The sequence below is a fragment of the Taudactylus pleione genome, unplaced genomic scaffold (genome assembly GCF_031769625.1).
Source record: "Taudactylus pleione unplaced genomic scaffold, aTauple2 ptg000447l, whole genome shotgun sequence".
NCBI classification, from domain to species: Eukaryota; Metazoa; Chordata; class Amphibia; order Anura; family Myobatrachidae; genus Taudactylus; species Taudactylus pleione.
Genome location: NW_028284849.1, coordinates 7,623,496 through 7,689,062, shown reverse-complemented (window position 1 = coordinate 7,689,062; position 65,567 = coordinate 7,623,496). Strand labels below are relative to the sequence as shown.

Here is a 65,567-nt window from a genome sequence, read left to right as displayed (position 1 = left end):
GGGTTGCAGCATCGCAGGATCGCGGCAATCCATCGAAGATGGATGGGGCCCATTAGAGAGATCCATGGATTTGATTTAACAGGTAGTTAAATCAAATTGACCGAGGTACTAATTACATCACCTGTGCTCAGCCATGGATAAAGGCCCCCATACATCAGCAATCGATTGTATATAAAAATCTGCAATGTATGAGGCTTCACAGATCGCAGATTGCAACCAAAAAGTGATTGGAATTGTTAAATCAGATTGTCCAACATGTTGGATGTCACAGATGGATTGGGGCTGTAGATTGCTAGTGTACGGACATGATCAGCAGATTTGCAGACCGTTACTAGTAAAATTAGGGAGCCTTTCAAGATTGGCAGATCTGTGGCCCTCATTCAGAGCCGCTTGTAAGCGGCCGTTCGCTTGTTCCGAGCGATGTTAGCACATCTGCGCATGCGTACGGTTTGTAATACGCATGCGCGAACCAGTCAGTGCGGCCGAAAACGTTTGTTCGCTATATAGCGAATGCCTGCTATTTTGAGTGACAGGAGGAGGCGTATGTGGGTGGTAACAGGGGAAGGTGCTTGAAAACGGGAAGTGGAGATCAGAACGCAGGCGTGCTTAAAGGTCAAAACTGGCGTTTTAAGGGTGTGCATAATTAATACAGCAGCGTCACTGACCACGTCACTGGGTTATTTTAAAGTCTGAACTGCTCGCAAAATAGCGGTAGGAAAAACCAGCCACAAGAATAGCGAGCAGTTCATACGCTGTTCGATGTACTCGATTAATCAAATAAATAGCGGACATGACGTATGGTGCGAGCGGTCAGGGGGCGTCTTTTTCAAAATTACGACCGCAAGTTTTGTTCGCTCGTTCTGACTTATAGGCGTGAACAGACCGCAAAGAGCGAACGGTTCATTTGAATAGCCACCCCCTTTTTTGTGAACGAACGACCGCAAATAGCGTCCGGCTCTGAATCAGGCCCTGTGTTTGCTGCAATTGATCTGCAAATCACTGAACAAGATCTGTAGTGTATGGGCGCAGATTGCTAGATTGGGAAATCCTAACATCGGGCAATAAATCTTCAAATTGTTCAATTGTGGTTTTCAGACTGCTGATGTATGGGGACCTTATCTCTAACACCTTAACTGTTGGGGTTCCTTGAGGACCACGTTTGGGAACCTTTGGTCTAATCTATTACTATGTCTCACACGGCCAGCATTTGTACATAGAAGGCTGCTTTGGGATGCAGACAAGGGCCCTCATTCAGACCCACTCGCAAGCGGGCGCACGTACGTTAGGCGTACGTACAAAAATATTTAAATTCAATGGCTCGCTCGTATTTTCGTTCGCATCTAAAATTCCTCCCTAAACTCTGACGACCCCTCCTCTAACCAACGAGCGTACGAAATAGCGAGCGTACATCCCCGAAATGGCTTGAAAGGAACGCACGCACAAGTATAAACAGGAAGTGGCCTTGTCAGATGTCGATTACCTGCTCCTTTATTCTGCCTACCTCCCTCAATCGTATCATGCCAATCAATGTATCAATTAGCTTAATTGTTTGTTTGTTTTCAACACAATGCAAGAAACTTTACTCTTGTCCGTGTTTGTGTTTACCCGCAGAATACGTACGGATGGAACATTCGCTTTTATTGTTCAAAAAACATGTGAACCACAATTAAACAATTGTTCTATTGCTGTGGATCCCCGCATATTTCCCTGGGTTCATTTCTTTATTTAAATTTGCAAACGCATGTCACTGCATCAAGCCTATCATAACTCTCCAGAGATTTCTGGCCCTGTCGAACACATGACTCATACACTAACCAATAAAATTGCTCCTGTTAATTTCCAAAATACATTAGCCAATCAGAAAATTTTTACACACTTTATCAAAAATGATTTTTAAGAAAAACACCATTGCCATCATGAGAGCCTCCGCATTCACCAGGCGCGAGCTGCTGGTGCTTACGGAGGTCATGGATCGCCGGATCACCAGCCAACCTCAACCCATCACCAACCGGCAGAAGCGCTCCGCGTATGCGGAGGCACGGTCCCGCCTGCGGTCCTTCGGCTCACGCCGCAACATCGGGCAGCTGGAGCGCAGGTGGTCCGACCTGCAACGGCGAACGCCCCGCTTGCTGGCATGCTTTCGCATGCAGATCCTGGAAAGTAAGTGTTATGTATTGTGGTTTTAATGTTTGTGTTTGTGGGGCAAACTGCGTGTGCATGTTTTCCTGTCTGTCCTATTTATTATTTGTACTCATATCTGCGTGTGCATGTTTTCCTGTCTGTCCTATTTATTATTTGTACTCATATCTGCGTGTGCATGTTTTCCTGTCTGTCCTATTTATTATTTGTACTCATATCTGCGTGTGCATGTTTTCCTGTCTGTCCTATTTATTATTTGTACTCATATCTGCGTGTGCATGTTTTCCTGTCTGTCCTATTTATTATTTGTACTCATATCTGCGTGTGCATGTTTTCCTGTCTGTCCTATTTATTATTTGTACTCATATCTGCGTGTGCATGTTTTCCTGTCTGTCCTATTTATTATTTGTACTCATATCTGCGTGTGCATGTTTTCCTGTCTGTCCTATTTATTATTTGTACTCATATCTGCGTGTGCATGTTTTCCTGTCTGTCCTATTTATTATTTGTACTCATATCTGCGTGTGCATGTTTTCCTGTCTGTCCTATTTATTATTTGTACTCATATCTGCGTGTGCATGTTTTCCCTCTATTTCTGATTTATTCATTCTACTCCTATTTGGCTTATTTTTTGGGTTGTTTTTTTTTTTTAGTTTTGGTCCCCGGATTTGTCCATAAACTAACCGCAATTTCTTTGACATATTTTAGGGGGACAGCCAAGACTCCGCCGTCACCGTCCGTCCAGACGGCGTTCCCGGCCACTATCCCCAACCCCCAGCCAACACTCCACCCCAAATCTTTCGCCTATTCCCCACTCCTCCCCATCCTTCCCAGACCCTCTCCCGGAAATGTCGGGCCTCCTTCCCCTCCGTCCCACTTCCCCCTCTCCTCCACCCACCCCTCTTCCAATTACCCCCTCCCCGGAGTCCATCATAACTCCTCCCCATTCTTTGGGGAATGACGGATCCTCCTCCGAGGAGGATCATGGAGGCATTTCCGGAGCTCCCGTTTTGGCTCCCGGTATGTTTTTTTTTTGTTTGTTTTTAAAGCACAAACTGTTTGTATGTAATCATGTGTCGTGCCTTTCTTCGTGTTTTTGTGGCTTGACTTTTGGTGATTTAGCAGTTTGCCTTTACCTCTTCCTGGTGATTTCAACATACACATATCACACCTGTGGGAATTTGTACATAGGCCTTGTATTTTTGCCAGCACCCCCTTTTTTTTTTTTTTTTTAGGTTTAGGAGTGATTTCGTTGTGTTTTTGTTTTTTTAATGTGGATTCCCTATTGTTGTATTAACCCACACACTTTTCTCACCCACAGAGGAACAGAGGCGTCGGCAAGAGGTGGCGGATTGTGTGGGGCAGATGCGCCAACATGTAATTGGCATTCTGGTGGCCCTCGACCGGCTGTCTGGCCTCCTTCGCCAGTAGTTTTTTTATTTTTGTTAACGTTTCAAAATAAATTTATTCAGACAAATATACGTTCTGGCTCATTTTTTACATCCAAAACCAAGATAGTTTAGCATGACATAAGTAGACTGTTCTTGCAAGGATTTCCCTTTTTTAAAAGTTAGATTGTGTTTTGTCTTTGTATGTCAAACAGACACCAGAAACACATAACAGTAACAATGTCATTTCCCTTTTTGGGTGTAGTGTCAATTACATATTTCTACATTTTACAGGTTCCTACTTGGTGCGCAAGCTGCTTAGGCCAATCTTACAATCCCAAGGTTGGGCCAGGCTTCCTTTTGGTGTGGGTTGGAAAGCTGAAAACGTATTTCAGTTTTGCTCAACTGGCGTCAGTACTGGTTTACCCCTTAGTCAAATGTAACTTGTGTTAACCTGGTTACACTTGCTGTTAACGTCCCAAAAAAGGAAGACCATTTCACTCTCCAAACATTTATTCACAACATAACAGAGAAAACAAAGTGGTCACTCCCAAAAAAAGAACACAGTGATAAATTCAAATACAACACATACCAAGAAATAATTAAATAAAAACAAAAAATCAAGAACTGGTTGACGAAGGACCATGCCAACATGATTCCACAAACATGGCGTTGCAATATGGGTTCCAGAATATATGCCCAAAAGGACCAGATCCAGGTTTGGTAAGGGTAGCAGGAAGTAGTGAGCGTTGGAGTGCCAAAGATTATGTGAACAAACAGAAGATGGTGAGAAAAAAAACACAAAATTAGATGTTCGCAAACAAACACAAACACATTAGGTATAAACACTGTAGTTTTGTTACAACTTACCTAAAAAATCTGGCCACCACATCATCGCGTATGGCCCCCCCACATACTGACCTCCGACCAACCTCGGGGGGGCCATCCTCAGGTAAGGCATCCTCTGGCTGCATTGGGACACCACTCCTTATGGCAATGTTGTGAAATATCCCACACAGGACCACAATTTTAGACACCATATCCGGCACATACATGAGCTCGCCACCAGAGCGGTGGAGGCATCTGAATCGGCCTTTTAAAAGGCCGATACAGCGCTCCACCACTTGCCTGGTGGCTGTAAGTGCGGAATTATACGCACTTTGTGGCCCTGGTGTGGGAGCCAAATAAGGAGTGAGCAGCCAGGACATGCAAGGGTATCCACTGTCTCCTGTGAAAAAAAATAGACAACATCAGGAACACTGTGTATCAAGCTTAACATTGTTATGTACTAAAGGTCTCCACTTACCCAGAAGCCACGCATCACCAGCTTGTAGGTTGGTTAATTTCTGCCATATCCCTGATTGCCGGATGACGAAGGAGTCATGAGCACTTCCTGGTAATTTAGCATTCAGGGACAGGATCTGGAGGGAGGCATCACATACCACCATTACATTCAGGGAGTGATAGTGTTTCCTGTTTCTAAATATTGCCTCCAGCCGTGCTGGAGGCTGAAGTGGTATGTGAGTACCATCCACAACCCCTATGATGTGTGGGAAGCCAGCTATTTGGTAAAAATTGGCCTTGGCCACACTAAGGGCACCCATATCCAAAGGCATTTTAATAAAATGATGGAGGTGCTTGAAAAGTGCCTCCATCACTGCCCTCAGGATCCGGGAAAAGGAGGATTGGGAGATGCCCGCCACTATTCCCACCGTTGTTTGAAACGATCCTGAGGCACAGAAATGTAACACCGCCATAAATTGTGTCAGTGGTGGTATTGCTGTTGGACTGTCAATTTGCCGCTCAAGATCACTTTCTATTAATGAGAGAGTGTCTATGATGATTTTGGGAGGTAGACGGTAGCGTCTTAAAACCTCATCATCGGGCATTCCAAAAAGGGTGACACGTGATCGAAATATCTGGGGCCTTGCATGCCTACGATGCCTACGCCTGGGACGAGTTTGAGGTTGGTCGTCTTCCGGGAGCAGGGCCAGAACAATTCGCCCCAGATCTACCTGAAATTCAAAGTTTACAATGTAAGGCTTTTGAGCCACCCCAAAAGTAACATAAAACAACTTAGCTTTATGATACCATCCATAGCTGCTTACATGCCGGGGTATTGTCATGATACGTATAAACTGTAAAAAAGCCAAAAATGAGACATCAAAAATTTAGAGGGTGATTTTATGTTTGTCAAATTGGTGCAAGCCAACACATAAAATAGGCGAAACACACATTTGGCCATCGATGAAAACGACATTGCACACCGTACGTCAAATAGGGGTCAAATGGACCCCAAAAATGGAAAAGGGAAAAGCAAAACTGGTTTACATGATGAATAAGCCTCGAAAAATGCGTTAATTAGTTCGCAAATGCAAGTCACTACACCAACAGTCAAAAATGCGTTAATTAGTTCGCAAATGCAAGTCACTACACCAACAGTCAAAAATGCGTTAATTAGTTTGCAAATGCAAGTCACTACACCAACAGTCAAAAATGCGTTAATTAGTTCGCAAATGCAAGTCACTACACCAACAGTCAAAAATGCGTTAATTAGTTCGCAAATGCAAGTCACTACACCAACAGTCAAAAATGCGTTAATTAGTTCGCAAATGCAAGAAAAATAATGGACTTACCAAAATCGAATATATAAGATTTCCAACAAAAAGGTCTTTGGGTCCGAAAGCCAAAACAAACTAAAATAGATGAAATTAGTGTAAAAAAAAATATATAAAACAAAAAACCAGAAGTAGACACCAATTGGCCACAAATTAGACTGCACAAAACTTACCAAATCAGGAAACGATGGCAAAAAATAAACCAAAAAAATGCGAACGGAAAACCAAAACAACTGTAGCAAAACAAAAAAAATACAAACACCGCCAAATCCTCCAACCGCAAACAACCAAATCCAACCAACTTAACCGCCAACAATCCAACAACGCAACCTCGACTCCACACACACCAAGCCATAAATAGTGTTTATTTTCCCGCACAAATTAAGGATGAATCATAGGGACGCACAATCAATGATGCGGCCGCAAACTAAGGACGCATGTATAAATACGTCACGAAATCACATTTAATTTCTGGTTGATTTCATTCTGGAAGCAGAGACATGGCTTCAGACCAGGGAAACAATGGCCAAAAATCCGGCGGTAAGGCCTTCATGCATTTTGTCTCAATGATTCTTTTAAAACATAATATTGTGCAAGTTGTGAAGTGGCTAAATCTGCATATTTACCCAAATAGGTGAGGAGGATGACATGGAAGAGACTGCTGGCCCCAGTCAACCCGCCAAAGCTGCCAAAAAAAAAAATGCAGCCACATTTCACAAGCAAGGAGATGGAGGTTTTGATCCAGAAGTGCGTTGACATCCTGCCCCAGGCAGCCAGGAATATGAGCCAAAGCCAGAAGTGGAGAATGTGGGAGGAGGTCGCCGTTGCTGTCAATAGGGTGGGTGATTATGTCCGTCTAGCCCGGGATGTCAAACGGCGGTAAGTAAACACTTTCCCATCCTATAAACAAACCCCATTGTAAAAAAAAGGATAATGGTTCCAATTTCATTCCACAGATGGGCAGACTTCAAATATCGTCTCAAGCAAAAACTTGCCGACAGGGCTAGGCATGCAAGGGGGACAGGTGGGGGTCCCACCCCTGTGTCATTGGAGTTGACAGACTTAGAAGAGCTGGCACAGGGGTGTGTGCAGGCTGTGGAGGTGTTTGGCGTGTCCAACATGGATACGGACATGCCAGACTTTGCGGCTCCTCATGTTGGCCAAGGTAAGTCTTGTGATGTCACCAACTCTGAAATGCTATTGTGCCAATATGTAGATTCTAATGTGAGTCTTTTCGCATTTTTCCTAACAGAGACAGAGGCGGATGAGTCTGCTCCAGAGGGGAGCCTTGGCCGCAGAATTTCTGCTGGCTCTGCAGGGGAGGAACCAGTACATCCGGCTGAGGACCCTGCAGAAGCCAGTCCAGGGCGTGCCCCCTCGCAGGCAGTGGGCCTCCTCACAGAACTCAATTTTAAATCGGATTTCCATACGGAGATTCTGCAGAGGATGGACGCCAGTCTGATACGGGTGGCTGAGGCCCTGGAGCAAAATGCTGCTGCCAACGTGACCATTGCTCAGGCCCTGGCGGAAAATACCAGGGCCAACATCCGCATCGCCGATGCCCTGGAGCAGCTCGTTCGCCAGCACATGGTGGAGCCGACCTCCCTTCCTGCCGGAACATCCGGATCCTCCACCTCTGGCACAACATCAGCCAATCCTCCAAATGTGCCTAGCCCTGTGCCTAGTCCAGAGGCCACAACATCTGCCTCTGGACAGGCCAGCCCGATGGCATCCCGGACCCGGTCTGGCGCCCACCCTCACCCAGCCAAACGGCCGAGAAAACGGTGACAGCAATGGCGACTTTTCCCACACTCCTTCTGTGCTTGGCTCATATTCCTTTCTGGTCAAAACTTCCCTCTCCTTTCTTGTGAAATGTTTTTACATTTGGTATTTACGTTTATGTTACCAGTTATGGCTTTTTTTTTTTTTTAACAAATATCTTTGCCACAAAAAAAAGGCAACAAAATATTAGGCCAATTTGTTTGTGTTTAAACAATAAATTTAAAACAAAAATCTGACATTGTATTGTGACATTATTGTACAAATGGGTTACATTTAATCCTGGCCCTAAAGGCAAAAACTGACCCTCTTAAAAAAAAAAAAAAAGGCCTCTTTAAGGAACGTTTAAAAAATCACATAGCGATGCAAATTCCACAGTAAACCAAAAAAAAGGGGAGCTAATTAAAAGATGATGACATTATTGTTACAATAGGCCATAACCAACAAATTGTGGCCAAAATAAAACACCAAAAATGTACGCCAATTGATTGTGTAATCCTGACATTAGCAGGTATGATTTCCACCTGCGTACGCTTTTGTGCTATCCCAATAAACTGCTTTCCAAACACATACCAAGCCGGATTTCAATCCAACACTAATTACTTTACTGACCAGCCGCGATTAATCGCAGCACCATCCTTGAGTCCCGGGACGGAGGAGAAGGCCATCGCCAATGTGGTCGAGTAATCCTGACCCTAAGCTGTGCGAGCATTTTGAAGGGAAAGCGGATGTTCCAGTGACGTATGAGACGGTCCGAACACATTTGACGTTCGCATCTGCTAATGTATGTACGCCCCAAAAACGCCTCGCCACGCCTGCGTTTTTTCATCTCCACCCCCGTCAACACCCAAAAACGCCCTGTTCTGTCAATCACATTTGACATGTCACTTCCTGTACGCTATTTTAGGAACGAGAGAAAAAAAACTCGCAATCTGCCGTGCGCACATGCGCAGTGTAACACCGACGCATGCGCGGTTAGTCAACATCGGAACGCAACGAGCGTACTGTTGTTAACGTGCGGCTCTGAATGAGGGCCAAGGACCTCACCTATGTTACTAGCAGAGTACCGGGACAGTTTATGCTGAAATCATCAGTAACCAGCCTGATGCTACATCCAAGATCTTGAAAGGAAAGGAATTAGATCTACAGCCTTCACCGCTATGCAAGCTTAACCACTGACTACCAGGCCACCGAGCCACCGCATGCTGTCTGCTGGAATGGAATCTCAGTGTAATCAGACAGATACAGGGGTGTATTTACTAAGCCTTGGAGAGAGATAAAGTGGATGGAGATGAAGTACCAACCGATCAGCTCCTAACTGTCACAATACAGGCTGTGTTTGTAAAATGACAGGAGCTGATTGGGTGGTACTTTATCTCTCTCCAAGGCTCAGTACATCTCCCCCATAATGTCTAATATACCGAAAGCCTGCATTGGGGATTTGAACCAGCATATTAGCCATTGCTGCCAGCAGCCAACTCATACCCAGTAGAAGGCTGGCAGACTTTTCTCCATGTCATCAATGAGCCTGGTGCAACCTCACAGGTATGGAAAGGAAGCCTTCCTGGGGAGCTGTACCAAGAGATATGCCGTCATATTTGGTAGACAAGCACCGAACTGCCAGACTACCATCAATGATAATGAAAGCTGCTAGCTACCAGGCCAGGGCCGGCTCTTGCACCAGGCGAGTGCGGCAGCTCTCCTCACGGTTATCCGCCATTCAGATGCAATATCACAGGTACTAACAGGAAGCGTCCTGATCTGAACAAAGAGAAATGTCACTATTGCCGGGAGAGCGCCTGACTGCGAGACGACCTCTCGCTGGGCAGTCGCTTCACGCTTTGTGTATGTGGTGATACATTTCTCTACACCATTCAGCAGCCTTGTGCATCATCCAAGGTACTAAAACCCCACATGACATGAAGCAAAGTCTCCATCACCATCCTCAGCATAGCACCTGGCCACCGGTCCTCTGATCACCATCCCCCAGCATAGCACCTGGCCACCGGTCCTCTGATCACCATCCCCCAGCATAGCACCTGGCCACCGGTCCTCTGATCACCATCCCCCAGCATAGCACCTGGCCACCGGTCCTCTGATCACCATCCCCAGCATAGCACCTGGCCACCGGTCCTCTGATCACCATCCCCAGCATATCACCTGGCCACCGGTCCTCTGATCACCATCCCCAGCATAGCACCTGGCCACCGGTCCTCTGATCACCGTCCCCAGCATAGCACCTGGCCACCGGTCCTCTGATCACCATCCCCAGCATAGCACCTGGCCACGTTCCTCTGATCACCATCCCCAGCATAGCACCTGGCCACCGGTCCTCTGATCACCATCCCTAACATAGCACCTGGCCACCGGTCCTCTGATCACCATTCCCAGCATAGCACCTGGCCACCGGTCCTCTGATCACCATCCCCAACATAGCACCTGGCCACCGGTCCTCTGATCACCATCCCCAGCATAGCACCTGGCCACCGGTCCTCTGATCACCGTCCCCAGCATAGCACCTGGCCACCGGTCCTCTGATCACCATCCCCAACATAGCACCTGGCCACCGGTCCTCTGATCACCATTCCCAGCATAGCACCTGGCCACCGGTCCTCTGATCACCATCCCCAACATAGCACCTGGCCACCGGTCCTCTGATCACCATCCCCAGCATAGCACCTGGCCACCGGTCCTCTGATCACCGTCCCTAGCATAGCACCTGGCCACCGGTCCTCTGATCACCATCCCCAACATAGCACCTGGCCACCGGTCCTCTGATCACCATTCCCAGCATAGCACCTGGCCACCGGTCCTCTGATCACCATCCCCAACATAGCACCTGGCCACCGGTCCTCTGATCACCGTCCCCAGCATAGCACCTGGCCACCGGTCCTCTGATCACCATTCCCAGCATAGCACCTGGCCACCGGTCCTCTGATCAGCATCCCCAGCATAGCACCTGGCACCGTTCTTCTGAGCGCTTCATACATTAGGTAGAGGGGAGACTTTTCTCATTTCAGTGTCAGCACCAGCCTAGAACAGCATCCAGGCTAATAAAATGAGACATGACAGTGGACGTAACCCAACGCCTTCACCATCGCTACCAAAAGATCACTACTGACCCAGCTATCTGTGCCAGTCAGGGGAATTTGCACATTGCAATGCAATGGATGCGGTGGGTAATGCCATCTTCAGATGCCCTGTGACACAGGGAAGGAAGGTGTGGAGGGCATATGTGACACAGGGAGGGAAGGTGGGGAAGGCATATGTGACACGGGAGGGAAGGTGGGGAGGGCATATGTGACATGGGAAGGGAAAGTGGGGAGAGCATATGGGACACAGGGAGGGATGGTGTGGAGGGCATATGGGACAAGGGGAGGGATGGTGGGGAGGGCATATGGGACACGTGGAGGGAAGTTGGGGAGGGCATATGGGACACGGGGAGGGAAGGTGGGGAGGGCATATGGGACACGGGGAGGGATGGTGGGGAGGGCATATGGGACACGGGGAGGGATGGTGGGGAGGGCATATGGGACACGGGGAGGGATGGTGGGGACGGCATATGGGACACTGGGAGGGATGGTGGGGAGGGCATATGGGACATGGGGAGGGAAGGTGGGGAGGGCATATGTGACCCGGGGAGGGAAGGTGGGGAGGGCATATGTGACCCGGGGAGGGAAGGTGGGGAGGGCATATGGGACACGTGGAGGGATGGTGGGGAGGGCATATGGGACACAGGGAGGGATGGTGGGGAGGGCATATGTGACACGGGGAGGGAAGGTGGGGAGGGCATATGGGACATGGGGAGGGAAGGTGGGGAGGGCATATGTGACACGGGGAGGGATGGTGGGGAGGGCATATGGGACACGGGGAGGGATGGTGGGGAGGGCATATGGGACACGGGGAGGGAAGGTGTGGAGGACATATGTGACACGGGAGGGATGGTGGGGAGGGCATATGGGACACGGGGAGGGAAATTGGGGAGGGCATATGGGACACGGGGAGGGAACTTGAAGAGGGCATATGTGACACGGGGAGGGATGTTGGGGAGGGCATATGGGACACGGGGAGGGAAGGTGGGGAGGGCATATGTGACCCGGAGAGGGAAGGTGGGGAGGGCATATGTGACACGGGGAGGGAAGGTGGGGAGGGCATATGGGACACGGGGAGGGAAGGTGGGGAGGGCATATGTGACACGGGGAGGGATGGTGGGGAGGGCATATGGGACACGGGGAGGGATGGTGGGGAGGGCATATGGGACACGGGGAGGGAAGGTGTGGAGGACATATGTGACACGGGAGGGATGGTGGGGAGGGCATATGGGACACGGGGAGGGAAATTGGGGAGGGCATATGGGACATGGGGAGGGAACTTGAAGAGGGCATATGTGACACAGGGAGGGATGTTGGGGAGGGCATATGGGACACGGGGAGGGAAGGTGGGGAGGGCATATGTGACCCGGAGAGGGAAGGTGGGGAGGGCATATGGGACACTGGGAGGGATGGTGGAGAGGGCATATGTGACACGGGGAGGGATGGTGGGGAGGGCATATGTGACACGGGGAGGGATGGTGGGGAGGGCATATGTGACACGGGGAGGGATGGTGGGGAGGGCATATGTGACACGGGGAGGGAAGGTGGGGAGGACATATGTGACACGGGGAGGGAAGGTGGGGAGGGCATATGTGACACGGGGAGGGAAGGTGGGGAGGGCATATGTGACACGGGGAGGGATGGTGGGGAGGGCATATGTGACACGGGGCGGGATGGTGGGGAGGGCATATGGGACACGTGGAGGGAAGTTGGGGAGGGCATATGGGACACGGGGAGGGAAGGTGGGGAGGGCATATGTGACACGGGGAGGGAAGGTGGGGAGGGCATATGTGACACGGGGAGGGATGGTGGGGAGGGCATATGGGACACGTGGAGGGAAGTTGGGGAGGGCATATGGGACACGGGGAGGGAAGGTGGGGAGGGCATATGGGACACGGGGAGGGATGGTGGGGAGGGCATATGTGACACGGGGGGGATGGTGGGGAGGGCATATGGGACACGGGGAGGGAAGTTGGGGAGGGCATATGGGACACGGGGAGGGAAGGTGGGGTGGGCATATGGGACACGGGGAGGGGTGGTGGGGATGGCATATGTGACACGGGGGGGATGGTGGGGAGGGCATATGTGACACGGGGGGATGGTGGGGAGGTCATATGGGAGACGGGGAGGGAAGGTGGGGAGGGCATGTGGGACACGGGGAGGGATGGTGGGGAGGGCATATGTGACACAGGGGGGATGGTGGGGAGGGCATATGGGACACGGGGAGGGAAGTTGGGGAGGGCATATGGGACACGGGGAGGGAAGGTGGGGAGGGCATATGGGACACGGGGAGGGAAGGTGGGGAGGGCATGTGGGACACGGGGAGGGATGGTGGGGAGGGCATATGTGACACGGGGGGATGGTGGGGAGGGCATATGGGACACGGGGAGGGATGGTGGGGAGGGCATATGTGACACGGGGAGGGATGGTCGGGAGGGCATATGGGACACGGGGAGGGATAGTGGGGAGGGCATATGGGACACGGGGAGGGAAGGTGGGGAGGGCATATGTGACATGGGGAGGGAAGGTGGGGAGGGCATATGTGACACGGGGAGGGATGGTGGGGAGGGCATATGTGACACGGGGAGGGAAGGTGGGGAGGGCATATGTGACACGGGGAGGGAAGGTGGGGAGGGCATATGTGACACGGGGAGGGATGGTGGGGAGGGCATATGGGACACGTGGAGGGAAGTTGGGGAAGGCATATGGGACACGGGGAGGGAAGGTGGGGAGGGCATATGGGACACGGGGAGGGATGGTGGGGAGGGCATATGTGACACGGGGGGATGGTGGGGAGGGCATATGGGACACGGGGAGGGAAGGTGGGGAGGGCATATGGGACATGGGGAGGGAAGGTGGGGAGGGCATATGGGACACGGGGAGGGGTGGTGGGGAGGGCATATGGGACACGGGGAGGGAAGGTGGGGAGGGCATATGGGACAATTATTATTATTATCCTTTATTTACAGTACATTACAGTGCAGGACAAGGACATGGTTTATATACATTGCTGCAGTAGCTATTAGAGCACTCACAATAAGCAGCAGGGAGTTATCAGTCCCGTGTTAGGTGCCCTAATGGGGAGTAAGGAGTAGAAGAAAGTGTAAGTAGAAGCACATGAGGGAAGAGGTCCCTGCTCGTGAGAGCTTACATTCTAAGGGGAGGGGCAGACAGACAGGCGTGACACAGAAGGGGAGGGGCAGACAGGTGTGACACAGATGGGATAGATAGGGAGGAAAGAGCATGTAGTAGTTGGTTAGGATGAGAGCTGGAAGGCCTTGATGAAGTAGTGGGGTCTTGAGAGCCTTTGAAGATTTGTAGAGAGGTGGAGAGTCTGATAGGGAGAGGGAGAGAGTTCCAAAGGTAGGGAGCAGCACGGGCAAAATCAGGAGTGAGAAGTGAGATGAGGTTAGAGATGTATGGGAGAGGATTTGGTGAGGGCTTTGTAGGCGAGTGTAAGAACCTTGAATTGGCATCTGAAGGGGAAGGGGAGCCAGTGTAGGGCTTGAAGGAGAGGGGAAGCAGATGTAGAACGTTTAGAGATGAAGATGACCTGAGCAGCAGCGCAGCACTGAGGACTGATTGTAGTGGAGAGAGGTGGGAAACTGGGAGGCCAGCTAGGAGAAGGTTACAGTAGTCCAATCTGGATATGACCAGTGAGTGGATGAGGGTTTTAGTGGCATCCTGGGTAAGGAAGGGTCTAATCCTGGAAATATTTTTGAGATGGAAACGACAGGACTGCGAGAGGTGCTGAATGTGTGGTTTGAAGGAGAGACAAGAGTCCAGGATAACTCCAAGACAACGCACTTTGGGGCTAGAGGAGATAGTTGTGCCATCAATAGATAATGAAATTGTGGGAAGTGATGTAATGGAAGAGGGTAGGAAGATGATCAGCTCAGTCTTAGACATGTTAATTTTAAGAAAGCGCTGGGACATCCAGGAAGAAATAGCAGAGAGACAGTTGGAGATACGGGTAAGGAGCGAGGGGGAGAGCTCAGGGGTGGAAAGGTAAATTTGAGTATCATCTGCATACAGATGATATTGGAGGTCAAAAGAGTTGATCAGTTCACCTAATGAGGACGTATATAGGGAGAATAGGAGAGGTCCAAGAACAGAACCTTGGGGAACTCCTACTGTTAGTGGAAGTGAGGGGGAAGAGGAGTCATGAGAGGACACAGAGAAGGAACAATTAGAGAGGTAGGATGACAGCCAGGAGAGGGCAGTGTCACATAGACCAAGGGAGTGAAGGATTTGCAGGAGGAGAGGGTGGTCCACAGTGTAAAATGCAGCAGAGAGGTCAAGGAGAATTAGCAGAGAGTAGTGGCCCTTGGATTTGGCAGCAAGGAGGTCGTTGCTGACTTTCATGAGGGCAGTTCCAGTGGAGTGGAGAGAACGGAAGCCAGATTGAAGTGAGTCAAAGAGGGAGTGGGAGGAAAGAACGGTGGTAAGGCGGTTGTAGACAGTATGCTTAAGGAGTTTGGAAGCAAAAGGGAGAAGAGAGATGGGATGGTAGTTGGAGAGTGTTAGGATCAAGTATAGGTTTTTTAAGAATGGGGGAGACAAGAGCATGTTTGAATGCAGAAGGGACAGTGCCAGATGATAGGGAGAGATTGAGGAGGTGGGCAAGATGGGAACAGGTAACAGAGTAGACAGGAAGGGATAGGGTCAAGAGGGGACATAGAAGGAAGGGAGGACCAGATGAGAGCCATGACTATCTCTCCAGAAACAGGGGAGAAGGATGTCAGAGTTGGTGAGACAGAAGGGGAGGGGTGGTCAGGGAAAGGAGGGGCAGGAGTGCTGAGGGTCTGATGGGATACGATGTCCTCACGTATTGAGCCAATTTTATATGTAAAGTAGGTGGCAAAGTCAAGGGCAGAGAGCAAGGAGGGGAGGCGAGGAGGGGAAGGCCAGAGGAGGGAGCTGAAAGTGGCAAAGAGACGCTGGGGGTTTGAGGACTCGGAGATGAGGTTCTTGAAATATGATTGTTTGGAGAGGGATAGGGCAGCACTGTAGGATGAGAGAATACATTTGAAATGGAGGAAGTCAGCCATAGAGCGTGATTTCCTCCACTGACGCTCAGCAGTTCGTGAACACTTTTGCAGGTATCTGGTACATTTGGAATGCCAGGGTTGTGGTGTGGATTTGCGAGGGTAAGTAGTGATCGCCGGAGAAACAGAGTCCAGAGCAGAAGTAAGGGAGGCGTTGTACAGGGAAGTAGCTTATTCAGGACAGGAGAGAGAAGGGATAGGTGAAAGAAGCGAGTCCAGCAGGGAGGAAAGGTATCAGTGTCAATAGCCTCAATGTTACACTTAGTAATGGTAGCCTTAGGAGTTAAAGGAGGGGAAGGAGAGAGGGATAAGGTAAAAGAGAGAAGGTGATGGTCAGAGAGGAGGAATGGAGAATTGGAGTAATCAGAAATATCACAATGGTGAGTGAAGACCAGGTCAAGTGAGTGCCCACTCACATGGGAGGGTGAGAAGGTCCATTGGGAGAGATCAAATGAAGACATGAGGGTAAGTAGTTTAGCGGCAGAGGATTCTGTGGGGATATCAAATGGAATATTAAAATCACCTAGGATAATGGAGGGAAGGTCTGAGGAGAGAAAGTGAGGGAGCCAGGAAGCGAAGTTGTCAAGGCATTTGGAGGGAGAGCCAGGGGGACGGTAAATGACAGCTACTCTGAGGTTTATTGGTTGGAAGAGGGGTATAGCATGAACCTCAAATGTGGGGAATGTAAGGGATGGTTCAGAGAGTATTAACTGGTAGGAATAACTGGTGGATAGAAGGACCCCAACACCACCACCATGGCGACCCCCAGGACGAGGGGTGTGAGAGAAGGTGAGGCCCCCAGAGGAGAGAGCAGCAGGAGAAGTGGTGTCAGAGGGTGAAATCCAGGTGTCAGTGATGGCCAGGAGATGTAGGGAGTTGGAGATGAGAAGGTCATGGGTGGGGACCAGATTATTACAGACTGATCTGGCATTCCAGGTCAGTGTGTAATAATGAGAGGGCGACAGATATCTGATGAACCACATGTTGTACATCTTACATGTATGCCAGACACACAATGGCCTCGCTGTGCCTCATGCAGAACCCGCTTCCAGGCGCAGATATTACGGAGATTCTCCCAGATCATACTGACAATAACCACAGAAGCGCTTTTCCTGGTGAGATATTACAACTTTTGTAACGTTCACTTATAATTCATTAGATAGAACGCAGTAACTTAACAATTTATCAAACATATACCTTGAAAAACTGTTTCCATTGTAGTAATATGACACAGAAAACATGAAAAGATTATTTTAATATATTATATATTAGTTATTTTATTATTATATATAGGCTGAGGGGCCCATTCATCATCGAAGGCCGTATGACCTCCGATGATGAAGTATTGAACTCACTGTGAGTGATATTTAAGTATCCAACTCGCAGCTGGGGAAACGTGACACCTGAGCAACTCATCATTGCTCCGGCGAGGGGACAGCTGCTCCGAAAAGCAGTTGTCCCCTTCGGTTAGTATTGCAGCTACAGATGCAGATGCGTTACTTACCTGCTCCCCGTCGTCCCGGCTACGCATGCGTGAATTCGGGACACGCATGTGCATAGCTGCCAGGGAGGTAGTGAGGAGGTGGCGGAGGGATCCTCTTCGCATTCCCGGAACTCCTTCCCATAGGAAGAGAGCTACGAGAGCAAGTGGCGTCTGAAGATGGCGCTTGTTCTCGGAAGCAAACTGCGAAAACTTTAAATTTTTCGGAGTTTGCTGAATATCAGGGGGTCCTATCGGACCCCTCATGATGAATAGCCCAGTAACCTAAATATGCAGAAACTAGCGTTTCCACATGGTTACCGGGCTATTTATCGTATGATGAATAGGCCCCTGGGTCTCCCATATCCAAAATGATTGGGACCAGAAGTTTTTTTGATATTGAATTTCACCATGTTTTGGAATATTTTCTTGTTATAATGAGATATATTGGGAATGGGACCAAAGTCTAAACACAAGATGGATTTATGTTTCATATACACCTTATACATAGAGCTTGAAGGCAATTTTATGCAATAATTTTAATTATTTTGTGTATACACAAAATTCATTAATGATTCATATATACCTTATACACAGCCTAAAAATACATTTTTACAATATTTTTAATAATTGGGTTCATTACACAAAGGGTCTCATTCAGACCTGCTCGCAAGCGGGTTGATGTTGGGCTCTGCGCATGTGCAGCAGCCGCACTGCGCATGCGCAAGCCCCGGAGCGGGAGAGAAATTCTCTCGCTCCGGGGCTCACTACAAAAGGGGCGGCTGTCGATGGTGATCGACAGCTCACCCCATTTTGTAGGCGTGGTGGCTTCACAAACAGAGGCATTCCCAAACGAACGCCTGCCGTTTGTGGGCGGCCCCACTGACATCACCAGTGATGTCAGTGGGAGAGCTTCCGGCTCTGTTAGAGCCGGAAGCTCTCTGGGGCTTGCGGTAGACGAGACCCTACCACAAGGGTCTCGTCGCAAGCCCCGATGGTCACGATGGTCTTGACCATCGCGACCATCAACCTGGCCGCTCGCTAACGCTGTGGGTGGTCACCCACAGCTTAGCGAGCGGCCAGGAGGCCGGCTCTTTTTAGTGATGCGGCATCACAGCATTTTGCGAGCGCCTCTGAATGAGGTCCAAAGTTTGAATACATTGAACCATCAGAAAACAAAGGTGTCACTATCTCAGTCACACTTACAAAACTCTGTATTTCGAAATTCTTGGATATGGGAGACTCAGCCTGCACTAACGACTCATCACAGCGTTACGGAAGTAATCATTGCCCAGGAAGATAGGATACATAGGAAAAGGAAGGGGGGGGGGGGTTATTCCACCCTGGGAACACGCTACTGCTCCTGGCTAATCGGACGGCAGCCAGTAAATGTATCGGATCTAGGTGACTGTCGCACACATGACAATGTGCCTCTAGGATTTACTTTCCGTTTCCCAGAAATGAATGAGCAGGACGATTATTTTAACTCTGACTACAAAGTTATTGTGTAATCCCTCTCCTGCCTGGGAGGTCTGAGCTGCTGTATACAGTATAGCAGGATTCAGCGTAGCCTAAGGAAGGTGTCACCAGGACTGAGCAGAGATGTCCGTGTTTATGTGGATATCCGTCACCCTGATCTGCATGTATCTGGTGAGATGGTACATGTGCTGGGTGCCGCCTGACTATAGGGGCAGGTACCCTGTTCCAGGACGCTGGTTTCACCTGAAGAGGCTCCTGTACCTGGCGCTGATTCACCTGGCTCAGAAGAAAGAGACCTCATATAGAGGACTGTTAAAAGCCCAATCTCAGAGTACAGGGAGAGAATGTGCTGGGCAGCGATCTCCTCGGGACCTGGAGAATGTGCAGGGACTGGCTGATCACCCACACGTAAGTCTTCTATCACAGGTATCACATGTATGAGTGTACACGGCAGGCACAGCAGTGCTTCTCGGTCATCCAGGGCCTGCTGGGGTGCAGCAGGGATGTCCCATAGTCCCCCGGGTGTCACATGCAATCACGCACCTGATGTAAGTGACCAAAATATTCTCTGTACAGCGCTGTGGAATATGTGTGCGCTATATAAATAACTGGTAATAAAATAATAATAATAAATATATATGGGGACGGTCACTGTAGTTGCAATTAGGCTCAGAGAACAGGTCCTCCACCAGCTGATCTAAAGGAAAAACCATACAAATATAAAAGTGAAAGTACTGTAATGCTAAGGTCCATGTCATCTATTCATGAAAGAGAAAGGGATAGTGTTACCCCTCATTCCCCAATACATCAGTGAGACCCTTTCCTGCTCCTCTATCAGTACAGCGTTACCCAGATGGGGTAGTTACTTTGTATCACGTCACAGATCACAGGGTGCTTGTGGTTACATGTTACTGACGGTGACTGTTTATGTTGTTGATCCCATGGGTCACAGGCGTGTGTCAGGTGCAGGCTGTGTACTCACTACAAGATCTTGTCTAACATAATAGTACAGTGCGTTCTACTGCATACCAAGGCCGGATACCAGGGTCTATGTACTGAGCCTTGGAGAGAGAGCGAATGGAGATAAACTACCAACCATTCAGCTCCTAACTGTCAGTTTACAAACACAGCCTATAAAGTGACAGTTAGGAGCTGATCGGTTGATACTTTATCACCGTCCACTTTATCTCTCTCCAAACATGGTTGCCTACTCTCCCGGTTCTGCCGGGAGCCTCCCAAAAATTGTGTGCAGCTCCTGGCCCCCCTCGACTGCTTGGGGGGCAACTCCTCAATGCGCCCCCCAAGCAGTCGCACCCACTTATCGAGTGAAAGTGGGCAATCCGGGGGAGTGGGATGACGCGTTTTGCGCTGAATTGCGTTATCGCAGCCCCGCCCCCTGCCTTACCATGCCAGTAATATCGGCATTATAATATATGAAGTGGGGGGGTGGGGGCGCGAGGACGTGATCGTAGCCACGCCCACTACTACACAGACCTGTCTGCCACCTCCCGGAGAAAATCAGTAAGTATGCCTCCAAGGCTTAGTACATAGATCCTACAGTCCGTAAAGTGACAGGAGCTAATTGGTTGGTACTTTTATCTCTCTCCAAGGCTTAGTACATAGATCCTACAGTTTGTAAAGTGACAGGAGCAGATTGGTTGGTACTTTTATCTCTCTCCAAGGCTTAGTACATAGACCCCTAATACTTTTGGGGTCCTGGGACACTTTAGACAGAGGGGCCCTCTCCCTCTTGTCAGCACTGTCCCCCCGGCTGTGCCCGCTGTGTGTGTGCCTCCTCCCCCTGCACCTCTATGAGGTGGCAGCAGCACCATCTGCAGCAGGGGGCAGGCTTTGGAGCGTCCTCTCCACGGGGGGCGATTCTGCTCGTGTCTCCAACCTCCGGCGCCAGAAGCAGCCCATCACACCGCTGCTGGGAGAGCTATTGCTGGCGGCTGAGGCTAGAGACACGAGCTGAATCGTCCCCTGACAGCAGCTCCGGCCGGGGGGGCCCCCTTACAGAGGGGGGCCCTGGGATACTCGCCCCCTGTGCCCTCCAAATCTGCGGCGTGTTGCCGCCGCTTGGAGCGAGGGAAGAGACCAGGTTCTCCGTCGGCCTCTTTTCCTGAACTGCGATGGCCGCCCTGCGTGACCCCATGGTCATTCGGTCAGCTGAGAATCACACAGATGATCAGTTGCTGTGTCCAAGGATGCAGCGCTGATCACTGATGCATGCAGGATTCGTGATGCCTCCTGCTGCATTACCATAATAGCGAGGACGGAATCGCAAAGCTGCTTGTATGCTGAATCAGGCCCAGAGAGCCTCCACCATCACTTAGCGACCACGCCGCGGCGTTTACATGGTCACATGACCACATCACTGATGGCTTGGCTGTGTTTGTGTTCATTGGATCCTGGGAGTTTAAAAGGCGAAGAAAGTATCCCAGCTGGTGATAGGCTCTGCTCCTGCTGTCTGGCCCCCGTGCTCCTGAAGTCAGTCCCGTACACTGCTAACTATGGGCCTGATTCAGAGCTGAGCGCTCGCTCTGAATCAGGGCCCTCCTACCTGTTTTTGGAGCGTCCTCATGGACGCTCGCATAGCTGTGGGTTACTACCCACAGCTTATGCGAGCGTCCATGATGATGGTCGCGATGGTCAAAGACCATCGTGACCATCGGGCTTGTGACGAGACCCTGCGGTAGGGTCTCGCTGCCGCAAGCCCAGGAGTGATTTTGGCTCTATCAGAGCCAAAATCACTCCCACTGACATCATTACTGATGTCAGTGGGGCCGGACTCAGATGGTAGGCGTTCCCATGGGAACGCCTCCGTCTGGCCGCCACGCCCACCAAAGGGGGCGTGCTGTCAGTCACCATCGACAGCACGCCCCCTTTGGTGCGAGACCCCGAGCGACGGATTTCTCGTCGCTCTCCGGGTCTCGCGCATGCTCACGACGGAGCTCCCTCCGCCAAACATCGACCCGCTTGCGAGCAAACTTCCCTCGCGAGCGGGTCTGAATAACCCCCTTTATTTTTGCCTTGTCATTGTTCAATGACTATGATTGTATCTGTATGCCGACCTCTGCAATGGTTATTGCATTACTCTAATTGTCTTCACCCCTCACTTTGGGAATCATTTCCTCAGTTACAGTATCTGCCCTCACTATCAGTCTATACTGTGAAAAAAAAAAACATTATACATATATATATATATATATATATATATATATATATATATGAAATTCTAAGTGGATTTGGCGCCAGTGAAATACCAACTTTGGTATACGATGCAGAGAAGCCCTAGAAACAGCGGGAGGGTGTCAGTTTCTATAAGTGGGAGGCACATATAGAAACCGTTGTAATTCCTACACCGTTCACCTGATTTGGATGTAATTACCCTCAAATTAAATCTGAAAGTCTGCAGGTAAATCACATCTTGTTTGTTTCTTTTCAAAGCCATTGTGGTGGTGACTAGAGGCCAAAATATGAAAATTCTGTCAATGTCCCAATATTTATGCACCTGACTGTATGACTATTAAAGTACATATAGTGCTAAGTAGTGCAGTAAATCAGTGCAATAAATGCGAATGCCAATAAATAAATAAAGTTAAAAATACAATTTAATCAAGCATTTTTAAAAACAAGGAAATAAATGACACAAGAAAAATGGGGATGCTGAATTGGGAGCTGCTTTCAGTAACCCATAGCTAATTCAGTAAAAGAGCATGGTATATAAAAGATTTTCTCATCGTTTTTACATTTTTTTTTATTAAATAAGTAATAGCTTATCTGAGTCATGGTTCAGAGGAATAAACTTTTCCTGGGACAGGATATGAGGTCCCCAACGCGTTTCGTCAGTAGACTTCTTCCTGGGAATCTTTTATATTCCATGCGCTTTTATTGAATTAGCTATGGTTTATTAAAGGAAAACTATTTTAACATAAGGTATTTCCCCGGCTTTTAATTTCAGGCTATAGACTCCGTGTATTTCACCGGATTCACCGAGGAGGATAAAAGCTTTATCATAACTCGCATCGCCAGGCGGCCTGGGAATCTGTGTGAAGTGTGGATCTTCATGAGGCTGGACGGAGTTGGGGATTTCCAGGTAAGTGTATAAGGAACATTTATAGGGACAGTGACATTGTGTGTACTGAGGCAGTGCTGAAATCCTCATGGTGCTACGCCTGTCCTGTTTGAGGCTGAAGTAGACTTTGCATTGTGTGACAGAGAGGATCTCGCTTTCTATGCATCTTTTATTCAGTGAAACAGGACATAATACAGCTCAGACAGAACTGTAATAGGGGAACACTGATCCCTACAGTGCCGATGCAAACTGAACATGGACAGGCGCTGCACTGTTCTCCCTTTGGTGGTCCCATGCAAGGCTCTGCAGGCCGCATGTTGACATAGCAGAGTCACAGGAGCTGCTGTGTCTGTAAGTGCTTGTCCTGACGGCTGACCATCTACTCTGTGCTTCTTTCTACAGCATCCTGCGCACCCCGCCACCATTATGACCGCCGATTCCGACATCTGCTGGCGCGGTGGGGGGCTCACCATGGAATGCAAGGAGCCGTACGCTACATGGACAATTTCATTTAATGGTTTATTAAGGTGCGTACAACAATCCTGTGCAAGTCACGCATGATGGGCCAAATGTAATAGGGTGTCAGTTTTGGTAAATTGCGAGTTTTGTGGTAAACTCGCAATTTTTCACAACTCTCCAATGTAATAGGGGTCAGGTCAATAGAACTCGCATTTTTTCAGTGTTACTAAAAATCCCCATTCTCAAACTCGCGTCCAGATGTTTTCACATTGAAAACAATCAACTCGCCCAATGTAATAGATTGTCTGTTTTAGACTCGCAAAAAAAAGTCCCCAAATATTAGACTTGTTTCAGGCTAGCGAGTACATCCTGAGCAGGGTCACAGTAACACAGAAACATGCACATATCCATGAGATATGTACATGTTTCTGTGTGTACTTATGTAAAATGTTTTAAATAAAAAAAAAATGACGTGCACCCCCTACCCAAAAGCATAACCAGCCCCGGGCTTTATAAAGCCTGTCCTGGTTCTAAAAATACAGGGGCCAAAATGGGTAGGGGGCCCCTGTATATTAAGAACCAGCACAGGGCTTTGATGAGCTGGTCCTGGTTCTGGAAAATCATGGGACAAAACGAGTAAGGGTCCCCTGAAAATTCCAAAACCAGCACCGAACTCTTTCTAGCGGGGGGATAATGCCACAGCCAGGGAAATCCTTTCACCTGTTTCCAAAGCATTACCCCTGACCGCTAGTCAGCCCAGGCCGGGGATCCCTGGAGAGTTGGGGACCCCCCCAATAAAGGGGTCCCCCTCTCCAGGGCACCCCAGGCCTAGACTGATAGCCCGGGGCTATCCCCGGCACCCTATGGTGGTGGGTGCCAGGTTGATAGTGTTGTGTAAATGAATGGGTTAAATATTCTCTTTAGTTGTGGAACTACATGTACCAGCAAGCCTCCCCCGCATGTAGGTATTTGGAGAACCACAAATACCAGCATGCGGGGTATTACGGGCCTGCTGGCACTTTTAGTTCCACAACTAAAAAAATATGTAAATAAACAAACATACACCGTGATAGTAAAGCTTTAATAAAACATACATGCACACTCACACTCACACTCACACATACTCACCTAGTATCCGAAGTAATCCATAGGGGTACCTGAAATAAAAATCCATACTCACCTCTCCTATGCATAGATCGTGTCCCCATGTCCAAGTAGGCATTCCAGGGGTTAAAACAAAAACCCGAGGGTACCCGATACCAAGTTGGACTGAGTGAAGGTACGTGTGTACACACATACCTTTACTCTGCGTAAATGACTGGGGCACACGTGTGCTCCCTCATTGAAGGAGCCACCAGCCAATCAGCGGGCATCTCCGTCAGAGCAGCTCGCTGATTGGCTGAATGCGGTCAGCCTGTCTTCCCCATAGACATCAATGGGGAGAAATCGCGACATTGTATCAATGATGTAACCACAAGGTTAATCTCAATTAACCTTGTGGTTACGATGTTGCGGTTCTCATCATAGACTTCAAAGGAGTCGCTCTCTAAGACATAGAGGGCGTCCTTACACCAGACAGTGCGATCGCGGAATTTGCATACCCGGCCCCTTTTGGATGTGAGCGATCGCGGCTTAGCGTCCGGGTCTGAATTGACCCCTGAGAGCTCACAGTACATTCTTAGGCCCTAATCTTATCAATTGTATCAATTATGGATCACTTGCCTTATATTTCAGAAAGGGACCATTCCGTCACCACGACAGCGAGGACGATGGCGAAACCGTACACGTGAAATTTACACTGCTGTGAGACAATACTTTCATGCTCATTTCTATGGGGGAATAATATTATAGATTTATTATTTATAGGGAAATATATAGTAATATCTAGTTAGCAGAGTTTATTGTCACCTTTGTGTAGACGACAGCGGCAGGTAACTGTGATTATACGGTCTGATGATGTGTTATTACTCTATGTAATACACAATGGCGCTGGGATTACATAGCACATCCCATGTATCAGGGTGACCGGCGCTGTACGATCAGTCACTGCCTTTATTATTCCTCCACGTTATTTTATATGTAACATTAACATCAATAATTCTATTAATTACTGCGGTTTGGGATAATTGGGGAAGTCATACTGCAAATGTCGTCTATAATCCCAGCCTGCTCGCAACGTGGCGGCAATGCGCATTGTGTATTTAAATTAAACATAAGAGCGACCAATAAAAACTCCATATGTTCCTTTTCTCCCCGTATAGCTGTGGTCGCAGAGCTCGCATTTAGCACCAGAAGACGCCGGTATCTCCCGCGTAACGCGAGATTAGATGACTATTCGCCTGCTTTTCATACCGTGCGTCTGGGAGATGCGGAGGTGAAGTAGAAGACAGGGCCTGGTGTTACTGTATGCCGCCATTATTACATGGGGACAGGACACCCATAATGAGGACGCAAATTGTGTCATTAGCAAAGGAGATACGGCTGCACTGCGTGCTCGAAAATAAATGTATCTGTATTCAGAGTTGGGACGTATCTCTGTGCAACCGCGTGAACCCCAACCCTTCCACATATGAAAGCAGCCGCCATAACTATCAGCGGGCATTTGCCCCATACTGTCTGCATTGCCATCACAGCTCTGAATAGCTGGCAAATCCGTCTACATACCCATGGCACGTTTCTCCTACGCGTAGATTCCCCTGTGCTGCCTACATAGCGTGCTTGCTCAAAGTTGCGTGTGCTGTGCTGAGAAGCGTGCGCGGTGCCTACAATGGCAAGATCCCTCCGCAGAACTGACCGGTGTTCACTGAACGTGGCAGAGCTTTATGGCTGGCTCTGCGGCCACGTGTCCGCCCTCGCCCAGCTTCCAGACAAGTAAGGGGCCCTTGTGGGAGAATTGGCTGCTCTCTCAGGAATGCTGAGGGCCTCACCCTAATCTCAGATATAATCTGATTGGTTGCTATGGGCAACATCTCCACTTCTAAAAAGTCGCACTTTAGTAAATATACCTCCTAGGGTGACGTGCAGGCCGGATCTGTTAGTAGCAGACAATGGGGTCTATTCAGGCTTGCCTACCCTCCCGATTTGGCCGGGAGCCTCCCGATTTTCGGGTGCCGCTCCCGGCCCCACGGAAAGGCAGGCAAGCCTCCCGGAAGCTTTCGACCCTCCCGACCTCCCCCCTGAAACAAACGGAAACAACCGCAGCGGGGGGCCGGTGATGCGATTCGTGCAGAATCGCGTCATCGTGGCCCCGCCCCCTGCTTCACAATGCTGAAAATAACAGCATTGTGAAGAGGGGGCGGAGTCACGATGACGGGATCGTGCATCCTCGCCCCCAGTGTGCCACCAAATGGCCGCCCCCACCCCCGGCTCCGCCCCCAATGTCCGGCCCCGCCCCCTGCTACTAGCCGACAATCAGCTCCCTCCCGGAAGGCTGGAGCTGATTGTCGGCAAGTATGGGTCTATTTACTAAGCAGTGTTAGGAGACAAAGTGAAAAGTGATGAGGTGCCAGCCAATCAGCATCTAACTGCCATCTCACAGGCTGTGTATGAAAAGTGACAGTTAGGAGCTAATTGGCTGGTACCTTATCGCTTTTCACTTTGTCTCCTAACACTGCTTAGTAAATAGACCCCAATAACCCTACAGGTGCACGATATGATTACATACACCGGTGTTGCCATCACTCCCCGCTGTTTCCTGCGTCCCATCTCAGCTGACATCTGCAGTCCAGAAAAATGGCTTCCCCCCTACAATCCCTCCTGCCCATTTTCCTATAAATGTCTGTCACATCTGTAAGAGAACAGTGACAGGAATTAATTTACATTATTTAAAATGTAATTCCAATCATTATAATTTCTGTGGTCAAAGCCATAATTGCAATTTAAATAGAATAAATTTAGACAAATGGAAGGCAAACTGTGGGTCTCCAGCAGCTGTAGTACTACAAGTCCCAGCAGGTCCAGTCAGCCGCTGGCAGCTGGCAGGACATGCTGGGGGAGAGAACATGGTTGCTTAGCTCTGCCATAGACAATTTATTATTTTCTGCAGTGAATTATGCTGAGCACACTGACGGTCTCCGCCTGTGTTACCACTTACAGCTGGACGGCCACCACCGACGTGTTCGACTTCGATTGGGACTTACACCCCGGCACGGTCGCACATGCTCTGGCCCTGGAGGACATGAGCTGGGAGTTCCTGAAAGTGATAAAAAAGTAAGAATAACATTTTAGACAGAGGAAGACGCTATAGCGCCGGATAGGGGCGTATCTATAATGGGTGCAGGGTGTGCGGGGAACACGGGTCCCTGAGTCCACACAACCTGCACCCATAATATTACTTACCTCTCCGGAGTCCCACGTCAGTGCGGGGGTCCGGCGCTGTAAAACAACTGGAAAATGGTCGCGGCGGCCATTTTCCCTTCGTTAGTGCATGCGCAGTATTTCCCGGTGACCTGTGCATTCATTATAGACTCTGGGCACACTCTAGTGCCCAGAGTCTATAACTCCGGCGCTGGCCACGCACAGCTGAGTGCGCTGCCGGGCCGCCGGGCGGGGAGGAGGGGGCCTGTATCGGAGACTGCACACGGGCCCCCTCCACTCTAGAAACGCCCCTGGCGCCAGCATATACAGCGATGTAGTAGTGTAGTGGCAGGTGGGGAGTTTGACTGGGGCGGTACACCTGTCAAACCGTAACGCAGGTGTCCTAAGGCGAGCTCAGGGAGGACAGAAACCTCCCGTGGAGCAGAAGGGCAAACTGTGTCTGATCAATATCAATGTTTAATATTTGCACCCAATCCGGTGTGTACACAGCAAAGGTCTGATTGGCTGTTTCATGTGTAAATAACGCTCCTCTGATTCAGAGACGGGCGCTAGTGACGCTGATGCCGCCGCTGTGAATTTGTATGCAGCAGCTGTGCGACAATATGCAATTGACGAAAGCGCCGGGATTTGCATTGAGATGCCCACTTGCGGATTCGTAAATCCAAGCGATTGCGTACAACTTTGCAGCATCGGAAGCAGATCAGTCGATTATCGAAAGCCTGAGTAACCCTGCGGTCGCGCAGAATGGACGCAGGAGCCATATTATCAGCACATGGGATCGCAATCGCAGTCTGCAACTCACCCTAATAATGGTCGCAACACGCCTGCATCTGACCCCTCCACTCCCCCGTTACCTCCCGCAAACGGTCCCTGACTGTCAATCACACTGCGCCCAAATCCTCGCTGCGACTGCCGACGGTAATGAAACTTGGCGCTTGCACAGTGCGACAAATGCGCAGGCCACTGATAATCGCTCAACGGCGTAAACGCCAGCGTTGCGTCCATCAGGCCCAAAGTGAGGCGATTATAATATAATTGTACACTACACATAAGTTCCCCTAGGTGTCACTGCTGCTATTGCTGCTCATGAAGAACGACATACTAACTAGATACTATATAGAGAGATACTATATAGAGAGAGCTACCTGTACACTACATTATGCCGACAGGTACATGTCACGTTGTTCATGATGCTGACTTGGAACATGTCAACACTGACAAAACATCGACATATTCAAAATGTCAACACTTAACCTATAAATGTGGACATGCTGACTGCATCCTGATAGCGTTGCCGGTAACGCAGAACCCCAAACAAGCATACATTTAGGGGGTCTATGTACTAAGCTTTAGAGAGAGATAAAGTACCAACCAATCAGCTCCTGTGATTCTTCAAACATAGCCTGAGACATGACAGTTAGGAGCTGATTGATTTGTACTTTATCTCTCTCCAAAGCTTAGTACATAGACCCCTGATTCTGAAGCCCCATGTAAGAGCCGTGTCCTCGCCGGTGCTGTATGTAATGTGATCTGCCATAATTATCATATTAAGGATTGTCCGATCCGTTCATTGATATATGGAGCGCAGGGCATTCTATGACAGACAGTTTTATCCTGTAGTGTGAGATGTCCTTTGCAGTGTTGTATACAGTATATCGCTGCTACCAGGCTCGTCTATTTATTAGTCCAAGTCAGTGACTTGGCAGGCGAGAAATACATTCACCTAAATATGGCAGCATACACTGAGCAACATCTGAATGCTTTCCAGACCTTATAGGAAAAGGAGGAACACGAAATACATGACTGATAGATATTTGTGCTTAGGTAGATAATGATTTGCTGCCGAGTGTTACTATAACACAGAAGGATATTACATGAGAACCAATAACAGGAACATGAGAGGCAGAATTGTGTCCTCCCGGGGTTTGTGTGTTCTCTGTAACTAGGTATAAAGGTTCCCATATGATAGGGATTTCCCCTTGTTGCAGATCTAATGCAGAACAGTGCCGCTATGAGCAATGGGGAAGTTATGCAGCAGAGCTGACAATCGACGGCCATGAAGAGGTAGAGATGTGTATGAGAGGCATTCGCAGCCATGCATATGGTATGTACTGTAGCCTATAGATTTACTGTAACTTCCCAAACTCATTCCTCTAAGCCCCCGTACAGCCCAGGCATTAAGGATATCCATTCCTGAGCACAGATAGTTATATCGAAATGACTGAGGCACCAATCATCTGTGCTCAGGGCCGGTGCGGGGGAGTTTGGCGCCCCCTATAAATATGCGCCGTCCCCCCCATTTCTTACAGAAAGACAAAGCGTGAGGAAAAAGGGGGCGTGGTCTCTCAAGAAAGGGGTATGGTAATACAACAGTATTATTACCAGTAATGTATATACACATATTCCGCAGCACTTTACAGAGAATATTTGGCCATTCATATCAGTCCCTGCCCAGTGGAGCTTACACTCTATGGGGGTCATTCAGACCTGCTCATCATCCTGCACGCTCGTATATGCTGTGGGTGGTGACCCACAGCTATACGAGCGTCCAGGAGGACGCTCCATTTTAATGGAGGTGGGCCCTGATTCAGAGCGAGCGCTCTGGTCAGAACATCCGGCTCTGAATCAGGGCCTATGTTCCCTACAAACAAAAAATGGCAGCCGCTCAATCAATCTAGCAGCACTAATCAGGTGCATGAAAGGGAGGGGTCATACTAAGTAGAAAAAGGAGGGGGGTTTAACCCCATATTGTTCCTCAGCACACTGAATAGTACCTGCAACAATATATGAAGACTATATGGTCATAGAAATCAGAAATATTGGTTGCATGCATTTACAAATACATGGGAAGCTGCTGGGCCATGTCACGGCTTCTCTGTCACTAGCAGTCCATAACACTAAGGAGTTCACATCTGGGGCGCAGTGCACCCCAGAAAATGTCCAGCCCAGAACCCCCCCAGGGCATCACACGAAAAAAGGAAGAAGGGTGACAGTGCAGTGTAAAGTATAGATGTGTAAGACTAATTAATAAGTGATGAAAAAAGGGGTTAAAATATATGTGAATTATTACATGAAAAAAATACAAACATAATATGTGATGTAAAAATGAACTATGTGTATAAAGTGGTGATGCCATGAGGGGGCCCAGCCACACCAGCCCCGAGGGCCATCCAGACAGAGTCATTATACTACCGCAAAGCGACCTGCTATTTATGTGCGTTCAGAGGGGGCGGAGATTACACTCCTCCCAAATGCTCTCATTTGCAGACCCCAAAAAAGGGTGGAGCAACTGAACTGAGTAGCGTTTCACAAAAAAGTGGGCATGATTGGTTGGAAAGTGGGCGTGACTGGCTGAGTTGGGAGGGTCAGGGGTGGGGCTCATCTTTATGTCCACAGAGACCAATGTAATAAAAAACATTAATATATACAAATATGGAGAGATGGAATAAAGTGACCCCCTACGCACCCTCATTCTCACCACTAGAATAACTTGAAATGGCGTTTTCCAGTCCAATATACAACGTACACGGATAGCTGCACGCAGGCGGTGTAAGTTATTCTCCTACATGAGGGGCTGCTCATTTATATCAGTTTCTTTCTATCAAAGGTATCAGAGACTGGGCAGAATTTCACCGATATGTCATGTTCTTAATGCATTTTGAGGTAGGTATCATATAGTAACAAGTATTACTGGTGGAACTATGTACTTGTTACGTGTGGTTCATGCAATAGTGTCATCTGTCATTTATTTATTTGCAAATACATATTTTACAGTGTTACAGTGTTAGTGTTACAGTGTTAGTGTTACAGTGTTACAGTGTTATAGTGTTACAGTGTTACAGTGTTATTGTTAGAATGTTACAGTGTTACAGTGTTAGTGTTACAGTGTTACAGTGTTAGTGTTACAGTGTTACAGTGTTATAGTGTTACAGTGTTAGTGTTACAGTGTTATAGTGTTACAGTGTTACAGTGTTATAGTGTTAGTGTTACAGTGTTACAGTGTTATAGTGTTACAGTGTTATAGTGTTACAGTGTTAGTGTTACAGTGTTACAGTGTTATAGTGTTAATGTTACAGTGTTATAGTGTTAGTGTTACAGTGTTACAGTGTTAGTGTTACAGTGTTACAGTGTTACAGTGTTATAGTGTTACAATATTACAGTGTTACAGTGTTATAGTGTTACAGTGCTATAGTGTTACAGTGTTACAGTGTTAGTGTTACAGTGTTATAGTGTTACAGTGTTATAGTGTTACAGTATTATAGTGTTACAGTGTTACAGTGTTATAGTGCTATAGTGTTACAGTGTTATAGTGTTATAGTGTTACAGTGTTAGTGTTACAGTGTTATAGTGTTACAGTGTTACAGTGTTAGTGTTACAGTGTTACAGTGTTATAGTGTTACAGTGTTAGTGTTATAGTGTTACAGTATTATAGTGTTACAGTGTTATAGTGTTAGTGTTACAGTGTTACAGTGTTACAGTGTTACAGTATTATAGTCTTACAGTGTTATAGTGTTACAGTGTTATAGTGTTATAGTGTTACAGTGTTACAGTGTTAGTGTTACAGTGTTACAGTGTTACAGTGTTACAGTGTTACAGTGTTAGTGTTACAGTGTTATAGTGTTACAGTGTTACAGTGTTATAGTGTTATAGTGTTACAGTATTATAGTGTTACAGTGTTAGTGTTACAGTGTTATAGTGTTACAGTGTTACAGTGTTATAGTGTTACAGTGTTATAGTGTTACAGTGTTATAGTGTTACAGTGTTAGTGTTACAGTGTTATAGTGTTACAGTGTTACAGTGTTATAGTGTTATAGTGTTAGTGTTACAGTGTTATAGTGTTACAGTGTTACAGTGTTATAGTGTTATAGTGTTACAGTGTTAGTGTTACAGTGTTACAGTGTTAGTGTTACAGTGTTAGTGTTACAGTGTTATAGTGTTACAGTGTTATAGTGTTACAGTGTTAGTGTTACAGTGTTAGTGTTATAGTGTTACAGTGTTATAGTGTTACAGTGTTAGTGTTACAGTGTTACAGTGTTATAGTGTTACAGTGTTAGTGTTAGTGTTATAGTGTTATAGTGTTACAATGTTATAGTGTTATAGTGTTACAGTGTTATAGTGTTACAGTGTTAATGTTATAGTGTTACAGTGTTACAGTGTTAGTGTTAGTGTTATAGTGTTACAATGTTATAGTGTTACAGTGTTATAGTGTTACAGTGTTAATGTTATAGTGTTACAGTGTTACAGTGTTACAGTGCTCCAATATCGCGAAGATTACAAATTCATGAAAAAAATGAAAAAAGGAAAAAATAACATGCAGCACCCGACTTACTATATACCTAATATATTACACATGAACTAGGAAAAAACATATGTATCTACATCTTTATTATGTTCCTGTGATACTGTGTGACTATGAGCCTGGAGCTATTACACTTTATTAAGGCAAAACCATTTTTTTTTTGCCTTTAAACTCGCAGCAAAATAGCCAGAACATCTGCACTTTCTGATACTCGCAGACTTTTGGCCTTAGGTGTTTTTAGAGGCATTTATCCACATTGTGTGCCTGTATGAGAGCCACACGCGGCAGCTTTGTCCGCACAGCGCACTGTACTAGGCCGTCCAAGATGAACAGAGTAGCACGGGACTGAGGCCCTGAGTCAGAGCCGGATGCTCTGACACAGCGCTTGCTCTGAATAAGGGCCGTCCCTCTGAATTTAAGAGCGGCCTCCTGGCCGGTCGCATAGCTGTGGGTGACCACCCACAGCTATAGCGAGCGGCCAAAATGATGGTCGCGATGGTCAAGACCATCGCAACCATCGGGCTTGCGACGAGACTCTTGTGGTAGGGTCTCGTCTGCCGCAAGCCCTGGAGTGTTTTTGGCTCTATCAGAGCCAAAGTCACTCCCACTGACATCACTAGTGATGTCAGTGGGGCCGGCCCCAGAAGGTAGGCGTTCCCATGGGAACGCCTCCGTCTGGGCAGCCACGCCCCCGGCATGCCCACCAAAGGGGGCGTGCTGTCAATCACCAACGACAGCACGCCCCCTTTGGTGCGAGACCCATAGCGACGGCATGCGCACTTGGCCAACATCGACCCGCTTGCGAGCGTTCAGCGCCCACTAGCGGGTCTGAATCAGGCCCTGAGCCAGATCTCCACTTGTGGCTAAATGGGTGTAACTGGCCGGCAATGGGTCGTTCACACTCAGGCCCTGATTCAGAGCCAGACGCTCTGACAGAGCGCTCGCTCTGAATCAGGGCGTCTTTTTTTTTTATGGAGCGGCGTCCTGGCCGCTCACATTGCTGTGGGTTGCCACCCACAGCTAATGCGAGCGGCCAGGATGATGGTTGCGATGGTCAAGACCATCGCAACCATCGGGCTTGCGACGAGACCCTTGTGGTAGGGTCTCGTGGCCGCAAGCCCCAGAGAGATTTCGGCTCAAACAGAGCCGAAAGCTCTCCCACTGACATCACTTGTGATGTCAGTGGGGCCGCCCCCAAACGGTAGGCGTTCTCATGGGAATGCCTCCATCTGGGCAGCCACCCCCCGCTCCGCCCACCAAAGGGGGCGTGCTGTCACTCAATATCGACAGCACGCCCCCTTTGGTGTGAGACCTGGAGCGACAGATTGCCAATCGCTATCCAGGTCTTGCGCATGTGCACGACAGAGCCAGTTCCATCGTGCGCATGCGCTCTGGGCCATCATCGACCCGGTTGCGAGCGCTCAGCGCTTGTGACCGGGTCTGAATCAGGCCCTCAGTGTGTTTGCTGCGGGTGTGTAAGTGGAATTGTGGCCTATTCATTGATAAGTGTACGCAGAGATCCTGCCTCTGAATACGTCCGGATCTCCGCGGCTATTATCAAACACGCAATGCGGACACTTTGCGCGCGGCAGTAAATCAGGCCCAATGTCATTACGTCACTGTTACAGCTGCGATATTTACGCCATATGTACAGAATACGGGATTAATCTGATGCACTTATCGCTAACTTCATTTCTTCTATTCCCGATCTCCCCAGGATGGAACCTTTGTACATTTAAACATCGTCAGCCTTCCACAGTCCACTAACCAGTAAGTGAGACTGCACCAATGGACAGGACAATTCAGAAGCTCATCTGGGTTCTGCGGCTGATGCAGGGTTGGTGCAAAATGGACGTAAATCAGCCCAAAAAATGTGTGCAAAAATAGCGTATTATACCACATATACAGGGCTGGGGATCCACGTGCGCCTAGCTCCCGACAAGTCATCTGACGCATGCCTATACATGCTCTGCGCGCCTCCTAACGGGAATCTGCACATAGTTAATGAGCTGCATTTGCATAAACACCTTACTGAACCTATGTGACAACGCCCTTTCTCACCCTTGTTCCACCTCTCCGAGATGTGCAGAGCATTATTACGCTGCCGTGCGCTAAGCACAATGCTGGCACACGGCTCCCTCTGCGTCAGCCGCTGTGTGTTATTACGCTGCCGTGCTCCCGGATTATTAACACTGACGCACTCTCTTCAGCTTCATTGTAGGCTATGTGATCCAGAATGGCAATAAGGCCGGCATAGATTGGTCCGACGCCCACCTCTTCCACATAGCGGATGACCGGATCATTAACGACAATTACCGGATCCGTTTTACAGCAGGTGAGTCGGGCTGGAACTGAGGGACCTGATTCAGAGAGGGACGCTAATGCATTCGCCAGTGCAACCGATGCCTCAACAGCGACTGCGGAAATATGCGATTGCTGATCTCAGTCTAGCGCTTGTGCACCAGTGCACGGCGGAGCGGGTCATACGTATCTCACCTGTCTATTACCTCTTTGCACGGACTTGCTCCTCAGTTGTGCGTCTCACTTTGGTTATAGTGTACTAGGTACTTAGGAGTAACGTTTTGGCGCAGCTAAGTCAAAAGGTCGGCTGCATGCTAAACAGGCCAATGCGATTTGAGGATAGGTATATGTGGACACATATATATATATATATATACAGTATATATATATATATATATATGTGTGTGAAAAAGGATTTGGGTGGGGACCGCACTAGTCACTCAGTAGGTCATATGTTGAAATAGTTTAGTATTTGATAATTGAAACCAACATAATGGTCTTAATAGCAATAAATTATAATAAGACTTTATACTGTGGTTGGTGGTGCTACCAGGTAAATTTGTAAAAATCACAATTATATTTTGAGCGAAGAAGCAAAAGAACAAAAAAGTCTTACTGGTGCACTCTTCAGAAAATAGGATGAAAAAAATAGGAAGAATTAATTAAGGCAGAAAAGATACATTTAATGAATATAATACTTAACCTTTATTAAGTCTCATTAAAAAGAGAGAGAGACACCAGGTAGTGTATTAATAAATTTACATCTAAATACCTGAGGTCTCAAAAACATAAACATATAAATGAAATAACTTATCCAAATAAATTTTTACACACAAAGAGATATCTTGGCGAAAATATTCAATACCCAATTCTTTATGTCATCTGGTACTCAATAGATTTATCATAAATAGACAAAAAATTGGGATAAAAACCCATCATCTTTGGATACTTATACCCCTTTTACACCGGAGCTAAAACCCGGGTTTTTGAAGGGTTAACCCGGGCAGCTCCCTGGTGTAAAAGGGCAGAGGGTTGGATCTCCGGGTCGAGTGACCCGGCAATCCAACCCAGGTAACTAGCAGGGTTTAACATGGGCGCAGCCCGTGAAACCCTGCTATGGGAACAGCGCACTCCGGGTCACGAAGACCTGGAGTGCGCTGCTAGCCGGCCGATTGGCCCGGCTTCAGTGGCGCTTGGAGATGACGTCATCTCCAAGCGTCCACTTTCACTCCGCAAAAGCCGGGTCTATGCAGACCCGACTGCGGTGTGAGCGGCGCTGACTCGGAAATATCCTGATTCAGCGTCGGCAAAATTCCGGGTCTGATCCGGATAGGAACTTTGTTCCAACTCCGGGTCAGACCCGGAATTTAGGTGGAAAAGGGGTATAAATGTGTAAGCAGAATTGTTGCTCCACCAAATATTGGTGTAAACGTATCAAAAAGAAGGTAGCCGCATATAACCAAGATCAGACTTAATATACACATATAAATATGACAACATCAAAAAGTAGAAAATTAAGAAAGATCTATTTTGTCGTTTGAGTTCACTCCGACAAAATATTCACTTGACCGAGGTAATTGAATTGAATTGAAGATTGAGATTAATACTCTGAAACAAATAGATAAGAAAAATCATATGTGAAAGTATCTGTGTTCTGAAAGTGATAAATGAATTAATCACAAGATAAATGGATTGTAATGCTCAATTTATCCAAGATAATTGACAGAGAATTTCCAATTCCATGAAGCCCTGTGAGCATTAATTTCTAATCTGTTGATTAAAGTGCACAGTGCTTGCAATAATCAGTATTGAGTAATCTATACATGATGTAGACCCCAAATAATCATAAATTGAATCACAAGAAATTCATTTATATATGCATATCTCATTAAAGTACAAAGGCCCTGATTCAGAGCCGGACGCTCTGACCAGAGCGCTCGCTCTGAATCAGGGCCCACCTCCATTAATATGGAGCGTCCTCCTGGACGCTCGTATAGCTGTGGGTCACCACCCACAGCATATACGAGCGTGCAGGATGATGGTCGCGATGGTCTTGACCATCGCGACCATCGAAGCTGCAAGCAAAAGCCTGCGGTTGGGTTTTTCAACCGCAAGGCCAGGAGTGATTTTGGCTCTATCACTAGTGATGTCAGTAAGGCCGGCTTCAGACGGTAGGCGTTCCCTTGGGAACGCCTCCGTCTGGCAGGCACGCCCCCGGCACGCCCACCAAAGGGGGCGTGCTGTCAGTCACCATCGACAGCACGCCCCCTTTGATGAGACACTCCGAGCGAAGGAAAGTCCTTCGCTCGTCGGGTCTCGCGCATGCGCAGTGGGGACCATCGACCCACTTGCGAGCGGACAGCCGTTCGCGAGTGGGTCTGAATGAGGGCCAAAGTGCTTGCATAGAATCAGTATTAGGTAATTAGTGCATATAAACCATAAACAAGAATAAATTAGATCCCATGGATTCAGATATATATAAAAGTCTTTTCTGCCTTAATTAATTCTTCCTATTTTTTTCATCCTATTTTCTGAAGAGTGCACCAGTAAGACTTTTTTGTTCTTTTGCTTCTTCGCTCAAAATATAATATATGTATGTGAACCATGTATCAGATCAGAGCACCTTAAAGTGCCATAGAAAAATACAAAGTGCTAAGTGTTGTTCGGGGAAAAGTACATTTGTGGTAAAAACATCGCACAATTAGTAAATAGTGAAAGGTAAAACATTTATTTTTGGCCCAATAGTTGATAAAGTATATATTAAGCACATAAATTGAGAAAGATACACATTTATTTAAATACAGCTGTATATATAGATTAAAAAAACGAAAACAAGAGACATCAAAAAAAGGTAAAAGACAATGGTTCTGAATGAGGTAGATATAAGTGCATAAATAATCTAAAGACAGATGCAAGGCTTATCTTGTTTTTAGAAGGAGAGGTTCAAAGTGTCAATGTAGTGCAGTCACCCAATGCGTTTTGTCAATGGTTAACTTTTTCAAGGGGGAGACCCATCACCGGGTATACTTAACCTACTGGTGCAACTACAATTCACTAGCTACACGTGTATATATATATCTTATATTGTATAATATTACATTTGAAAAGAGACAGGAGGCAGCACTTATAGACTGAGAAAACGACATAACATTACGCCGTACATAGGTTTCTGTCGTATAGACATACAGGTCATGTATCCAGCCCTAACTCATCAGGAGACAGCTGTCCTCTGCCTGACCTGGCTCCTCTCTCCTAGGGGGTAAATCGTACGACGTTTCGGCCACGCTGGACCCTCGGAGCAGCCCGCTGGTGTACAATGGGAAGCCGTCTGTCGGAGACACGCATGAATGTATCGCTGCGTTCACACTGGGCCTAGACTGCAGGGGGTGGGGCTTAGTGGAATGTTACTACAGGTAAGTAAATGTTACATTGTCTCACACAGGTCAGCGTAAGCCGCACATACAATTTACTAAGCAGATTCCTGTGAAACCAGCTAAGTGTGAATGTACGGTTATCTGAGATAGCGTGTGAGGGGCGATCTGCATATCTCTGCCCACAATACCCTGTAGGCTCTCTTTGCTGGCTTTGTGGGGCAATACACATTACCTTTGGATATCATTATATACGATGTAAGGCAGTGAGGACCTCAGGTATGGGGTCTACATACACCCTCCAGTCTACAAAATAATCATAAAATCCCTTTTAGATCAAAAATTCAGCCCTGATTGGGGATCCAAACCCATTGCTGCTACTATTTCAGTGGGAAGGGGATGTGACACCACAAATTCTAGCACAAGTGGCCATCACTAGACACCCCCAGGGACCACCTGCAAGCCAGCTCCTCAGCCTTATAATAATACTCTCTTAAGTTAATTGTTTGTTACCATGTAACTTGCCAGCAGCCAATAAATACAGGTTTTACAATGATACAAATCTTCCGCCTGCGATGAGGAATACGTTTTATCCACATCTTTCACTTGTGATGATGTTTATTTACTTTCCATTTCTGTACTTTCAGAGACAATAGATGATGTGTCTCCCCATACTCTCTGCAGGAATTAGAATCTGCTTCGGGGGCTGCGGCTTCATAGCTGAGACAATGAGACGCGTTTCACCGAGCTCTGCTTTCTCACCAAAGAAATACACTGGTATCGGTGCTACCCATGGAGGACAGAAGATCATGTGACTCACCAAGTCCCCATGTGCCCATGGAGGAGGATGTCCCACCCGCTACACACATTAGTCATCAGCCAGGTGCTAGAGGTCAGAAACACCTAGCCGGGCACAGGTGCATTCATTCCTAGCTGACGCATTTTACAGATACACAGGTGGTCTGGAAAACATGAATTGTTTGAGGACTGGTTATACTACACCTGTCTTAGACTATGCAAAATGTGATAATATACACAACTGAAGACGTATTTTTATTTTGTAACATTTGTACCGCTATACAGCATTGGAAGTACCACAAACATTGTTATTGTCTAATTTTGGCTTATTCCTAGTGAGTTTTTATATTGGGGTTACAGGACCACAATAGTTCCCCTTATTGCTACCTTAATTCTGATTCTCTCTCCCCTCACTAGGGGGTTATGTCACCACAGCAAATAATACAACCAAACCCCAATTACAAGCATTGATGACTGGTCGTGTAACAATCTGCTGTATCTGCTAATTCAGGTGACTGACTTATTCCATATAGGTCTATTTGGCTCATTCCTGCAATTCCCCTCCTCTCCCTGTTTTGCTGACTCAGAGGAGCCTCAGGGCCTGATTTAGAGGCGCTCGCTATTTGCGAGCGCTCGCTCTGAATCAGGGTGGGGTATTTCTTTTTTTATTCCGGCCTCCAGGCCGCTCGCTAAGCTATGGGTGACCGCCCACAGCTTTAGTGGGCGGCCTGGCAAAGGTGGCAATTATCGCGACCATCGGCATTGTGAGGAGACCTTAAGGTAGGGTCTAAGCACTTGCAATGCCGAGTGGACTTCCTGCTCTAATAGAACAGGAAGTCCACTACTGACATCACGAGTGATGTCAGTAGGGCCGCCCACAAATGGCAGGCGTTCCTTCGGGAATGCCTCCGTTTGTGCAGCCCCCCCCCTCTACCCGCTTACAAAACGGGGCGAGCTGTCGATCAACAATGACAGCCGCCCCATTTTGTTGTGAGCTGGAAACCAGTGTTCCAGCCCACAGCAGGGTCAGGAAGCCTCACACAGCTGCGTACGTACAGAGAGAAGTGCCCCGGCACCAGCCCCGCAGCAGGCAGGATCCGAACGCACAGAGACTGGTGCACCGGTACTACCCGTTACATGTGTATGTATGCACAACACCCTGTGGCTGGACAATACCTGTCTCTGAGTATAATACCCTTTTTACACCAGAGCAAAAGCCTGGGTTTTTGCTGGGTCTACCCGGGTCGCAGCTCAGTGTAAAAGGGTCCCTGAAAAATAACCTGGGTCAAGTGACCCTGCAATCCAACCCAGGTTGCTACCAGGGTTGGACGCAGGTAATGGTGCAGTGTAAACGGTGCAACCCGGGTTATCTGACCTGGATCATGCCTAAAATGAGCGGATTGGTGGTTGTGGAGCAGTCACCTCCCACTTTTTATGACCTCACAGGTTTAGCAGGGCAGACCTGAGTTCAGTGTGAACAGGGCTGACCTGGGAGTAACCCAGATCAAAGGTGCAGTGTAAATGGGTCTGACCAGTGTTGGAACCATGTCCAAAAACCCAGGTCGGACCTGGGTATTTGGTGGAAAAGAGGTATAAGACAGAAGACCCAGCTCAATGCATTAGAATCCTGGGGATTGATTACCTGTGAGACAGATTCTCACCTTTACATACCCACTACATAAAGGTTGTCTCTAATACCCCTTTCAGACATACAACCCGGGAAATTTCCTGCTTAGACCCGGGAATTTCTCCTGTGCAAATTCCCGGTTATTTGGTTGAGACCCCCCTTTCACACTACAGTGTCTACCCGGGAAATTCCCAGGTAGACCCCTTTCAGAGCAGGGTTTTCCTGCTTACCTGACTCTCCTCTGCCGTCTGCTCCTCTCAGCCAAAAGCCGGCCAATCGTAATGCAGTTATTTTTTTTTAACATTTATTTTAATTCCCTGGTGGTCCAGCGGGAGTGCGGGCGGCCCGCTGTGGCACAGCCGGCCGTTGCTGGGGGTGGTGAGCAGCAGCGCTGAGCGTCCTATAAGACGCTCTGTGCTGTCAGCTCAAACAAAGCAGCAGCGCTGAGCGTCCTATAGGACGCTCTGCGCTGTCAGCTCAAAGCAGCAGCGCTGAGCGTCCTATAGGATGCTCTGCGCTGTCAGCTCAAAGTAGCAGTGTTGAGCGTCCTATAGGATGCTCTGCGCTGTCAGCTCAAAGCAGCTTGGTGCTGCCCGGGAGTAGTAAATTCCCGGGTAGCACCATTCAGACAGAAGCAGGGTAATTTCCCGGGACTTAAGTCCCGGGAAAAACCCTGGTCGATTGCAGGGGCGGCTACCTTTCACACAGACATGAGACCCGGGAATTTTGACCAAGGCAGGCCAAAATCCCGGGAATCTCAGTATGTCTGAAAGGGGTATAAGTGTACCGGTGTACTTTGCATACACAGTGATCCGCACCTGGATACAGGGAGGAGATCCTGCTGATTGTGTGATATAGTGATTGGCACCTGGACAGTGAGTAACTCCTTTTCCAGTGATCTATTACAGTATTAATAGCTGCTATAAAGTAATATATGGGAGACAGATCTTTTGGAGGTACCGGATCGCATGTCCATACATCAGAGGACTATAACAGTGTTTGAATAACGGCGATCTTAAACTTCTGATTTAACTTTGCTGCTGAGCTTTGAGCAAAGCATTGCACCAATTCTGTATATTGTTACATATTTGTGTATAGAGGTGTTATTAAATATTTGTTTCTATTTTATATTGAGCTCGTTACTTCCATCCAGCGCTCCATCTATTCCAATTGGATTGTGTCTTTTTTTTAGCAGGTAGCAGACCCCGCTGGTGGAGCTGCCGTGTGATTCCGCATTTATACTGAGTGGTTGATAAGGGCACCTGTCTTTTGTATTGTGTAAATCATATGGGACATAAAATATAATACCAGAGACTTTATTACTTTATTAACTCTTAGTATTGATATAAAATGTACTTCCCTACTTTTGGGACCTATCCTCTGGGACAGTCGGTCCCGAGCCGGCTCTGAGCAGTTTAGTGCACTAGGCAAATCCTAGTATGTTGCCTGCAATGATGCCCTTAGCCAGGGCCGGGGCCAGGTGTCGTGGCGCCCCTAGGCATAATGTTTAGCTTATCCTGACTTTTGGAAAAAAATCCTTACGTGATCCTGACTGGCGTGGTTGCGGTCCAGATACCCGGCTGTCTGACGCCAAACGCTGTCCACACTCCACGGCAGCAATTCCTGCTGATATATATATATATATATATATATATATAACATGAATGTACTTTGAGCATTGATATAACTCTTTCCACAAGACACCCACACATAACACTATTCCCAAATAACTTAAATGTAGCCCAACACAAAATTAGTACAAACTCCATAAATGTAATACTACACCCCACACCCCCCACATTATTATTATTATACAACCAGGGGCGTATTTATAATGGGTGCAGGGCCGCACCACCACCTTGCACTAGGGTTGCCAACATTTGGCTCCCTCCTTCCGGGAGGGAGAGGTCGGGCAATCACACGGGGGGCGTGATGCGACAAAAAGGGGGCGTTGCCTGGAGTATAACGCATCATTGGGGGTGGGACATAGGGCGTGACAGCGCGATCACGTCATCGTGGCCCCGCCACCCTCTTCACAATGCCGAGATTAATGGCATTGTGAGGCAGACGAGATTCAGCGCGGATCGCGTCACCGCCCCCCGCTTACGAGGTTTATACAGCCGACTTGCTGGGGCCGGGAGGCTTGCCTGCCTTTCCGGAGGGCCGAGAGCGGCACCCAATTTTCGGGAGGCTCCCGGCTGAATCGGAAGGGTGGGCAAGTATGCCTTGCACCCATATTATACTTACCTCTCCGGAGTCCCACGTTGGTGCCAGTGTCAGCGTTGTCAAAACGCCTGGAAAATGGCCACCGTTGCCATTTTCCCATCGTTTTGCGCATGCGTAGTACAGGGAAAATGGCCACCGCGCCCATTTTCCCGTTGACCTGCGCATGCGCTATAGACTCTCTGGGCACACTCTAGTGCCCAGAGTCTAACAGTGCAGGAATCAGTGCGCTGAGCGGAGACTGCACGCGGGACCCCTCCTCTCTTGAAACGCCCCTGTATACAACCCACCCCCTTTAAATCAACATGAATAAACCCCCAAATAATATTAATATATACCCAATTCCCCATATATAACTATAAAGCCCCCGTCCCCTACAGTTACTTACCTTCCATTGCCGGAGGTCTCTTCTTCCTAAAGCCCCGTACAGCCTGGACAATGGCCCTGATTCAGAGCTGGACGCTCTGACCAGAGCGCTCGCTCTGAATCAGGGCCCACCTCCAATAATATGGAGCGTCCTCCTGGACGCTCGTATAGCTGTGGGTCACCACCCACAGCATATATGAGCGTGCAGGATGATGGTCGCGATGGTCTTGACCATTGCGACCATCGTCACTGCGAGCAGAAGCCTGCGGTTGAGTTTTTCAACGGCAGGGCCAGGAGTGATTTTGGCTCTATCAGAGCCAAAATCACTCCCACTGACATCACTAGTGAACGCCTCCGTCTGGCAGGCACGCCCCCGGCACTCCCACCAAAGGGGGCGTGCTGTCAATCAACATCGACAGCACACCCCCTTTGATCAGACACTATGAGCGAAGGAAAGTCCTTCTTTCGTCGCGTCTCGCGCATGCGCACGACGGAGCTCCCTCCGTCGTGTGCATGCGCAGTGCAGACCATCGACCCACTTGCGAGCGGACAGTCGCTCGCGAGTGGGTCTGAATCAGGGCCAATGTGTGTACAGATACTGCCAGCGGGCCTGGCAATGCTAGGGGGATGCTAGGATCATTATGTGCATCCACACTTGGGGGAGGTGGTGGGGCGGGGTAGCATTGCTTAACCCCAAATTGTGCTGCTTGTACAGATGACTGGGGATATCATTAACAACCCACGGGAGGGTGCAACGTTCACCGTTAAGTTCATACACACTGGACGATTTGAACGACATATCGTTCAATGATATCGTTATCGATCATATCGTTCATAAGAATCGGCCAGTGTGTACGGGGCTCCCACCGAGCTGGCTGGAGAGAAATCCATCAGGGGAACAGGAATGGGCGGAGCCTCGGGAGGGGTGGAGCCTCATAGGAGGGGGGGAGCCTCCGGAGGGCTGGGAGATTGGTGGCTGGTCGCGGGGGAGGGAACAACCACTATGCAGAGAGGGAAAGGGGCGGGACTGGGCACCGCTGCTGCTGTTGGCTCAGCCAGACAGCATGTGACAAGTGTGGGGGCGTGGCGGGCGCGGCATACAGGATCCGTGGCCACTGCCAGTGTTAAGTATTACTGAGTTGGCAGCCTCACTACCACCCCCTCAGGTGCCGGCGCTCTAGGCAGCTCCCTAATGGAAGCGCCAGCCCTGCCCTTAGCCTATGCCCAGGACAGTGGTGGAAGTAGAGAGAGACGGGCCTAGGTGCCGCCGGTAGTTCTGTCCTGGCTCGGGGCCGGCCCTTGGTTTGGTCTTAGTGGGCAGTGTAGGGAGCAGCAGGGAGCGGGGCTATAATGAAGAGATTCGGCGTTACTGTCTAGGACTCGCTAGGAAAGTAAGTATAATAATAAAGCACTATTAATACATGAAATCCATTTCGTAAGCACCGTAGGCCTGAACCGCTTACAAGCAATCACTCATAGGAGAAGAGGAATAGAAGCAGCCCGAGTTATACCCCCATTACACTGGCCAAATTACCCGGCTAGCGGCTCATTATAAAAGGGTTCCCGAAAAATAGCATGGGTCCAGTGACCCAGCAATCTAACCCCAGGTTGCAAGCAAGGTTGGACCCGGGAAGGTTATGGGGCAGTGTAAACGGGTGACCAGGGTCCCATTTACAGCATAGGAACAGCTGTCTCACTGGCAGAAAACCTAACACTGCACCCGTGCAGGGCACCCAGTTTCAGACCAATTGCACCACAGCAGTGTTTCCTAACCTCGGTCCTCAAGGCACACTAAAGGCCCCCATACATCAGAGATTGATTGTAGCAATTGTGCAATTTGCAATCGATTATGTATAAAAATCTTTCCCTTTTTCAATCAATTGTGGCAATTCTGCAATCGACTGAAAAAGAGAAAGATATTTATACACAATCGATTGCAAATTGCACGATTGCTGCAATCAATCTCTGATGTATGGGGGCCTTTACAGTCCAGGTTTTAGTCATATCCGTGCTTGAGCACAGATGGTTAAATCAAAATAACTGAGGTACTAATTAAGACACCTGTGCTCAAGAATGGCTATCCTTAAAACCTGGACTGTTAGTGTGCCTTGAGGACCGTGGTTGGAAACCCCTGCACTACAGTATAAAAATGCATTACATGCTGTCTGGCTCTCACTTAGGACATGTGGTGCCATCTAGTGGAAGAAAACAGAAATAACACACAACTAGAGACGCCTGTGGCTGGAGCTGATTGCCGAGGACTTTGTAGTACAATCTTTACTGCTATACACTGAGCATGGGAATTGTGTTACGTGTCATTTACATTGATTTGTCCTCATTTGGATGCATAGGGGAATATTTAATAACGAGTGATATTCTTGTTATCACGCGTTACTAATCATAAATGATTCTCCTAAATGATAAAGCATCTATCCACACGGCGGCGATCGGTCACTGCAACTTTTCCCACCCGCAGGACGCTGCAGCCTGCGGGCGGGGAAGGCACAGGGCACGCCTTTTTATATTCATAATTATGTCACCACAATATACCGCCAGCCAAACACATAGGCAGCACTCAGACACACCACACAGATGGCGCACATTGTGCCCATATGTAGGGATGCCAGCACAGCATGGAAGCACCATGTGTCCAGGTTACAGCTTCCCCGGTGTCTTTTAATCACTTTGCACTCAGGTAACAGTATGCAAACTTTCCTGTAGCAACAAATGTAAAATCCTAAACTCGTATCCTTCCTGGGACTTGTAGTTCCACAACTTTATTTTCTGACCAGAGGGAGTACAATATAGTATAAGCACAATTGCAGATGAAACAAACACTTGGAGCACCGTGACCTGCCCTCCCAGCTCTCCCTGACTCCGCAGCCATTGTGGCGGCCAGTGACTGCGTCCGAAGGTGCCGTTGCATTAGCATCAGTAGCCATGTTCCGATGGACGTACTGTGCCTCCATATGGCCGCTACTGTGTCCAACATTGCGACCGATGGCGCGTTGGGGCAGGAGTTTGCGGTGCAGCAGGTGGGTGTCTCAGTAGGCAGACCATCGGTGTTGCATTAGCATAAAGTCACAGTCGCACTGCAGCAAAATACGTAGTCATGTCTGTACCTGCGTCTACCTCTAAATCTGACCCAATATAGTTATATCAGTATATAGGGCCCCATTTATCAATGATGCATAACATCTTTAGCGCTCGCTCAAGGGGTTATGTCATCCTTTCTTTATTCAACAAACCACGGTAAACTAAGCGTACCGCTATTCGTCACTGCATCGCTCCCGCCATATTTACATGCGTTGTCTTTCCGGCTTCAGTGAAGCTTTCCAGGCACTGCCGGGTCTCCGGCGGGTGAGCGTGTCGTGCTCGTGCGCATTACACAGAAGCCCATCGCTGGCAGCGTTAGGCCGTCAGCAGATGAGATGAGGACCTCACAGATGAGGAGACCTCGCAGGAGGGGTAAGTATTGCTGATTACCGGTGACTTCATCCTTTGTATCACTGCAATACTAATCCAGAATAAGCCGCTGGTGTTTAGCTTTGATGCTAAATTGGCCGATCAATAGATAGATATATGTGGTACCCCAGAACCGGGGAGTACCTCATATTGTGTACCCTTATATATGTGTTGCTGGACATTTGAATGTATTCATTGGTGACAGTGGACAATGTATCCAGCTGCAGGAGCTGGCGTGCGGCTGGAGAGACTGGACCTCCACTGCCATAGAGAAACAGTGGCCTGCGACCAGAGGGGCTTGTACTGACAGTTGGGCGGCAGTTGGTGTGTGCAGTTGGTGAGGCAGCTGGACAGGAGAAGGGGCTGCGCTGCCTTGATGCTTAGCTGAGAGCTGCGGCCGTACTCCGGGACGAGCAGCGGAGGTCTCTGAGGCGGGGAACATCCGGTGGGACCAAGTTGTGTCATCCGGGGAGGTTCTGAGAACAATCAGCCTAAGAGGGGTGTGTCGGACGACCCCTAAGGGAGTGCCTCAGGCGGAGCTGCGGAAATATAGAGAGACTGAGCTTGTAAAGGAGCCGGAGGTTGAGAGCTGATACTGGAGGGGTAAGAAGCTGCTGCAACCTCCCAAATAGACACTCAGTGACATTGGCGCCTATTAACTGGAGGCCTACAGCTGTCCACCGTTACATGTGCACAGCAGTCCCTTCAGAGATCAGCGTGGGGTTTATAGACTACATTCATAATAGTAAGAGTAACCCCCTGATACTGCATATTGGAGGGTAGGTACAACAGGTACCAGCAGTGTTAGGGCGACACTTCCCTGCCAGCACTTGTAATACTCTCGCTATGAACTAAGGGCCTGATTCAGAGGCGCTCGCAAAAAGCGCTCGCTCGCTCTGAATCAGGGCGGGTGCTGTATTTTTTTGCTGCGACCTCCTGTCCGCTCGCATAGCCGTGGGTGACCACCCAAAGCTATAGCGAGCGGCCAGGATGATGGTCGCGATGGTCAAGACCATCGCGACCATCGGGCTTGCGACGAGACCCTTGTGGTAGGGTCTCCTGGCCACAAGCCCCGGAGAGCTTCTGGCTCTAATAGAGCCGGACGCTCTCCCACTGACATCACTGGTGATGTCAGTGGGGTCGCCTACAAACGGCAGGCATTCGCTTGGGAACGCCTCCATTTGTGAAGCCACCCCCCGGCTACGCCTACAAAACGGGTCGAGCTGACGATCAACATCGACAGCCACCCCTTTTGTAGTGAATCCCTGAGCGAGTGCGTTTTGCGCTCGCTCCAGGGCTCGCGCACGTGCAGTGCGCACTCTGGGCGTGTGCTCTGGGCCACAATCGACCCTCTTGCGAGCACAATGCGCTTGCGAGCGGGTCTGAATCAGGCCCTAAGGTTGCTAAGCAGAGAAGGAACGGACTGTAATACTGTGACCGGACGCCTTTCGCCTAGACCGTCCCTGGTCACGGGTTAGCGCTTTTGGACTCCCACTCACCGTCAGTGACCGCCTGTCACTGACTCCGCCCACTGCGCCGTGGGCGTGTAACGATGCTGCCACCACCAAACTCTACCATCGGCGTTTGGAACCGCTTTTTACGTACAATCATGGAACCACTTCTGCTGCGTATGCGTTGACCAACTGCGGACACACCTCCTGTTTTGTGTCGGCTGTTCCCACCTGATCCCTCGCAATGGACCAGGTCTGCACGGTAGCTTGGCAGAGGGCTTGACCTTGGAGACACGGAGGTCTTACCCAGAACAGCAGAACGGAATAGCGTTTTGCGCAATTCTGTTGGTCGCAGGATACAGATGTAATAGAATTTAAAGGCAAAGGTGTTTATTGCTCTCAGTCTTAAAAAAGACCCTCCCTTCGGATTGAAGGGGAATAATCAGCATACAATACAAGATGTTACAGCAATTCTTCTCCACACAGGATTCACAAGGATGTACAATTTTACCAGGCACGAAGCCTCCTTTTATGCCACTCTAATACACATTTCCGCAGGGGGTAAGCCCGCCCTGTGGTTTCCAACCAATCATCATAAGTGCATGACCTGTGCATGTGCTGGCCACATGCACGTTTAACATTGTCCCTTATGGCAAGGGGGAGTGGTGACTCCTCTGTGCCTGGGCTCAACCTCGGAGCTGAGCAACGCCCACGGCTCCGCTCCATCTGGATACAGCCTGGGAAGATCAGGATTTCCCTCCGAAAACGGACTTCCGGGAATCTGCTAAGGGACCAAGCCTGCTAGCCTTGCCTGAATCTGAGCTGCAGAGGTGGGCAAGCAGGGTCCCTGGGCACGGTTTCCTGGCCACGGAGGAAAGTCCGTTTGGAGCTCGCTGGAAATTCTTAGCTGGCTGCATTAGCCAGCTCCCTATGCACCTCTTCATCCCACTTCCAGGCATGAGGCCGCATAGGAGGATACTTTATTTCCCTGGACAGGCTGGAAGATCCCCATAGCCATCCAGGGAAATCACAGGTAAGTGCACTTTACTTTAAATGATACATTTAAAATATATTGCATGTTATAATACATTTATGTACAATGAAACACTTTTATTTAAGTCTGTGTAGTGTGTGCTTTTAACCATTGTGTCCAGTGCTCAGCGCTGGGCTTTACTATACCAGCCCTTCAGTGCTGGGATACTGGGAGCTGAGCTCTCAGTGCCCAGTACCAGGCTCTTAGCTCTGCAGCCTGGGACCATGCCCCCCCTGCAGCAGCTGTACCTATTTCAGCAGCTCTCAGCTGCTGCTCCCTTCTTGACACCCTGGGGCACCAGGAGCCAGCGCTCCTGACCCCCAGTGCACGCTACCTCAGTCTCCCCCTCGGTGCACTGCACCGAGGGTTAAACTGCTGACCACGCTGCCCGTTGTGCTGGAGAGCCGGGAGCTGGGCTCCCTGCCTCCAGGGGTCAGCGCGCCGCATCCATCTGGGAGGCTGGGTCGCTGGAGCACCAGGAGCCTCCGCTCCTGGTCTCCAGCTTGGAGCCGCAGGGCGTCTCCCTTGCCCCTGCCCTTCCCCGGTGTGGCACACCAGGGGTTAAGTCCCTTTGCCGCCGCAGCGGTTGGTGCCTTTCAAGTCCGGGACATGCTTGTCCCGGCTGCAAAGGCGTCCTGCCGCTCTGGAGTGCTGGCGGCCTGGGAGCCCTGCTCCCATCCCCAGCAGTCAGCGGGCAGTGTACAGTCGGAGCGCCGGGAGCGGAGCTCCCCGCCTCCAGCTGGAAGCGCTGAGCGGCTCCCTTGTTCTCCCCCCGGTGTGGCACACTGGGGGTTAGCACTAAGCGCCACGGCCGTTGGAGACAGTTTCCGGCAGCAGCGGCGCTAAGAGCGGGGCTCCAGCGGGCACACACTAGGCTGCCGTGGTCCCTCCCTGGACCGCGGCAGCTACACAGACCTTCCCGGCGGTAGCGCCGGCAACTTTAAACACTCGGCGCTTAGCGCCGGTAACATATTTAAAAGATGGCGCCTAGCGCCGATAATACAATTAAATGCGGCGCCTAGCACCCATAGTTCATTTTAAAAAAATGGCGCCGCAGCACAGGGAGTTAACCCCTTCAGTGCCACGGCAGCCATTAACCACGTGTGGCCCGGCCTCCGGCCACAAATACCACAACAGAAATCTTATTGCAGGAACAGGAAAACTAGTCAGGAGAGATTGCAACGAGATAGCTACATTTCACTCTAATTAAGCCTAAAGGTGCGTACACACACAACGATGTAACTAATGAACGATTTTCGTTGAACGATTTTCGTTCAGTTTTTCCCTTTACTTTACATAATAAACGATTTTCTGTGGGTTGAAAGAAAAATGTTGCAACTTCTATTGAAAATCGTTCAGTTGACCAGTCTGACTGAACTTCAAACTACAATCGACAAACGTGAACGCGCATGAACGATAATCATTCATCGTTTATCGTTTTACACTGAACGATTTTTTGAACGGTTGAACGATAACGACGTCGTCATAGTTAAATTGTTAAAGAAATCGTTGTGTGTGTGTACGCACCTTTAGAAGCTACAGTCCTTTGGTAACTACAGTGATAGTGTTGCACAACACATTGAATCCAGGCAGGCTACCAACACCATCGCAGCAGGATCACTTACGGAGGATTACAGTGTTGCATTAATTAGAGACAAGTACTGTAGCTGGAGCAGAATAAGAACATCTGTACAGGACTTGGCAAAGACAGAGTAGATTGCCAGTTAAATAATTCCCAAAGAACTGTTCTTCATATCCCGGGCAACGAAGGGTGCACCCTATTAACTTTTTCAGCGCTGAACTAGCATTGTATGAGACTTGTAAAGTGCAGTAGTGTGTGGAAAACGTTTTCCTAAAATGGTGTATAGAAAAGTAACACAAGTTTGCAATTGTATTCTTGATGTAACCTTATCCGTTTATCATACTCACGTGAGGCTGTTTGTATAATTTAGAGATGTTAAGGGAATTACAAAATTAGTAATTTGTTAATTTCCACTAGAGAATACTTACCCATTTATAGTTTGCAGGTTCGAAGTCCAGAGTTCGCTGGTGATCTTCAGGTTCCTGAAAAATAAAATAAACAAGAGTGTTAATGTGTGTGTTACTGTATATTGAAATGTATTGTTGATATATGAATATTGCCAAGTGTTTCATTGTTCTTGCAAAGTAAAATAAACATAAGAAAGGATTCATTATTGCTATCTTTACTGTTATACTAGGTTGTATGATTACATTGTGAATAAACTCATAGTTTAGGGCAGTGGTTCCCAACTGTGCTCCCTCACTTGCAGGGGTGCCTCAGGTTGGTGGTCGAGAGCCAAAAAAAAGTTATTTATGGTCAATGTAATGTAAATATGTAGACAAACAGAAGCACAAACCTGTCCCCACCACATAACTGACCCTAAGGATGACCAGTCAGCACAATTTACTTCATTTTACTACTTTACAACTTTTTTTCTGAATTTCTCAATAAACTTATGTCTTAGGGGCGCCATGAAAACAATGCTGATACTCTAGGGTGCCTTAGTTTAAAAAAGTTTGTGAACCAGTGGTTTAGGGTGTCACATATAGAAGATAGATAGATAGATAGATATGAGATAGATAGATAGATAGATAGATAGATATGAGGTAGACAGATAGATAGATAGATATGAGATAGATATATAGATAGATATGAGATAGACAGATAGATATGAGATAGATATGAGATAGATAGATAGATATGAGATAGATAGATAGATAGATAGATATGAGATAGATATATAGATATGAGATAGATAGATAGATAGATATGAGATAATTTTGAGATAGCTAGATAGATATGAGATAGATATATAGATAGATAGATAGATAGATAGATATGAGATAGATAGATAGATAGATAGATAGCTGGATATGAGATAGATATGAGATAGATAGATAGATAGAAGATAGATATGAGATAGATAGATAGATAGATAGAGAGATATGAGATAGACAGATAGATAGAGATACATAGATAGATAGATATGAGATTTAGATAGATAGATAGATAGATAGAAATGAGATAGATAGATAGATATGAGATAGATAGATAGATATGAGATAGATATATATGAGAAAGATAGATAAATAGATATTAGATAGATATGAGATAGAAATATATGAGATAGATAGATAGATATGAGATAGATAGATAGATAGATAGATAGATAGATAGATAGATAGCTGGATATGAGATAGATATGAGATAGATAGATAGATAGAAGATAGATATGAGATAGATAGATATATAGATAGATATTGAGATAGATAGATAGAGATACATAGATAGATAGATATGAGATTTAGATAGATAGATAGATAGAAATGAGATAGATAGATAGATATGAGATAGATAGATAGATATGAGATAGATATATATGAGAAAGATAGATAAATAGATATTAGATAGATAGATATGAGATAGAAATATATGAGATAGATAGATAGATAGATAGATATGAGATAATTATGAGATAGCTAGATAGATATGAGATAAATATATAGATAGATAGATATGAGATAGATAGATAGATATAAGATAGATAGATAGATAGATAGATAGATAGCTGGATATGAGATAGATATGAGATAGATAGATAGATAGATAGAAGATATATATGAGATAGATAGAGAGATATGAGATAGACAGATAGATAGATAGATATGAGATAAATAGATAGATAGATATGAGATAGATAGATAGATAGATATGAGATAGATATGAGATAGATAGATAGATAGATAGATATGAGATAGATAGATAGATATATATGAGATAGATATGAGATAGATAGATAGATATATATGAGATAGGTAGATAGAGAGATATGAGATAGACAGATAGATAGATAGATAGATAGATATGAGATAGATAAATAGATAGATAGATAGATATGAGATAGATATGAGATAGATAGATATGAGATGGATAGATAGATATGAGATAGATATGAGATAGATAGATAGATATATATGAGATAGATATGAGATAGATAGATAGATATATATGAGATAGATAGATAGATATGAGATAGATAGATAGATTTGAGATAGATAGATAGATAGATAGATAGATATGAGATTGAGATAGATAGATATGAGATTTAGATAGATAGATAGATAGAAATGAGATAGATAGATAGAAATGAGGTAGATAGATAGATATGAGACAGATAGATAGATATGAGATTGAGATAGATATATAGATAGATATTGAGATAGATAGATAGATAGATAGATAGATATATAGATAGATAGAGATACATAGATAGATAGATATGAGATTTAGATAGATAGATAGATAGATAGAAATGAGATAGATAGATATGAGATAGATAGATAGATAGATAGATAGATAGATAGATAGATATGAGATAGATATATATGAGAAAGATAGATAAATAGATATTAGATAGATAGATATGAGATAGAAATATATGAGATAGATAGATATGATATAGGGGCCTATTCATTAAACCTAAAAATACTCTGGAGATAATTAGCTTTAGAACTCGCATGGAGTTCTAGCTAATTATAGGTGGAAGTCATCATTCCTCCTCTCCATAAGTATCTATTCCGTCATTTTTGCGACGACATCTTTTCGGGAAATAGATACTTTTCCTGCCTACACTACCTTATCGCGTCTGGAAACAGTGCTGCGCATGCGCTGTTACATCTGTAATACCAGCGCATGCGCAGCACTGCCTACAGATGAGTTAAGTTTCGTACCCCCCCCGATCCCCCCCCCCACCCCCCTCCCCCTTCCGCTCACCTTCCCCCCCCCCCGACTTACCTGTCCGCGCAGCAGCCTCCGGCTCCGTCCTGCTGCGCTGTCATGTGGTTTCCCAGCAGACCACATGACAGATTAGAAAAAAAATTTTTTTTTTCTTTTTCTAAACTTTCTTGTGCTCTGCTGGGGAGCACATGTCCGACCAGCCTCCGGAGCCTGAGGACGGAGCAGAGCGCCAGAGGGACTCGTCGGGGGACCTGCACACGCGGATACAGGTTAGTGGATTCTGCTATTCGCCACCTCACAGTGGCGAATAATAACTGCATCAAATTCCGAAAACTTATAATTTTCGGAATTTGATGAATACCACAATTTCCACATCCCCATACTAATGTACTAATGTACCCATACTAATGTACTAATGTACCCATACTAATGTACTAATGTACCCATACTAATGTACTAATGTACTAATGTACCCATACTAATGTACTAATATCCCCATACTAATGTACTAATGTACTAATGTACCCGTACTAATGTACTAATGTACTAATGTCCCTATACTAATGTACTAATATACCCATACTAATGTACTAATGTACCCATACTAATGTACTAATGTACCCATACTAATGTACTAATGTACCCATACTAATGTACTAATGTACCCATACTAATGTACTAATGTACTAATGTACCCATACTAATGTACTAATGTACCCATACTAATGTACTAATGTACCCATACTAATGTACTAATGTACCCATACTAATGTACTAATGTACCCATACTAATGTACTAATGTACTAATGTCCCTATACTAATGTACTAATGTACTAATGTACTAATACTAATGTACTAATGTCCCTATACTAATATCCCCATACTAATGTACTAATGTATGGGGAGTGCTGAAATTAACGCAGGGGAACTTAGCAAGGAGATATCTGTGATATCTCCTGTGCTAAGTCTGTTCATGAATACCAAAATAATGTTATTTAAGGAAAATGTCCTTAAAAACGTTATTTTAGTGTTGATGAATAGGCCCCATAGATAGATATGAGATAGATAGATATGAGATAGATATGATATAGATAGATATGATATAGATAGATATGATATAGATAGATATGAGATAGATAGATATGAGATAGATATGATATAGATAGATATGAGATAGATAGATTTGAGATAGATAGATATGAGATAGATAGATAGATAGATAGATATGATATAGATAGATATGAGATAGATAGATATGAGATAGATAGATAGATAGATAGATAGATATGAGATTGAGATAGATAGATAGATAGATAGATAGATAGATAGATAGATAGATAGATAACAATATAAATATATATACATAATATCAAAACTGATATAGAGCACTCAATGTGCTAATAAAATAATCTAAAACCCAGTGTATAGCATTCTGTTATTTAAAGTGCATAGCAACTGAAATAAATAAAAATCTACGGTATATAATAAATACAAAGACCTTATGTGCTCTAGGTGCACAATGCAACAAAAAATGCAATCTATACATATGTAAACAAAGAAATAAATGTGATTCAAAGTGCAAAATTATTCATTACAATAGTGTTACCAAAATATGCAAACTAGCTGTGAAAGTGTAAAAAAAGGGGTTTTATTTACAACACAGATCTGACCATTTAAACATAGGGCAGTGGGCCTGAATCAGGGCCCTCCTACCTAAAATTGGAGCGGCCTCCTGGCCGCTAGCATAGCTGTGGGTTACCACCCACAGCTTATGCGAGCGGCCAAAAAGATGGTCGCGATGGTCAAGACCTTCGCGACCATCAGGCTTGAGACGAGACCCTGCGGTAGGGTCTCGCTGCTGCAAGCCCAGGAGTGGTTTTGGCTCTATCAGAGCCAAAATCACTCCCACTGACATGGGAACGCCTCCGTCTGGGCAGCAACGCCCCCAGCACGCCCCCCAAAGGGGGCGTGCTGTCCTCACTATCGACAGCATGCCCCCTTTGGTGCGAGACCCGTAGCGGCGGCTTGGCCGTCACTATGTGGGTCTCGTGCATGCGCACGACGGAGCTCCCTCCGTCGTGCGTATGCGCACTAGGGCACCATCGACCCGCTTGCGAGCGCTCGCGAGCAGGTCTGAATCAGGCCCTGTGTACATAAAATATTCATTAAAAACATATACATAGTAAAAAACAAAGATATTTCATACAAATTAAAAAAACTTTTAAATGAGGATAAAAAAAAAGAGTGGCTTGTGTGTGAAAAAGAATTCTTACCTTATAAAGTATCACCACAAGTGCACGCCTTCTGTCCGACTCCGGCAATTCGTCCACCCCCGATGACGTCACTCAGACGCGTCCAATAGTAAAGTGAACATAACTCAACACCACCGTATTGTAAATGGTGTTGGGTTATGTTCACTTTACTTTTGGCATCCTGTCTCTAGGCAACCACCCGCTGTCAGGTGGCCTCGCTGACGTGCCACGTCAGGTTGGACGCACACGAGTGACGTCATCGGGGGTGGATGAATTGCCGGAGTCGGACGGGAGGTGTGCACTTGTGGTGATACTTTATAAGGTAAGAATTCTTTTCTACTATTGTGCTCTATTCTTGAAAAAAGATTAAAACAATCTGCAACGTTGAAGTGCAAGTGTGTGATAAGTAGCTGATAATTTACTGGTTTAAAGAAGTTCCTTGAGTGCCGCCATGTTTTTTTTAATGTATATATATATATGTATAATTTTTTTATTTATACATTTTTTTATTATTATATAATTATCTTATGATCATTTATATTGCAGCCGGCAACCCCTTCTTTCCCCAGTACATGGCAGCCGTCCTGTCCGACCTCTCCACCAGCAGCTTACATATGGATATAGCAGCCGTCCGATTCCCCCCTCTCCCCGCAGAATACATACACCTACCCTCCAACATGACCCCTTCCATTAGGTACACAATGCTTTGTTCTTGCACTTACCACCTAATGTATGATTGCAGTCACCTGTGTTGAACTAGGTAAATGATGAGATAAGTGAATCAGCACAGGTGACTGAAATCATACATTTAGGGGTCTATGGGCTCTATTTATTAACATTATTTTGACTAAAATAAAGTGATAAAGGCTGTTTTGTGTTTTCACACCCTTTTCACATTATTTTAGTTTCACCTGTAGTTATTACAGGGCAATTGGAGTAGAATTAGTAAAATTCTACTCCAACCCCCAGTATCACTTATTTTTAGTAAAGCAGATCGCATTTCCCATAATTGTAATGGGAAATGTGATCCGACCATAGTTACTAAAAATAAATTGTAAAAAAATACCGGGGGAAGCCCTGTGATAATAACGCCACCTGGAGGTGGCGTTATCCAGGGTCTCCCCCGGTTACCGGGCTCCCACTCTGCTCTAACGGGGAGAGCAGAGGCGGGAGCCGGTACCAGTAATCAGCTATGTGGTCTAAGCAGACCGCAAGCTGATTGCTGTAAAAAAAAGAAAAAAAAAAATTAAACATTTTTTTTTTACTTACCTGAATCCAGGGACCGGTGATCGGGCCTCCGGTGATGGCTCCTCTCCGGTCAGCTGGTCTCCCACAGTGCACTGGGGCCCGGTCATCAGGTGATCGGGCCCCAGTGCAGTATGGGAGATCACCTGATCGGGAAGCCCGGAGAAGATCACCGGAGGCCAGGAGGATGCAGGTAAGTGTAATGAAGGGAGGGGGGGGGTCGCGGGGGTCCGCGATCGCGGGGGCGGGGCTTAGCACCAGGGGGCGGGGCTTAGCGTAGGTGGGGTGGTAGTAGCGGTGGTCGGTCGGCGCATGCGCGGGCTCTTAGTCGCTGTATTTTTTCCGAAAATACAGCGAATACAGTGCGGATGGGATCCGCAGGGGCAGAGCTTTATCGCAAGCTCTGTCCCTGCAAGGGATTTATAGTAAATCCCTGTGATATTGCCAGAATTCGCAATGCGAATTCACTCGGTAATATCACACTACAATCCGCATTCAGTATGCGGATTGTAGTAAATAGAGCCCTATGTACTAAGCAGTGAAAAGTGATAAGAAAGTGATAAGGTGCCAGCCAATCAGCTCCCAACTGTCATTTCACAGGCTGTGCTTGAAAAAGAGCTGATTGGCTGGCACCTTATCACTTTTCACTCTGTCTCCTAACACTGCTTAGTACATAGATCCCATAATGAGAAGTCCAGGAGCAGAGCACGGGCAATGTTGGAGGTTCTGCATATAGCAGCCATTGCGTTACCACCACCCCTGATTCCGTGGCGCAGGCTCCCCCATCCCCCCAGTACAGTGTCAATTTCCACCAGTACAATGTGACACTAACCGGCCGCTGCTCTGGGCGCTCCCCCGGCTCCCTCTCTCCTCCCCCCCCCCTCGGCTCTCTCTCCCCCTTACCTGACAGCAGCGGGCAGCCCAGCACACAGACGGCTGCCACTCCAGGGTTCCTGTCCGGCCGGCAGCAGCACATCACTTGCACTTGCTAGGCTGGGGAGGGCGGCTGATGCCGCTGTCGGCCGGGCACAGATGCTGGAGCGGTAGCCGGCACAGGCAGGGAAGAAGAACTTTACAGGCTCAGGCTGCACATACACAAAACAAGAAACATGTAAATGGCATCTGAGCTCGCCCAGGCTGTTTTCGCTTCGCCTATCCTGGGAGCAAAATTCATATAAATATCACGATAAAGAAAATGCAATATAGAGTGATAATTAAGGATAGAGATATTTATGTTTATTAAATATCCCCCATAGTACATACCTCACTTATGAGAATATGAAAGATAAGTAAATTCAATTGTCACACAGCTCAGTCTCTCCCAGGGCGCTCCCCTGTCTGCTGCTTAGGGATGGCCATCAACCATTGATGATTCGTAATGCTTTATGGCCGATGTTGAATGCTTTACCATCGATGGGCGAGAACCAGATGGTTTCCCTCCATCGATGGTAAAGCATAAAAAAAATTTTTTTTTTTTGCAAGGTGCCAGTACATGGGGCAAAGTTCCACCCCTGACATCTATGAAACCTCGGTCCCAGTTCTAATTGGCCCAGTCAGTCAAAGAACAGAGATGACCATCGGTTGGTGAAACCATCGATGGTCACCTATTGCAGGCCTGGCCAACCTGTGGCTCTCCAGCTGTTGTGAAACTACAAGTCCCAGCATGCCCTGCTACCGTTTTGTTATTAGGGAATGCTAAAACAGTTGCAGGGCATGCTGGGACTTGTAGTTTCACAACAGCTGGAGAGCCACAGGTTGGCCAGGCCTGATCTATTGCATAGTTGGTCACCATCGATGGCCACTTACTATACTGCCATCGATTGTAACCATCGGTGGTAACCACACTGATGACCATACCCTACTGCTGCTGCCCTCTATCCTCAGAGGTTTCACATTCCCAGTCTTCAGTCCAAACACACCGACCCGTTAGGCCGCATCCCCTTATCACAGTAGCCTTCTGGGAGATGTAGTGTTTCTCCCTGGACTGGTAGAAGACAGTGGACCTCATTCAGAGCCAGTCGCACAGAGCGTGTGGTCGGTCTGAATGAGGGGAGGACGTCTTTAATTTTCAAGACGTCCTCCTTTGCGGTGGTAAGGCTGTGGGTTAACACCCACAGCCTTACGACCGCCTAAGGTGATGGTCGCGATGGTCAAGACCATCGCGACCATCGGGGCTTACGACGAGACCCTAGGGTAGCATCTCCCTTGTCGTAAGCCCCGGAGAGCTTTCGGCTCTGTCTGAGCCGGAAGCTCTCCACTGACATCACTAGTGATGTCAGTGGGGCCGCCCCCAAACGGTAGGCGTTCCCATGGGAACGTCCACGTTTGGGCTGCCACCCCCCCGGCCCGCCTTCCAAACGGGGCGAGCTGTCAATCAACATCGACAGCTCGCCCCCTTTGGATCGAGACCCGCTACGACCGGCGCTGTCGGTCGTAGCGGGTCTCACGCATGCGCACGACGGCGCCGTTGTGCGCATGCTCTGTGGGGGGCCATCGACCCGGTCCGAGCGCATCGGCACTAACGACCGGGTCTGAATGACCCCCAGTGGGCCTGATTCAGGTTGGTTCGCAAGGCTGTGTTCGCACGCAGCCAGCCGATGTTTGCAATCTGTGCATGGTTATAAGACGCACAGCATGTGCGCAAACCGGCAACAGCAATTGGGAAGCGATCGCAGTGAGCACGCAGAGTCTTCACACAGTGGTACGCCATGTCTGGAGCAGTGGAACTACCCAGTGGGTGGTGACAGAGTGGCGTATATGTGTCTATGGCACCGTGTCCCTCAGTAGACACTCAGGGGAACGTCCTTACAGTTTGGAGGACGGAGAGGAAGATGCAGTAAAGGCGCGCATTCGCAGTAGCGCTTTGGGTCGTAGGTTGCGCACGTGACGCCTCTGTTACTATTGGGTGCTTGCAGAAATAAGGAGAGTGCAGAGCTCTATGTATCACTAATGGTGCTGAGTAAAACAGATAGGGGCCCATTTATCATTGTATATTTGAGGTATAATCCCCCCAAAACACCCATATTCGGGAGTTAACTGCAAATATTAAGTGTTCCCCGGATGTATCACAGAGGGACCGCATTAGATATCCCCGATATCTGCTGTGATCCCCCCATTACCGCTGGCAACCACCTCCCCCATAGGTGTCTATAGGGGATGCGATGCTGCCAGATTTACCAACACCTGCAATGCGATACATTCCCGATATCGGCCCCCGCAGCGAACGCCATCTGACGATGGTGGGAGCCCATTGTAGCCTATGGGCTAAAAGTCGCGGATTCAGAGGACGGAGGGGTCTTTTCGGAGCCCCTGTCCCTGCGGGTGCTCTATGATACATCCCGCCAAATGCAAACGTATTCTGAAATGCGATCATGGGCGCTAATATCCTGCCCAGATCGCATTGTAAATGCGATTAATGATAAATTGGCCTCATAGTGTGTGTGTGTGCGTATTTGCGTCCTCGGAAGGCCTCAGTGTAACAATATTTTTACAGCAAATATACACAGATTCCCACAAGCCCCCAGCACTGACCCCCTCCGCAGTAAACACGTTTGCGAGCCGGCTATTGGCAAGAAACGGGTGATTTATCGCACATTCACCGTCTGCACCTGGGAATCTCTTTGATGCAACTAATTTTCCACAAAGCCGCGAAGGTCTTATCCACTTGCCGAGCGTTTATCACCCCATGTACATCAGATCCTTTCTGGCTTTGGCAGATATGTTTTCCCCCTAAATATTAGCACCATAGTAACTATGTGACGAGGCGATGCCGCGCCTACAGGCAGAGATTGTGGCCGTACATCCGCAGGCCGTGTTATCACAGCTCGCAGGGGAACCTTCTGCTATATTTGGCCTTTCTGTCTGGTTATAATGAGCTCAGTGGGGGCTCCTTCCTGTTATGCGCTCTGCAATCATCATTACAGGCAGAAATCCCATCGTCTTCCCTATTTTCAACAGATAAGACTGCGGCGTTCCATTAATCACCAGCATAATGACCCCAGTGAGAATACGGGGTAACAGACACTGGGCGGCTGTCCAAAAACAGGCCCGGACTTATCTGGAATCAAGCTGGGGCGAGATAAGATGAACTAGACTGGTCCGAAAGCTCTGTGACGTCATAGAAACATGTTGCGGACTCTTCCTATTCGCTGATTTTATATACTAAGGGGTCTATTTACTAAGCAGTGTTAGGAAACTTAGGGGTCTATTTACTAAGCACTGTCATTTTTCAAACACAGCCTGTGAGATGACAGTTGGGAGCTGATTGGCTGGTACCTTATCACTTTCTTATCACTTTTCCCTCTGTCTCCTAACACTGCTTAGTAAATAGACCCCTAAGTATTATCTCCATCTATTAGATTATATTAGATACACGTTAACTTACTCAAGTTTGAAACAAAAGTGCTCATCGTGATACATCTCTGTTCCAAAGCACCTATCGATCTGTAGTTAGATGTATATTTACTTAAGTGCTGTTTTATAGGAGATGTTGCCCATAGCAACCAATCAGGTTCTAGCTACTATCTTATAGAAGGGGCTAGACAAATGTTAAGTAGAATCTGATTGGTTGTGATGGGCAACATCTCCATTTCTAAAAACCGGCACTTTAGTAAATATACCCCTTAGAGGGGAATTCAATTAGGAGCGAATACATTCGCCTGGCCGAATCTGCGCAGCAGCTGCCGCACGTTACGGCATCGGGATCTCGCTGAAAAGTGTTCGCTACCCCATAGGGTAGCGAGCAGTTTTGAGCAAATTGGGTATTCGGCTGACCGGGCGAAGGTGCGAGACGGGCTGCTGTTGCCGGCGTTTCAATGCCGTGGAAACGGCAATTCGCACCCTTCACCTGCAATTGAATTCCCCTCTTAGTGTCTAATTCATGCGGTATTTGTGGATCTAGAAAGGGCTGGAGTAGGTCTTCAGGGAGCCCATGGCACTAAAGACAGCGGGGGCAGCTTCCACTATTGCTGGGTGTTGTAGTGCGCCAGTTTAGTGCACTGTGATCTGCCATATGCAACTTAGGCGCAGTGGGATCTATATATATATATATATATAGTAAACAGTGGTGGCACAGAAGATATTGGGGTCTCCTGGGGCTCCTACACTCGCACGGGACTATCAGGGGCATGTCCGTAAATGCCGGCCGGAGAGGCGAGTAGGATGCGTGTCTCTGGCATAATCTGTCCTTTGCTGTGACATATGTGACCCGTATTCATGTTCCTGACTTGTTCCATTTTGTCATTAATAAGGGTATTCTGAGAAAGTGGACCGAGGGGCTGATTCATAGATGTCACAGTGGACTGAGATAAATCCAGCATAACAATTCATTGAGGCATGAGGCACTGTGTAGAGGCACTTTGTGTTGCATTCCCCAGTGATAGCAATTCAGATCTGCCCTGCTGGTTATAGAGATGTTGGTAAAACAGGATAGGAGCCATATGAACCAGTCTGTGGGGCAATCACAACCCCCCCCATGTCTTAGGTAGGATTAGTGATAACGATTGGGGGTGCTCCCTGAGAGCCGGCCCCTGTGACAGCGGCTATTGTCTGGATATCCATTCAGTTATTACATTCTCCCATTGCGCCCACACATATCCCCTATGTATGCTGTATGCTCACTATATGCATGGCCGCGATTCAGAGCCGCACGCAATGCCGAAGGTGGATACGTTACAGAGCATGTGCGTACATAGGCGCAGCTGTAGATGCACGGTATCAGACGCTGAAAGCTGGCGTCTCAGTCCTTGTACATTCATACGCGCGGCTGTACGCCAGGGGAGGGGCTTTGAGGAGGCATTTGCATGAAGTTGCAGGTGGGCGACCACCAACCAGCGCAGCCGCGCCCACTTCTGGATGTATACATTGTATCCTGGCGTCAGGTTTATCCCCTTGTATAGAGCTACGGATAATAGTGATGGCGGCAGAGACCTTTCCCTGCGCCGCTGCGGGATCCCATCCTCGCCCAGCAATAATGACCGATCCAACCCTATGACAGCACTAAGGGCCTATTTATCATTAAATACTTGTTTGTGGGGGATACCCGCAAATATTAAGAATCACCCCAATGTATAAAGGAGGGGTTGCAGCAAATCTCTCTGTAATCCGCGGCCAGGGCCGTAACTCGGGGTAGGAGACCGGAGCTGCTGCGCAGAGCCCTGTAAAAGGCGCCATCGCTACCCCATGGGCCTTGCTTCTGGCTAGCAGAGTGCCTGGCATGCTGCAGTGCCACCGGAACGATCAAGACAGGCACCGTCTGTGCCGCCGATTGGAGGATCTTCAGGACCCGCCCCGTACCCTCGGCGAGAAATAATGATGTTATGCGATTGACATCATGACGTCGAGCACTCGGGGGGGGGGGGCGAGACACTCACAGGGTGCATTTGAGCTCTGTAACGGCGCTGCCTGCTGCGGTGCCTCCATTTCCGACAGCAGACACAGCCCGCATAGATTTCTATGGGGGGTGCATTGCGGTCAGATTTACCTAGCTCGGCCCCACAGCTATCGCCATCTGAAGATGACGTAACCCACTGTAATCTCTGGACTATATTTTGCAGAATTTACTGGGAGTGGGGTCCTCTGGAACCCTCCCCAACAATGGCCGCCGCACATTCGTGGTCAGTGGATAGCGCAGGATTCCCCATAGAGGAGCAGAGACCGCGGATGATGTCACTACAAATACATTGCGGGGACAGGATCCTTTTGGCGCCCCTGTCCTGGCATGTAGTATATGATACATTCTGGCGCTATTATCACATACTGCAATGTGATTCTGGGCGCGAATATTGCACTCAGAGCCTGATTCAGAGCTGAACGCTCTGACCAGAGCGCTCGCTCTGAATCAGGGCCCTCCTACCTTTTTTTGGAGCGTCCTCATGGACGCTCGCATAGCTGTGGGTTACCACCCACAGCTATAGCGAGCGTCCATGATGATGGTCGCGATGGTCTTGACCATCGCGACCATCGGGCTTGCGACGGAGACCCTGCGGTAGGGTTTCGCTGCCGCAAGCCCTGGAGTCAATCAACATCGACAGCACGCCCCCTTTGGTGCGAGACCCGGAGCGATGGTGAGCCCGTCGCTCGCCGGGTCTCGCGCATGCGCACGACGGAGCTCCCTCCGTCGTGCGCATGCGCAGCGGGGAACATCGACCCGCTTGCCAGCGTCCTGCCGCTCGCGAGCGGGTCTGAATGACCCCCTCAGATCGCTCGGAGAATGTGATTATTGATAAATGAGCCCCTAAGTGACGAATGATCCCGTCGCACGAGAAGGAATTACAGAGAATATTGGAGATGTGTCTCTCTCCTCCTCTATAATACCCCCCTGACGTGCCTGGGGCCGTGTTATGACTGGTCCTGGCACAGACCCGCCAGATGACCAGCTCAGTGTTATAACAGACAGAGGGAGGAGAGATCACCCCCTGGGTGCACTTTTCCAGCTGTTCCCGGGTGATTATTTGATCAGTGTCTCCCAACAAACAGACGATGGTTGGCGCTGACAGATG

The 65,567-nt window shown here is 47.8% G+C and overlaps 1 protein-coding gene across 2 annotated transcripts; it reads left to right on the top strand.

Moving 5' to 3' along the window:
• The first annotated feature begins 19,114 nt into the window (after window positions 1-19,114).
• LOC148505620 (uncharacterized) lies at window positions 19,115-40,392 on the top strand. Of its 2 annotated transcripts, none has more exons than XM_088447998.1 (11): window positions 19,115-19,431; window positions 22,988-23,122; window positions 23,504-23,628; window positions 25,295-25,363; window positions 27,656-27,769; window positions 29,866-29,981; window positions 31,485-31,540; window positions 34,894-34,946; window positions 35,387-35,511; window positions 38,734-38,890; window positions 39,533-40,392. In XM_088447998.1, the coding sequence occupies exons 1-11, from the start codon at window positions 19,147-19,149 to the stop codon at window positions 39,537-39,539; spliced, it is 1,242 nt and encodes a 413-aa protein (XP_088304124.1). In that variant the 5' UTR covers window positions 19,115-19,146; the 3' UTR covers window positions 39,540-40,392. The 2 variants fall into 2 exon arrangements, with proteins under 2 accessions (XP_088304124.1, XP_088304123.1); XM_088447997.1 differs by having other exon boundaries at window positions 39,496-40,392.
• Window positions 40,393-65,567: the final 25,175 nt, after the last annotated feature.

Coding starts and splice junctions, on each gene's coding strand:
- LOC148505620 (XM_088447997.1), top strand. CDS start 19,147: ATGTCCGTGTTTATGTGGATATCCGTCACCCTGATCTGCATGTATCTG. Junction 25,364..27,655: donor CACGTGAAATTTACACTGCT/GTGAGACAATAC, acceptor TACCACTTACAG/CTGGACGGCCACCACCGACG. Junction 35,512..38,733: donor CCGGATCCGTTTTACAGCAG/GTGAGTCGGGCT, acceptor CCTCTCTCCTAG/GGGGTAAATCGTACGACGTT.